Source organism: Rutidosis leptorrhynchoides, chromosome 4 (assembly GCF_046630445.1).
Source record: "Rutidosis leptorrhynchoides isolate AG116_Rl617_1_P2 chromosome 4, CSIRO_AGI_Rlap_v1, whole genome shotgun sequence".
NCBI classification, from domain to species: domain Eukaryota; kingdom Viridiplantae; phylum Streptophyta; class Magnoliopsida; order Asterales; family Asteraceae; genus Rutidosis; species Rutidosis leptorrhynchoides.
The window spans coordinates 69,071,826-69,143,914 of record NC_092336.1 but is presented as its reverse complement, the minus strand read 5'-3'; positions in this window follow the sequence as shown (position 1 = coordinate 69,143,914).

Sequence of the window (72,089 nt, the reverse complement as noted above, 5' to 3'; positions counted from 1 at the left end):
CCCATAACTTCTTCATTTTAAATCCGTTTTGAGTGAATCAAATTGCTATGGTTTCATATTGAACTCTATTTTATGAATCTAAACAGAAAAGTATAGGTTTATAGTCGGAAAAATAAGTTACAAGTCATTTTTGTAAAGGTAGTCATTTCAGTCGAAAGAACGACGTCTAGATGACCATTTTAGAAAACATACTTCCACTTTGAGTTTAATCATAATTTTTGGATATAGTTTCATGTTCATAATAAAAATCATTTTCTCAGAATAACAACTTTAAAATCAAAGTTTATCATAGTTTTTAATTAACTAACCCAAAACAGCCCGCGGTGTTACTACGACGGCGTAAATCCGGTTTTACGGTGTTTTTCGTGTTTCCAGGTTTTAAATCATTAAGTTAGCATATCATATAGATATAGAACATGTGTTTAGTTGATTTTAAAAGTCAAGTTAGAAGGATTAACTTTTGTTTGCGAACAAGTTTAGAATTAACTAAACTATGTTCTAGTGATTACAAGTTTAAACCTTCGAATAAGATAGCTTTATATGTATGAATCGAATGATGTTATGAACATCATTACTACCTTAAGTTCCTTGGATAAACCTACTGGAAAAGAGAAAAATGGATCTAGCTTCAATGGATCCTTGGATGGCTCGAAGTTCTTGAAGCAGAATCATGACACGAAAACAAGTTCAAGTAAGATCATCACTTGAAATAAGATTGTTATAGTTATAGAAATTGAACCAAAGTTTGAATATGATTATTACCTTGTATTAGAATGATAACCTACTGTAAGAAACAAAGATTTCTTGAGGTTGGATGATCACCTTACAAGATTGGAAGTGAGCTAGCAAACTTGAAAGTATTCTTGATTTTATGAAACTAGAACTTTTGGAATTTATGAAGAACACTTAGAACTTGAAGATAGAACTTGAGAGAGATCAATTAGATGAAGAAAATTGAAGAATGAAAGTGTTTGTAGGTGTTTTTGGTCGTTGGTGTATGGATTAGATATAAAGGATATGTAATTTTGTTTTCATGTAAATAAGTCATGAATGATTACTCATATTTTTGTAATTTTATGAGATATTTCATGCTAGTTGCCAAATGATGGTTCCCACATGTGTTAGGTGACTCACATGGGCTGCTAAGAGCTGATCATTGGAGTGTATATACCAATAGTGCATACATCTAAAAGCTGTGTATTGTACGAGTACGAATACGGGTGCATACGAGTAGAATTGTTGATGAAACTGAACGAGGATGTAATTGTAAGCATTTTTGTTAAGTAGAAGTATTTTGATAAGTGTATTGAAGTCTTTCAAAAGTGTATAAATACATATTAAAACACTACATGTATATACATTTTAACTGAGTCGTTAAGTCATCGTTAGTCGTTACATGTAAGTGTTGTTTTGAAACCTTTAGGTTAACGATCTTGTTAAATGTTGTTAACCCAATGTTTATAATATCAAATGAGATTTTAAATTATTATATTATCATGATATTATCATGTATGAATATCTCTTAATATGATATATATACATTAAATGTCTTTACAACGATAATCGTTACATATATGTCTCGTTTAAAAATCATTAAGTTAGTAGTCTTGTTTTTACATATGTAGTTCATTGTTAATATACTTAATGATATGTTTACTTATCATAGTATCATGTTAACTATATATATATCCATATATATGTCATCATATAGTTTTTACAAGTTTTAACGTTCGTGAATCACCGGTCAACTTGGGTGGTCAATTGTCTATATGAAACATATTTCAATTAATCAAGTCTTAACAAGTTTGATTGCTTAACATGTTGGAAACATTTAATCATGTAAATATCAATCTCAATTAATATATATAAACATGGAAAAGTTCGGGTCTCTACACCATGCAACCACTCTCAATAAAAAAATAGTTAAATACCCCCTTTATGACTCATAATGTCGGCCAAAGTAAAAACCAAACAAGCCATAGTGGTACAAATCAACCACTTTAATCATCTCATTTCCTTTAATAAAAGAGAATCAGAAACATTAAGATATTAATTTCAAAATCCAAAAGAAGTGGCATCAGGAAGAATCGGGCAATAGTAGTATTCAATTGTATGTGACGGTTGGGTGGCTAGCTGATGGTGTTGGGTTGTTGATCGAGTATAACAGAAAGATTAGACTCGGAACAACAGGTTTCTTGGTGGTTTTCATTGAGCCTCGGACAACAGAAGTATACAGCATGTGGCAGTGAGTAATATGATTAAGTCATGAAGCTCTTCGTTGTAGAATCTTACATTAGCGTTGCAGAAGTAGCAATTTGTTGTAAGATTAATGAAGTTGGTGGTGGTTTTTTTTTGTGTGTAGGGTAACAGTGTAAAGCTGATGGGTTTTGCATTATCACAAAATAGAATACAAGCTAGTAAATTAGCATTTGATGGCGTTCACTGTGATTTTATGTGGGTTTTGTTTCGATGGCAATGAGATGAAGGATAATATCTGTGACGACTCGGGAATTTCTGACTAAATTTAAACTTAATCTTTATATGATTTCGACACGATAAGCAAAGTCTGTAATGTGAGTATCAAAATTTTTGAACTGTTTACAATACGATAAGCAAATTCTAGACCATTATTCGCTTGACTTGAAGTCGGGAAGAGGAGACGAAAGTATGGAATCTTTAAATATGTAAGAAAATGTGAAACTCGACAACAACACGTAAATTACAAACCGTGCATATCAATACGTATTGCAACGTAAAGGCATGGGAGAATTAAAAATACTATAACCCCAAGGTAATAGTAAAAGTAAATAAAATCCTCCGGTGGTAGATGAAAAAGAAGAATAACATATATGAAAGTTAAGAGTATATAAAGAATCAGAACCGGATGAAGCATATTGACGAATGTTTTAAAGTATGAATTGAGGGAGGAAGAACAGAAGTTGGGAGTTGTGGAAATAAGAAAACAAAGAGGGTGGATATATAGTAAAAATATCCAACAGGGCAATCGAAATAGATCATCGCATTTAATTAAAGAGATCCTAATTTCCTTAAACCTCGAAGAATCAGATCTTATAGATTTCTAAGATTTTCTTTTGAATCCCTTGAATTCTGAAATTCAACCATGACTAGTCAAAAGTTATAATGAAACTTGTCTTTCTCATTTCACTATTTTGTGATAGCTTTAGTCGTACACTTCACCTAAACGAATTGTTTTATCCATATTACTCAATGACGATAAAACTCTATTTATCAACTCATATTCGTCATGAAAACATTTTTATTGTTAGCCATGACCACCTCACTCAGATTTCGGGAAGAAATTTCTTTAACGGGTAGGTACTGTGACGACCCGGGAATTTCTGACTAAATTTAAACTTAATCTTTATATGATTTCGACACGATAAGCAAAGTCTGTAATGTGAGTATCAGAATTTTTGAACTGTTTACATGGATAACATTTACCCTTCGACTATGTCCGATGATTCACGAACGATTGTGTGTAAATAAATATGTAAATATATATATATATATATATATATATATATATATATATTAAATATTCAAATGTGTTATTATATAAAATAAGTATTACATAATTAATAATATGCAAGGTTTGTATATTAAATGTAATTACAAGTTAAGAATTAGTTGTATTAGTAATATTATTGTTATTTTCAATACTAATATTAATATTAGTATTATTAGTATTATTATTATCATTAATGTTATTATTAATATTAATATTATTATTATAAACATTATGATTAATAAATATCATCATTCTTGTTATTTATAATACTATTATTATTTGTATTAATAATATTAAAAGAATTATTATTATTAATATATATATTTATATTTATTAATTATTAATATTAATATTAATGATATATAAAAAAGGATAGTACACAGACAGTTTCCAAAATCAGTTGCAGATCACTCTTAACTTTTATTAATTTTTGTTTCTTGTCTACAATTTGTTATCTGTCAATTTCAAGGTACATTACAGAATAAAATTTATTCCTTATATAGATATATGCATTTGAGAAAGATAGAAAACCAAAAATAAGCTCGACACTCTGTACATTCATCTTTTTCACCATATTTTGATTTCGAATGAATTTCCAAAATGTAATAATGCAGTCTTGTTAGGAATCGTCTATCTAAACTATCTGTAAGTTTTCAATCTTCAATTCTTTCTATCAATTTCTAATTTGAGAGTCAAAGTTTTGGTTTTCAAAGTCAACTAAGTGTTCTTGAATCAAATTCGAGTTTGTTTTGATATCTCCAATTAATTTGATGATCCATAAAGATTATAGGAATGATTTACAACACAATTCATGTTGTAATCATAACCTATAACACTCTTAATCGAAAAATCAATTTTTGAGTTCTTGAGTTCTTCACAGTAATATACACTAACGTAAATTCGAAACAAATTTCAAAAACTAAAAATGCAGAGTTGTTAGGAATCATTTACTTAAACTTCCTGCAAAATCTCAAGTTCCAATTCTTAATAACGAATTCGAATTTGCGAGTCAAAGTTAAATTGTCAAAAGTCAACTGTTTTGTTCTTGGAGAAATTAGAGCTTGTTTTGATGTTTTAAGTTCAATTGATGATTTTGATAGATTTTAGGAATGATTTGAAACATGTTTCATGTTGTAAAGATTGTCCAAAACGAACTCAAAATTGAAAACAAAATTTTTTTTTTCTAGCTACATGCAAGCAGTAGGATTTTTTTTGTTTTTTTTCTCATTTTTTTTATATCATGAACACATTTTTTTTTGTTTCATGTTGTTTACAAGTCATAAATGAAAACCCGTTCGATTGTTGTTGAGTTTTTGCCCCCGTTTGATTTTAAACTTGGTGAAGAAGATGATGAACATGGCTAAATGAAATACTAGATATATAGTTTGGGTTGCCTTATAAATTAGATAAACAAGACAGATGGAATGGTTAAGTGTGTTTGCGGATGAGCAGGAGGTCTCTAGTTCAAACCCAGTTCAGGGCATATTTTTTTTAGAAAGGCTTTGGAAGGTAGATTTCATTACCAAAATTATTATTATTATTATTAGTATTGTGATTATTATTATTATGGTTATTTTTAGAACACTTATTATTACTAATACAAGTATTATTATAAAGACTATAATTTATTATTATAATTATGATTATGATTATTATTATTATTATTATGAGAATGATATAAATTATTATTATTTTCATTAATATTAGTACTTGTAACATTTTATAATTGTTAGTGTTATTATTATCATCCACATAGGTATTATTATTAGTATTATCATCATTATTATTAATATTACAAAGTATCATTAATAGACTTATCATTTAAACATTAATATTAGTGATATTGTATATTTACTGAAAATTTCTATTAAAACTATTAAAAATTACCATTATTATTATTAGTATTTTTTTTTTACTAAAACTATCATTATTATTGATATCAGTATTATCTATGTCATTATTATTAAAATAATTACGATTATGAAAAATAAAAGTTTTAAAGACGTTATTAAAATTATAAACATAAAAATAAAGATTTTATATATAAATATATATTTAATACACATAACTTAACTATATTAATATATCTATATATATAATGAAAATATATATAATGAACCTATTAGTCTACTATATATATAAATTACATCACTAATAATAATATAAATAAATATATTTGTTCGATTACAAGTATATGTCTTAATAGATATATGAATGACATAGGTTCGTGAATCCGAGGCCAACCCTACATTGTTCAATGTCGTCATATGTATTTTTACTACAAAATACATTATTGTGAGTTTCATTTGCTCCCTTTTACTCTTTATATTTTTGGGCTGAGAATACATGCGCAAATTTTATAACTGTTTTACGAAATAGACACAAGTAATCGAAACTACATTATATGGTTGAATGATCGAAATCGAATATGCCCCTTTATAGTCTGGTAATCTAAGAATTAGGGAACAGACACCCTAATTGACGCGAATCCTAAAGATAGATCTATCGGGCGCAACAAGCCCCATCCAAAGTACCGGATGCTTTAGTACTTCGAAATTTATATCATGTCCGAAGGAGGATCCCGGAATGATGGGGATATTCTTATATGCATATTGTGAATGTCGATTACCAGGTGTTCAATCCATATGAATGATATTTTTGTCTCTATGCATGGGACGTATGATTATGAGAAATGGAAGTATGAAATCTTGTGGTCTATTAAAAATATGAAATGATTATTTATGTTAAACTAATGAACTCACCAAACTTTTGGTTGACACTTTAAAGCATGTTTATTCTCAGGTACGAAAGAAATCTTCCTCTGTGCATTTGCTCATCTTAGAGATATTACTTGGAGTCATTCATGACATATTTCAAAAGACGTTGCATTCGAGTCGTTGAGTTCATCAAGATTATTATTAAGTCTATTATAGTAAGATATATTACGAAATGGTATGCATGTTGTCAACTTTCGATGTAATGAAAGATTGTCTTTTCAAAAATGAATGCAATGTTTGTAAAATGTATCATATAGAGGTCAAATACCTCGCGATGTAATCAACTGTTGTGAATCTTTTATAATCGATATGGACTTCGTCCGGATGGATTAGGACGGGTCGCTTCAGTTGGTATTAGAGCGGTGGTCTTAGCGAACCAGGTCTTACATTAGTGAGTCTAACTGATAGTCGTTAGGATGCATTAGTGAGTCTGGACTTCGACCGTGTCTGCATGTCAAAAGTTTTGCTTATCATTTTTTGTCGGAAATCATCTATTTATCATCCTTAGGAAATTACCTGCTTATCATTCTTAGTCTAGACACATCTTACTGCAATAATTGCATGAATAGTGTATAGACAAAATTCGTATCTTAGCGTATCTGCTAATTCATATCTTAGCATATCTTGTACTGTAGACTTTGTCTGACAACTTCCGTAGATTCCTCCGTAACATATGAGATTTTAGTATTGTATATGCATATGTGAATTATGTATTGCAGGGTACTAATCTACATCCTATAATCTGTTTCTTATCGAAAATACTTCATCTGATCGTACGAGATGAATCCCTCAACCAGTTCGAGTCCCTCAGACTTCGATAGCTAATCCGATAGTTATTCCGACAGCTATTCCGACATGGATGTTAACCTAAGCTCCGGATGCAACGTCACCAGAATGAATCAACCAATCAATCATCCCCAATTCATCTGATGGGTTCTTAGTCGACTTAACCGATGGAGACGAGAGGAAGGCGATCCTTTCCACCCACCAACCGAATTTACCTCTTGGCAATGAACCTGAAGCACTTACCGGCGAACCAGTCTGAAATACCATTTTCACCCCCATTTCTAGAAAATATCTCACCACGATTGTATTCTATCTAAAATTCTAAACGTTATTCATCCGCTCGTACCGACCGACAATCATCCCGGAATAATAGAAGAAGTCAACGAACTTCGCGCTCGAGTAATCAATCTGGAGAATATGGTGCAAAAATTACCAGCTTCAACAACATCACCGGCACCAACAGTACCATCAATAACAACACCAGTACCATCAACAACCCATGCCTCGACGTCTCATTCTATACCTTGAGTACAATTATCGTTCTACGTATCGTTCTACGTATCGTTCTACATCATTTATCTTCGTTCGACATGGCGATTATGTAATCTCTATTGTTTTAGAGATTATATATTCTTGTTCCAACGGTAAATCAAATGAGTTTAATATCATATTGACTCATTAAATCCATGATTACATCTGAAGAAAATATATATGTATATATATTTTCATAAAGATTGTAATTAAAATTTTTTCGTACAAAGTGTTAATCGTGAAAATATTTTAACGGGTAGGTAATACCCGAGGAATATTCAGATTTCACATCAATAAATTACACTGTACATTCTTCGAAGCTGATTCAACAGTCGTTTACTATCCTACTTACTTCCACCGATATACAAATCCGTTCACCACAGAATAACCACATTCATCCAATTTCATATTTGGATTTTGATTTATCATAATTCAACAAGTGGCATAATGAAGAAAACATTGGACAAAATAAAATTTGTTAGAAACAAACAAATTAACTATGAGAAATTTTGTTAAGAATCCACGCTAACTGTTCCTAACTAATTGTTCCCAGCTAACTGATTACACTTTATTTATCGCAATTTAATTATCGCAATTTACATTCTCGCAATTTTATTTATCGTCATTTAATTTCTGTTATTTACTTTACGCACTTTATTTATCGTCATTTAATTTCTGTTATTTACTTTACGCACTTTATTTATCGTCATTTAATTTCTGTTATTTATTTTACGCACTTTAAATATCGAGACACGTATACAAGGTTTTGACATATCATATCGACGCATCTATATATATTATTTGGAGTAACCATAGACACTCTATATGCAGTAATGCGGGAGTTAGCTATACAGGGTTGAGGTTGATTCTATAATAATATATATAGTTTGAGTTGTGATCGAGTCTGAGACGTATACGGGTCATGATACGTATTAATTAATTCTAATATTATATATTAAACTATATATGAATCATTGGATTGTTAACTGTGGACTATCGACTGTGGACTAAAAACATTGGACAATTAAAATGAATTAAAATATTGATTATAACCTATGAAACTAAACAATTCTTCAAGTTGCCACTTGATTTCATCTTAAACCTCATTTGTATCTTGACGATTCCAATCTGCGTTCAAACATTTCATATTTCTTGAAAACACCTCAATCGAGAGGATGAACCAACCGCACTTCGTCTACGGAAGAAAAGATTGATGCGTATAGTTATGCACCTGAAAACTCTCGAAAACTGAGTAAACATTTAACACGTAGCTGTGCTAATTCCTTTAACGTTGTTATTGCCGAAAATAACTTTGCAATCTCTTTCCCAATTAGCAAATTTTGTCACAGCTCCAGCAAGTCAACTTCGACTTTCATTCGGATTAGCCTTATTATAGCCTTGATATATAAGTATGCCTTTCGCCATCGTTGTTGGGGAACCTTTTATATTCCGCCACATTAGCAGTAAACTTACCAGCAACTTCATTACACATTGTCTTAGGTCCCTTCGAAGAACCATTATATTTGTTCATTAAAACCTTATCATATATTCGTCTGCATCTTGTAACGAGTATTGCCATACCAATTACCGGGAATCAGCAATCAGTATTTTGAATCCCTTAACAATTCTACAACAACAGTTATAGGTATACATATAACCTTTATCTCTTAGAATTATGACCTTCCATTCTGAAATTATGAAAAGCACCCAGTCTACGAATCAATACTCGAAATGTTGAAAAAGCTGAATGAAGCATTAAAAACTGTAAACGATCTTAACAGCCAGAAGTTTGATAATAAAGAATAGCATGTTGGAAAAGCTCAGAAAAGTTGGAACTGGAAAACGGATTGAGCTAACCATGAAGGAGGCCAAGGACAAATACAAGGACCAAACCCTATATTCAAAGAATCCAGATAATTCTGTATCCAATGAAATCTTTAGAGAAAACCTTACTCTATACTCATATTAAATCTTGTGGAAAATATTTCTTCATCAACCTTCGATCTTAGAAATTCTGAAAATATCATCATAAATATCTTTGATATTTCTGAGGATATTTTCATAACTCTTCTTATCCGAAATTGGCTATCTCTTCGTGTTATCTGTGTTACATCATAAAAGAAACTATTTTAGTTTCTAAATTCTAAAACCTTCGAGTATAAAATATAAATGATTTTGAAGTAGTGTTAGGAACTGAAGCATGAGTTAGTATAATATAATGACATTTGATCAACGTGATTATATTACAGTAAGTCATGCTGAGTTTCTAAATGGAACATGATGATTCACAGATCATAACATCATCATGTGCCATGTTACACGACTCTTGTATTCTACTTAACCTCTAAACATATCAAGAAAATATTTTCTTGATGATTCGGCCTTTTCCGAGGTATTCTGGTAATTTGACAAATCAAGATCGTGCCATTACAAATTCCTTCTTAGAACATTAACTATGCTCATTTCGAAATCCATACCTACAAATTCTAGACCATTATTCGCTTGACTTGAAGTCGGAAAGAGGAGACGAAAGTATGGAATCTTTAAATATGTAAGAAAATGTGAAACTCGACAACAACATGTAAATTACAAACCATGCATATCAATACGTATTGCAACGTAAAGGCACGGGAGAATTAAAAATACTATAACCCCAAGGTAATAGTAAAAGTAAATAAAATCCTCCGGTGGTAGATGAAAAAGAAGAATACCAGATATGAAAGTTAAGAGTATATAAAGAATCAGAACCGGATGAAGCATATTGACGAATGTTTTAAAGTATGAATTGAGGGAGGAAGAACAGAAGTTGGGAGTTGTGGAAATAAGAAAACAAAGAGGGTGGATATATAGTAAAAATATCCAACAGGGCAATCGAAATAGATCATCACATTTAATTAAAGAGATCCTAATTTCCTTAAACCTCGAAGAATCAGATCTTATAGATTTCTAAGATTTTCTTTTGAATCCCTTGAATTCTGAAATTTAACCATGACTAGTCAAAAGTTATAATGAAACTTGTCTTTCTCATTTCACTATTTTGTGATAGCTTTAGTCGTACACTTTACCTAAACGAATTGTTTTATCCATATTACTCAATGACGATAAAACTCTATTTATCAACTCATATTCGTCATGAAAACATTTTTATTGTTAGCCATGACCACCTCACTCAAATTTCGGGAAGAAATTTCTTTAACGGGTAGGTACTGTGACGACCCGGGAATTTCTGACTAAATTTAAACTTAATCTTTATATGATTTCGACACGATAAGCAAAGTCTGTAATGTGAGTATCAGAATTTTTGAACTGTTTACATGGATAACATTTACCCTTCGACTATGTCCGATGATTCATGAACGATTGTGTGTAAATAAATATGTGTATATATATATATATATATATATATATTAAATATTCAAATGTGTTATTATATAAAATAAGTATTACATAATTAATAATATGCAAGGTTAGTATATTAAATGTAATTACAAGTTAAGAATTAGTTGTATAAGTAATATTATTTAATATTTTCAATACTAATATTAATATTAGTATTATTAGTATTATTATTATTATCATTAATGTTATTATTAATATTAATATTATTATTATAAACATTATGATTAATAAATATCATCATTCTTGTTATTTATAATACTATTATTATTTGTATTAATAATATTAAAAGAATTATTATTATTAATATATATATTTATATTTATTAATTATTAATATTAATATTAATGATATATAAAAAAGGATAGTACACAGAAAGTTTCCAAAATCAGTTGCAGATCACTCTCAACTTTTATCAATTTTTGTTTCTTGTCTACAATTTGTTATCTGTCAATTTCAAGGTACATTATAGAATAAAATTTATTCCTTATATAGAAATATGCATTTGAGAAAGATAGAAAACCAATAATAAGCTCGACACTCTGTACATTCATCTTTTTCACCATATTTTGATTTCGAATGAATTTCCAAAATGTAATAATGCAGTCTTGTTAGGAATCGTCTATCTAAACTATCTGTAAGTTTTCAATCTTCAATTCTTTCTATCAATTTCTAATTTGAGAGTCAAAGTTTTGGTTTTCAAAGTCAACTAAGTGTTCTTGAATCAAATTCGAGTTTGTTTTGATATCTCCAGTTAATTTGATGATCCATAAAGATTATAGGAATGATTTGCAACACAATTCATGTTGTAATCATAACCTATAACACTCTTAATCGAAAAATCAATTTTTGAGTTCTTGAATTCTTCACAGTAATATACACTAACGTAAATTCGAAACAAATTTCAAAAACTAAAAATGCAGAGTTGTTAGGAATCATTTACTTAAACTTCCTGCAAAATCTCAAGTTCCAATTCTTAATAACGAATTCGAATTTGCGAGTCAAAGTTAAATTGTCAAAAGTCAACTGTTTTGTTCTTGGAGAAATTAGAGCTTGTTTTGATGTTTTAAGTTCAATTGATGATTTTGATAGATTTTAGGAATGATTTGAAACATGTTTCATGTTGTAAAGATTGTCCAAAACGAACTCAAAATTGAAAACAAAATTTTTTTTTTTCTAGCTACTAGCAAGCAGTAGGATTTTTTTTGTTTTTTTTTCTCATTTTTTTTATATCATGAACACATTTTTTTTTGTTTCATGTTGATTACACATTTTTTGCCCCCGTTTGATTTTAAACTTGGTGAAGAAGATGATGAACATGGCTAAATGAAATACTAGATATATAGTTTGGGTTGCCTTATAAATTAGATAAACAAGACAGAGGGAATGGTTAAGTGTGTTTGCGGGTGAGCAGGAGGTCTCTAGTTCAAACCCAGTTCAGGGCATATTTTTTTTAGAAAGGCTTTGGAAGGTAGATTTCATTACCAAAATTATTATTATTATTAGTATTGTGATTATTATTATTATGGTTATTTTTAGAACACTTATTATTACTAATACAAGTATTATTATAAAGACTATAATTTATTATTATAATTATGATTATGATTATTATTATTATTATTATGAGAATGATACAAATTATTATTATTTTCATTAATATTAGTACTTGTAACATTTTATAATTGTTAGTGTTATTATTATCATCCACATAGGTATTATTATTAGTATTATCATCATTATTATTAATATTACAAAGTATCATTAATAGACTTATCATTTAAACATTAATATTAGTGATATTGTATATTTACTGAAAATTTCTATTAAAACTATTAAAAATTACCATTATTATTATTAGTATTTTTTTTTTACTAAAACTATCATTATTATTGATATCAGTATTATCTATGTCATTATTATTAAAATAATTACGATTATGAAAATAAAAGTTTTAAAGAAGTTATTAAAATTATAAACATAAAAATAAAGATTTTATATATAAATATATATTTAATACACATAACTTAACTATACTAATGAAATGTCCCGTTCTTATTGATTAAAAACGTTCCATATTAGTTGATTTCGTTGCGAGGTTTTGACCTCTATATGAGACGTTTTTCAAAGACTGCATTCATTTTTAAACAAACCATAACCTTCATTTCATCAATAAAGGTTTAAAAAGCTTTACGTAGATTATCAAATAATGATAATCTAAAATATCCTGTTTACACGCGACCATTACATAATGGTTTACAATACAAATATGTTACAACAAAATAAGTTTCTTGAATGCAGTTTTTACACAATATCATACAAGCATGGACTCCAAATCTTGTCCTTATTTAAGTATGCGACAGCGGAAGCTCTTAATAATCACCTGAGAATAAACATGCTTAAAACGTCAACAAAAATGTTGGTGAGTTATAGGTTTAACCTATATATATCAAATCGTAACAATAGACCACAAGATTTCATATTTCAATACACATCCCATACATAGAGATAAAAATCATTCATATGGTGAACACCTGGTAACCGACAATAACAAGATGCATATATAAGAATATCCCCATCATTCCGGGACACCCTTCGGATATGATATAAATTTCGAAGTACTAAAGCATCCGGTACTTTGGATGGGGTTTGTTAGGCCCAATAGATCTATCTTTAGGATTCGCGTCAATTAGGGTGTCTGTTCCCTAATTCTTAGATTACCAGACTTAATAAAAAGGGGCATATTCGATTTCGATAATTCAACCATAGAATGTAGTTTCACGTACTTGTGTCTATTTTGTAAATCATTTATAAAACCTGCATGTATTCTCATCCCAAAAATATTAGATTTTAAAAGTGGGACTATAACTCACTTTCACAGATTTTTACTTCGTCGGGAAGTAAGACTTGGCCACTGGTTGATTCACGAACCTATAACAATATATACATATATATCAAAGTATGTTCAAAATATATTTACAACACTTTTAATATATTTTGATGTTTTAAGTTTATTAAGTCAGCTGTCCTCGTTAGTAACCTACAACTAGTTGTCCACAGTTAGATGTACAGAAATAAATCGATAAATATTATCTTGAATCAATCCACGACCCAGTGTATACGTATCTCAGTATTGATCACAACTCAAACTATATATATTTTGGAATCAACCTCAACCCTGTATAGCTAACTCCAACATTCACATATAGAGTGTCTATGGTTGTTCCGAAATATATATAGATGTGTCGACATGATAGGTCGAAACATTGTATACGTGTCTATGGTATCTCAAGATTACATAATATATAATACAAGTTGATTAAGTTATGGTTGGAATAGATTTGTTACCAATTTTCACGTAGCTAAAATGAGAAAAATTATCCAATCTTGTTTTACCCATAACTTCTTCATTTTAAATCCGTTTTGAGTGAATCAAATTGCTATGGTTTCATATTGAACTCTATTTTATGAATCTAAACAAAAAAAGTATAGGTTTCTAGTCAGAAAAATAAGTTACAAGTCGTTTTTGTAAAGGTAGTCATTTCAGTCGAAAGAACGACGTCTAGATGACCATTTTAGAAAACATACTTCCACTTTGAGTTTAACCATAATTTTTGGATATAGTTTCATGTTCATAATAAAAATCATTTTCTCAGAATAACAACTTTTAAATCAAAGTTTATCATAGTTTTTAATTAACTAACCCAAAACAGCCCGCGGTGTTACTACGACGGCGTAAATCCGGTTTTACGGTGTTTTGTGTGTTTCCAGGTTTTAAATCATTAAGTTAGCATATCATATAGATATAGAACATGTGTTTAGTTGATTTTAAAAGTCAAGTTAGAAGGATTAACTTTTGTTTGCGAACAAGTTTAGAATTAACTAAACTATGTTCTAGTGATTACAAGTTTAAACCTTCGAATAAGATAGCTTTATATGTATGAATCGAATGATGTTATGAACATCATTACTACCTTAAGTTCCTTGGATGAACCTACTGGAAAAGAGAAAAATGGATCTAGCTTCAATAGATCCTTAGATGGCTCAAAGTTCTTGAAGCAAAATCATGACACGAAAACAAGTTCAAGTAAGATCATCACTTGAAATAAGATTGTTATAGTTATAGAAATTGAACCAAAGTTTGAATATGATTATTACCTTGTATTAGAATGATAACCTACTGTAAGAAACAAAGATTTCTTGAGGTTGGATGATCACCTTACAAGATTGGAAGTGAGCTAGCAAACTTGAAAGTATTCTTGATTTTATGAAACTAGAACTTTTGGAATTTATGAAGAACACTTAGAACTTGAAGATAGAACTTGAGAGAGTTCAATTAGATGAAGAAAATTGAAGAATGAAAGTGTTTGTAGGTGTTTTTGGTCGTTGGTGTATGGATTAGATATAAAGGATATGTAATTTTGTTTTCATGTAAATAAGTCATGAATGATTACTCATATTTTTGTAATCTTATGAGATATTTCATGCTAGTTGCCAAATGATGGTTCCCACATGTGTTAGGTGACTCACATGGGCTGCTAAGAGCTGATCATTGGAGTGTATATACCAATAGTACATACATCTAAAAGCTGTGTATTGTACGAGTACGAATACGGGTGCATACGAGTAGAATTGTTGATGAAACTGAACGAGAATGTAATTGTAAGAATTTTTGTTAAGTAGAAGTATTTTGATAAGTGTATTGAAGTCTTTCAAAAGTGTATAAATACATATTAAAACACTACATGTATATACATTTTAACTGAGTCGTTAAGTCATCGTTAGTCGTTACATGTAAGTGTTGTTTTGAAACCTTTAGGTTAACGATCTTGTTAAATGTTGTTAACCCAATGTTTATAATAACAAAAGAGATTTTAAATTATTATATTATCATGATATTATGATGTACGAATATCTCTTAATATGATATATATACATTAAATGTCGTTACAACGATAAACGTTACATATATGTCTCGTTTCAAAATCATTAAGTTAGTAGTCTTGTTTTTACATATGTAGTTCATTGTTAATATAATTATTGATATGTTTACTTATCATAATATCATGTTAACTATATATATAACCATATATATGTCATCATATAGTTTTTTTACAAGTTTTAACGTTCGTGAATCACCGGTCAACTTGGGTGGTCAATTGTCTATATGAAACCTATTTCAATTAATCAAGTCTTAACAAGTTTGATTGCTTAACATGTTGGAAACATTTAATCATGTAAACATCAATCTCAATTAATATATATAAACATGGAAAAGTTCGGGTCACTACAGTACCTACCCGTTAAATAAATTTCGTCCCGAAATTTTAAGCTGTTGAAGGTGTTGACGAATCTTCTGGAAATAGATGCGGGTATTTCTTCTTCATCTGATCTTCACGCTCCCAGGTGAACTCGGGTCCTCTACGAGCATTCCATCGAACCTTAACAATTGGTATCTTGTTTTGCTTAAGTCTTTTAACCTCACGATCCATTATTTCGACGGGTTCTTCGATGAATTGGAGTTTTTCGTTGATTTGGATTTCATCTAACGGAATAGTGAGATCTTCTTTAGCAAAACATTTCTTCAAATTCGAGACGTGGAATGTGTTATGTACAGCCGCGAGTTGTTGAGGTAACTCAAGTCGGTAAGCTACTGGTCCGACACGATCAATAATCTTGAATGGTCCAATATACCTTGGATTTAATTTCCCTCGTTTACCAAATCGAACAACGCCTTTCCAAGGTGAAACTTTAAGCATGACCATCTCTCCAATTTCAAATTCTATATCTTTTCTTTTAATGTCAGCGTAGCTCTTTTGTCGACTTTGGGCGGTTTTCAACCGTTGTTGAATTTGGATGATCTTCTCGGTAGTTTCTTGTATAATCTCCGGACCCGTAATCTGTCTATCCCCCACCTCACTCCAACAAATCGGAGACCTGCACTTTCTACCATAAAGTGCTTCAAACGGCGCCATCTCAATGCTTGAATGGTAGCTGTTGTTGTAGGAAAATTCTGCTAACGGTAGATGTCGATCCCAACTGTTTCCGAAATCAATAACACATGCTCGTAGCATGTCTTCAAGTGTTTGTATCGTCCTTTCGCTCTGCCCATCAGTTTGTGGATGATAGGCAGTACTCATGTCTAGACGAGTTCCTAATGCTTGCTGTAATGTCTGCCAGAATCTTGAAATAAATCTGCCATCCCTATCAGAGATAATAGAGATTGGTATTCCATGTCTGGAGACGACTTCCTTCAAATACAGTCGTGCTAACTTCTCCATCTTGTCATCTTCTCTTATTGGTAGGAAGTGTGCTGATTTGGTGAGACGATCAACTATTACCCAAATAGTATCAAAACCACTTGCAGTCCTTGGCAATTTAGTGATGAAATCCATGGTAATGTTTTCCCATTTCCATTCCGGGATTTCGGGTTGTTGAAGTAGACCTGATGGTTTCTGATGCTCAGCTTTGACCTTAGAACATGTCAAACATTCTCCTACGTATTTAGCAACATCGGCTTTCATACCCGGCCACCAAAAATGTTTCTTGAGATCCTTGTACATCTTCCCCGTTCCAGGATGTATTGAGTATCTGGTTTTATGAGCTTCTCTAAGTACCATTTCTCTCATATCTCCAAATTTTGGTACCCAAATCCTTTCAGCCCTATACCGGGTTCCGTCTTCCCGAATATTAAGATGCTTCTCCGATCCTTTGGGTATTTCATCCTTTAAATTTCCCTCTTTTAAAACTCCTTGTTGCGCCTCCTTTATTTGAGTAGTAATGTTATTATGAATCATTATATTCATAGATTTTACTCGAATGGGTTCTCTATCCTTCCTGCTCAAGGCATCGGCTACCACATTTGCCTTCCCCGGGTGGTAACGAATCTCAAAATCGTAATCATTCAATAATTCAATCCACCTACGCTGCCTCATATTCAGTTGTTTCTGATTAAATATGTGTTGAAGACTTTTGTGGTCGGTATATATAATACTTTTGACCCCATATAAGTAGTGCCTCCAAGTCTTTAATGCAAAAACAACCGCGCCTAATTCCAAATCATGCGTCGTATAATTTTGTTCGTGAATCTTCAATTGTCTAGACGCATAAGCAATCACCTTCGTTCGTTGCATTAATACACAACCGAGACCTTGCTTTGATGCGTCACAATAAATCACAAAATCATCATTCCCTTCAGGCAATGACAATATAGGTGCCGTAGTTAGCTTTTTCTTCAATAACTGAAACGCTTTCTCTTGTTCATCATTCCATTCAAATTTCTTCCCTTTATGCGTTAATGCAGTCAAGGGTTTTGCTATTCTGGAAAAGTCTTGGATGAACCTTCTGTAGTAACCAGCTAGTCCTAAAAACTGGCGTATGTGTTTCGGAGTTTTCGGGGTTTCCCACTTTTCAACAGTTTCTATCTTTGCCGGATCCACCTTAATACCTTCTTTGTTCACTATGTGACCGAGGAATTGAACTTCTTCCAACCAAAATGCACACTTTGAAAACTTAGCGTACAATTCTTCCTTCCTCAATACTTCTAACACCTTTCTCAAATGTTCACCGTGTTCTTGGTCATTCTTTGAGTAAATAAGTATGTCATCAATGAAAACAATGACAAACTTGTCAAGGTATGGTCCACACACTCGGTTCATAAGGTCCATGAACACAGCTGGTGCATTAGTTAAACCAAACGGCATGACCATAAACTCGTAATGACCGTAACGTGTTCTGAAAGCAGTCTTTGGAATATCATCTTCTTTCACCCGCATTTGATGATACCCGGAACGTAAGTCAATCTTTGAATAAACAGACGAGCCTTGTAGTTGATCAAATAAGTCGTCGATTCTCGGTAGTGGGTAGCGGTTCTTGATGGTAAGTTTGTTCAACTCTCGGTAGTCGATACACAACCTGAATGTACCATCTTTCTTCTTGACAAACAAAACAGGAGCTCCCCACGGTGATGTGCTTGGTCGAATGAAACCACGCTCTAAAAGTTCTTGTAATTGGCTTTGCAGTTCTTTCATCTCGCTGGGTGCGAGTCTGTAAGGAGCACGAGCTATTGGTGCAGCTCCTGGTACAAGATCTATTTGAAATTCAACGGATCGATGTGGGGGTAATCCCGGTAATTCTTTCGGAAATACATCGGGAAATTCTTTTGCAATGGGAACATCATTGATGCTCTTTTCTTCAATTTGTACTTTCTCGACGTGTGCTAGAACAGCATAGCAACCTTTTCTTATTAGTTTTTGTGCCTTCAAATTACTAATAAGATGTAGCTTCGTGTTGCCCTTTTCTCCGTACACCATTAAGGGTTTTCCTTTTTCTCGTATAATGCGAATTGCATTTTTGTAACAAACGATCTCCGCTTTCACTTCTTTCAACCAGTCCATACCGATTATCACATCAAAACTCCCTAACTCTACTGGTATCAAATCAATCTTAAATGTTTCGCTAACCAGTTTAATTTCTCGATTCCGACATATATTATCTGCTGAAATTAATTTACCATTTGCTAATTCGAGTAAAAATTTACTATCCAAAGGCGTCAATGGACAACTTAATTTAGCACAAAAATCTCTACTCATATAGCTTCTATCCGCACCCGAATCAAATAAAACGTAAGCAGATTTATTGTCAATAAGAAACGTACCCGTAACAAGCTCCGGGTCTTCCTGTGCCTCTACCGCATTAATATTGAAAACTCTTCCACGGCCTTGTCCATTCGTGTTCTCCTGGTTCGGGCAATTTCTAATAATGTGGCCTGGTTTTCCACATTTATAACAAACTACATTGGCATAACTTGCTCCGACACTACTTGCTCCTCCATTACTCGTTCCGACACCATTTGTTCCTTTCGTTCTATTAACCCCTGGTCCGTAGACCTCACACTTCGCCGCGCTATGACCATTTCTTTTACACTTGTTGCAAAATTTGGTGCAGAACCCCGAGTGATTCTTTTCACACCTTTGGCATAGTTGCTTCTGATTGTTGTTGTTGTTGCGGTTATTATTGTTGTTGGGATGATTGTTGTAGTTGCTGTTGTTGTTGTTGTTGTTGTTGTTGTTGTTGTTGTTGGGCCGTTTGTTGTAGTTGCGATTGATGTTACGATTGTTGGGATAATTGTTGCGATTATTGTTGTAATTGCTGTTGTTGTTGTATTGGTGATTCTTATCACCGTTTTCCTCCCACTTTCTTTTGACTTGCTTCACATTGGCCTCTTCAGCAGTCTGTTCTTTAATTCTTTCTTCAATCTGGTTCACTAGTTTGTGAGCCATTCTACATGCCTGTTGTATTGAGGCGGGCTCGTGTGAACTTATATCTTCTTGGATTCTTTCCGGTAATCCTTTCACAAACGCGTCGATCTTCTCTTCCTCATCTTCGAATGCTCCCGGACACAATAGGCACAATTCTGTGAATCGTCTTTCGTACGTGGTAATATCAAATCCTTGGGTTCGTAACCCTCTAAGTTCTGTCTTGAGCTTATTGACCTCGGTTCTGGGACGGTACTTCTCGTTCATCAAGTGCTTGAATGCTGACCACGGTAGTGCGTACGCATCGTCTTGTCCCACTTGCTCTAGATAGGTATTCCACCATGTTAACGCAGAACCTGTGAAGGTATGCGTAGCGTACTTTACTTTGTCCTCTTCAGTACACTTACTTATGGCAAACACCGATTCGACCTTCTCGGTCCACCGTTTCAATCCGATCGGTCCTTCGGTTCCATCAAATTCCAAAGGTTTGCAGGCAGTGAATTCTTTGTAGGTGCATCCTACACGATTTCCTGTACTGCTAGATCCAAGGTTATTGTTGGTATGTAGCGCAGCCTGTACTGCGGCTATGTTTGAAGCTAGAAAAGTACGGAATTCCTCTTCATTCATATTCACGGTGTGTCGAGTAGTCGGTGCCATTTCCTTCAAAATAGTTAAATGGAACAAGTTAATCATACAGAATATTAAGAGTAGTTAATAGTATTTCGTAGCATAATATGAACTCATTTATAAAAGCTTTTTCTTCATATTAGCGTTTTATAAGTTTAAATTCGGGTAGTACCTACCCGTTAAGTTCATACTTAGTAGCTAATATACAATTCAACTACTACAATTCTATATGAAAAACTGATTATAATAATATTTCGCGTTCAAACTTTTATACAATATTTTACAAACTTACAATACCGCTTATTTTACATAAAGCATGAAATATAGCACACAATAACTTTGATACAAGATAGTTGTGAAGACAATTCTAGCTAGTACACAAGTCGTTCAGCAAAGGCAATAAAGACACGTAATTCATACGTCCAGAAACAAGTCATGCATTCTGGTTTTACTAGGACTAATTCCCATCCTTGGTCTTGTGCAACATAACCGTTATGGCCGTTGATAAGACAGCGTGTTGTAACGTCATCAAAGGGATGAGGGTTACGTAATGTCCAACAGTCCCGTAATAATCTAAAAACCTCATTTCTTACCCCAATTACCGACTCCGTCACTTGTGAAAACGTTTTGTTTAATAGTTGTAGCCCGATGTTCTTGTTCTCACTTTGGTGAGAAGCGAACATTACTAATCCGTAAGCATAACATGCTTCTTTATGTTGCATGTTAGCCGCTTTTTCTAAATCACGAAGTCCAATATTCGGATATATTGAGTCAAAATAATTTCTTAACCCGTTGCGTAAAATAGCATTTGGGTTCCCCGCAATATATGCGTCAAAGTAAACACATCGTAACTTATGGGTTTCCCAATGTGATATCCCCCATCTTTCAAATGAAAGTCTCTTATAAACCAAGACATTCTTGGAACGTTCTTCGAATGTCTTACAAACTGATCTCGCCTTAAATAGTTGTGCCGAAGAATTCTGGCCGACTCTAGACAAGATTTCATCAATCATGTCTCCGGGTAGGTCTCTTAAAATATTGGGTTGTCTATCCATTTTGTGTTTTTAAACTGTAAAATAGACAAGAGTTAGATTCATAAAAAAAATACTTATTAATACAAGCAATTTTTACATATATCATAAAGCATAAGAACACTATATTCCATATATTACACCACACGAATACAACTATCTTATTCCGACTCGCTCGTTTCTTCTTCTTCGGTTTTGGTTCGTTTTGCCAAGTTTCTAGGGATATATGATGTTCCCCTAATACGAGCCGTCGTTGTCCACATTGGTTTAGAAAAACCTGGTGGTTTAGAGGTTCCCGGGTCATTGTTACAACTTAAGGACTTCGGGGGTTGACGATACATATAAAGTTCATCGGGGTTGGAATTAGATTTCTCTATTTTTATGCCCTTTCCCTTATTATTTTCTTTTGCCTTTTTAAATTCAGTTGGGGTAATTTCTATAACATCATCGGAATTCTCGTCGGAATCCGATTCATCGGAGAATTGGTAATCCTCCCAATATTTTGCTTCCTTGGCGGAAACACCATTGACCATAATTAACTTTGGTCGGTTGGTTGAGGATTTTCTTTTACTTAACCGTTTTATTATTTCCCCCACCGGTTCTATTTCTTCATCCGGTTCCGATTCTTCTTCCGGTTCCGACTCTTCTTCCGGTTCCGACTCTTCTTCCGGTTCCTCTTCGGGAACTTGTGAATCAGTCCACAAATCATTCCAATTTACATTTGACTCTTCATTATTATTAGGTGAGTCAATGGGACTTGTTCTAGAGGTAGACATCTATCACATAATATCAAACACGTTAAGAGATTAATATATCACATAATATTCATATGTTAAAAATATATAGTTTCCAACAAAAATGTTAAGCAATCATTTTTAAAGAAAACACGGTCGAAGTCCAGACTCACTAATGCATCCTAACAAACTCGATAAGACACACTAATGCAAATTTTCTGGTTCTCTAAGACCAACGCTCTGATACCAACTGAAATGTCCCGTTCTTATTGATTAAAAACGTTCCATATTAGTTGATTTCGTTGCGAGGTTTTGACCTCTATATGAGACGTTTTTCAAAGACTGCATTCATTTTTAAACAAACCATAACCTTCATTTCATCAATAAAGGTTTAAAAAGCTTTACGTAGATTATCAAATAATGATAATCTAAAATATCCTGTTTACACGCGACCATTACATAATGGTTTACAATACAAATATGTTACAACAAAATAAGTTTCTTGAATGCAGTTTTTACACAATATCATACAAGCATGGACTCCAAATCTTGTCCTTATTTAAGTATGCGACAGCGGAAGCTCTTAATAATCACCTGAGAATAAACATGCTTAAAACGTCAACAAAAATGTTGGTGAGTTATAGGTTTAACCTATATATATCAAATCGTAACAATAGACCACAAGATTTCATATTTCAATACACATCCCATACATAGAGATAAAAATCATTCATATGGTGAACACCTGGTAACCGACAATAACAAGATGCATATATAAGAATATCCCCATCATTCCGGGACACCCTTCGGATATGATATAAATTTCGAAGTACTAAAGCATCCGGTACTTTGGATGGGGTTTGTTAGGCCCAATAGATCTATCTTTAGGATTCGCGTCAATTAGGGTGTCTGTTCCCTAATTCTTAGATTACCAGACTTAATAAAAAGGGGCATATTCGATTTCGATAATTCAACCATAGAATGTAGTTTCACGTACTTGTGTCTATTTTGTAAATCATTTATAAAACCTGCATGTATTCTCATCCCAAAAATATTAGATTTTAAAAGTGGGACTATAACTCACTTTCACAGATTTTTACTTCGTCGGGAAGTAAGACTTGGCCACTGGTTGATTCACGAACCTATAACAATATATACATATATATCAAAGTATGTTCAAAATATATTTACAACACTTTTAATATATTTTGATGTTTTAAGTTTATTAAGTCAGCTGTCTTCGTTAGTAACCTACAACTAGTTGTCCACAGTTAGATGTACAGAAATAAATCGATAAATATTATCTTGAATCAATCCACGACCCAGTGTATACGTATCTCAGTATTGATCACAACTCAAACTATATATATTTTGGAATCAACCTCAACCCTGTATAGCTAACTCCAACATTCACATATAGAGTGTCTATGGTTGTTCTGAAATATATATAGATGTGTCGACATGATAGGTCGAAACATTGTATACGTGTCTATGGTATCTCAAGATTACATAATATATAATACAAGTTGATTAAGTTATGGTTGGAATAGATTTGTTACCAATTTTCACGTAGCTAAAATGAGAAAAATTATCCAATCTTGTTTTACCCATAACTTCTTCATTTTAAATCCGTTTTGAGTGAATCAAATTGCTATGGTTTAATATTGAACTCTATTTTATGAATCTAAACAAAAAAAGTATAGGTTTCTAGTCAGAAAAATAAGTTACAAGTCGTTTTTGTAAAGGTAGTCATTTCAGTCGAAAGAACGACGTCTAGATGACCATTTTAGAAAACATACTTCCACTTTGAGTTTAACCATAATTTTTGGATATAGTTTCATGTTCATAATAAAAATCATTTTCTCAGAATAACAACTTTTAAATCAAAGTTTATCATAGTTTTTAATTAACTAACCCAAAACAGCCCGCGGTGTTACTACGACGGCGTAAATCCGGTTTTACGGTGTTTTGTGTGTTTCCAGGTTTTAAATCATTAAGTTAGCATATCATATAGATATAGAACATGTGTTTAGTTGATTTTAAAAGTCAAGTTAGAAGGATTAACTTTTGTTTGCGAACAAGTTTAGAATTAACTAAACTATGTTCTAGTGATTACAAGTTTAAACCTTCGAATAAGATAGCTTTATATGTATGAATCGAATGATGTTATGAACATCATTACTACCTTAAGTTCCTTGGATGAACCTACTGGAAAAGAGAAAAATGGATCTAGCTTCAATGGATCCTTAGATGGCTCAAAGTTCTTGAAGCAAAATCATGACACGAAAACAAGTTCAAGTAAGATCATCACTTGAAATAAGATTGTTATAGTTATAGAAATTGAACCAAAGTTTGAATATGATTATTACCTTGTATTAGAATGATAACCTACTGTAAGAAACAAAGATTTCTTGAGGTTGGATGATCACCTTACAAGATTGGAAGTGAGCTAGCAAACTTGAAAGTATTCTTGATTTTATGAAACTAGAACTTTTGGAATTTATGAAGAACACTTAGAACTTGAAGATAGAACTTGAGAGAGTTCAATTAGATGAAGAAAATTGAAGAATGAAAGTGTTTGTAGGTGTTTTTGGTCGTTGGTGTATGGATTAGATATAAAGGATATGTAATTTTGTTTTCATGTAAATAAGTCATGAATGATTACTCATATTTTTGTAATCTTATGAGATATTTCATGCTAGTTGCCAAATGATGGTTCCCACATGTGTTAGGTGACTCACATGGGCTGCTAAGAGCTGATCATTGGAGTGTATATACCAATAGTACATACATCTAAAAGCTGTGTATTGTACGAGTACGAATACGGGTGCATACGAGTAGAATTGTTGATGAAACTGAACGAGAATGTAATTGTAAGAATTTTTGTTAAGTAGAAGTATTTTGATAAGTGTATTGAAGTCTTTCAAAAGTGTATAAATACATATTAAAACACTACATGTATATACATTTTAACTGAGTCGTTAAGTCATCGTTAGTCGTTACATGTAAGTGTTGTTTTGAAACCTTTAGGTTAACGATCTTGTTAAATGTTGTTAACCCAATGTTTATAATAACAAAAGAGATTTTAAATTATTATATTATCATGATATTATGATGTACGAATATCTCTTAATATGATATATATACATTAAATGTCGTTACAACGATAAACGTTACATATATGTCTCGTTTCAAAATCATTAAGTTAGTAGTCTTGTTTTTACATATGTAGTTCATTGTTAATATAATTATTGATATGTTTACTTATCATAATATCATGTTAACTATATATATAACCATATATATGTCATCATATAGTTTTTTTACAAGTTTTAACGTTCGTGAATCACCGGTCAACTTGGGTGGTCAATTGTCTATATGAAACCTATTTCAATTAATCAAGTCTTAACAAGTTTGATTGCTTAACATGTTGGAAACATTTAATCATGTAAACATCAATCTCAATTAATATATATAAACATGGAAAAGTTCGGGTCACTACAACTAATATATCTATATATATAATGAAAATATATATAATGAACCTATTAGTCTACTATATATATAAATTACATCACTAATAATAATATAAATAAATATATTTGTTCGATTACAAGTATATGTCTTAATAGATATATGAATGATATAGGTTCGTGAATCCGAGGCCAACCCTACATTGTTCAATGTCGTCATATGTATTTTTACTACAAAATACATTATTGTGAGTTTCATTTGCTCCCTTTTACTCTTTATATTTTTGGGCTGAGAATACATGCGCAAATTTTATAACTGTTTTACGAAATAGACACAAGTAATTGAAACTACATTATATGGTTGAATGATCGAAATCGAATATGCCCCTTTATAGTCTGGTAATCTAAGAATTAGGGAACAGACACCCTAATTGACGCGAATCCTAAAGATAGATCTATCGGGCCCAACAAGCCCCATCCAAAGTACCGGATGCTTTAGTACTTCAAAATTTATATCATGTCCGAAGGAGGATCCCGGAATGATGGGGATATTCTTATATGCATATTGTGAATGTCGATTACCAGGTGTTCAATCCATATGAATGATATTTTTGTCTCTATGCATGGGACGTATGATTATGAGAAATGGAAGTATGAAATCTTGTAGTCTATTAAAAATATGAAATGATTATTTATGTTAAACTAATGAACTCACCAACCTTTTGGTTGACACTTTAAAGCATGTTTATTCTCAGGTACGAAAGAAATCTTCCGCTATGCATTTGCTCATCTTAGAGATATTACTTGGAGTCATTCATGACATATTTCAAAAGACGTTGTATTTGAGTCGTTGAGTTCATCAAGATTATTATTAAGTCTATTATAGTAAGATATATTACGAAATGGTATGCATTTTGTCAACTTTCGATGTAATGAAAGATTGTCTTTTCAAAAATGAATGCAATGTTTGTAAAATGTATCATATAGAGGTCAAATACCTCGTGATGTAATCAACTGTTGTGAATCGTTTATAATCGATATGGACTTCGTCCGGATGGATTAGGACGGGTCGCTTCAATATCATCAACGAAAAGAAAGAACAAGGGAAGGAAGATGTAAGTGCTCTCGACTACTATTTATCTTCGTGGAGTCTCATAACCCAGGTGGTTTATGATGATATTGTAGTGGTTGTAGGGTAGTGAAGGTTTAGGTGTTGGAGATGTAACGATGATAGAGGTGATTAATAATTTGTAAGTGCTTTTTCATTTACGTATGTGTATAAGTCTAAACTCTATATATGAGTTAAAAAGAAAATGAACCATAATAAGAGAGTGGTACGTTTCGCTGTATCAAAATTGGATTGCTTGTTTTTTGGATTGGTTGCAGTCAACAAGGAGAATCAATCAACTTTAATCACTTCAGACAATTCGACGTTCAGAGAAGAAAAATATAAAAGAATTTGGAAGCATACAAGAATTCTTCACAGAATTTGTTTGATAGTTGATATGGGATTCGATACGCTTGTACTCAGAATCAGAAGAAAAATTAAAGAATTAAAAAGATGTACGATCCTACTAACTGAATTTGTTATCTTGTGATTGTTTTGAATAATTATGTACTAGTTTAGACAGAAGTCAACATAAGCTATAGCATGAAAACGATTGCAATAGAATTCCATTTCATTCTGTATTTGTATACGTATATATCTATATATATATTGTATATCGGATCACATACTGAAATGTCCCGTTCATATTGATTATAAACGTTCCATATTAAATGATTTCGTCGCGAGGTTTTGACCTCTATATGAGACATTTTTCAAAGACTGCATTAATTTTTAAAACAACCATAACCTTTATTTTATCTATAAAGGTTTAAAAAACATTACGTAGATTATCAAATAATGATAATCTATAATATACTGTTTACACACGACCATTACATAATGGTTTACAATAAGAATATATTACATAATATCATACAAGCATGGACTCCAAATCTTGTCCTTATTTTAGTATGCAACAGCGGAAGCTCTTAATAATCACCTGAGAATAAACATGCTTAAAACGTCAACAAAAATGTTGGTGAGTTATAGGTTTAACCTATATATTATCAAATCATAATAATAGACCACAAGATTTCATATTTCAATACACATCCCATACATAGAGATAAAAATCATTCATATGGTGAACACCTGGTAACCGACATTAACTAGATGCATATATAAGAATATCCCCATCATTCCGGGACACCCTTAGGATATGATATAAATTTCGAAGTACTAAAGCATCCGGTACTTTGGATGGGGTTTGTTAGGCCCAATAGATCTATCTTTAGGATTCGCGTCAATTAGGGTGCCTGTTCCCTAATTCTTAGATTACCAGACTTAATAAAAAGGGGCATATTCAATTTTGATAATTCAACCATAGAATGTAGTTTCACATACTTGTGTCTATTTTGTAAATCATTTATAAAACCTGCATGTATTCTCATCCCAAAAATATTAGATTTTAAAATTGGAACTATAACTCACTTTCACAAATTTTTACTTCGTCGGGAAGTAAGACTTGGCCACTGGTCGATTCACGAACCTATAACAAATATGTACATATATATCAAAGTATGTTCAAAATATATTTACAACATTTTTAATACGTTTTAATGTTTTAAGTTTATTAAGTCAGCTGTCCTCGTTAGTAACCTACAACTAGTTGTCCACAATTAGATGCACAGAAATAAATCGATATATATTATCTTGAATCAATCCACGACCCAGTGTATACATGTCTCAGGCTAAATCACAACTCAAAGTATATATATTTTTGGAATCAACCTCAACCCTGTATAGCTAACTCCAACATTACTGCATATAGAGTGTCTATGGTTGTTCCAAATAATATATATACATGGGTCAATATGATATGTCAAAACATTTGCATACGTGTCTATGGTATCCCAAGATTACATAATATATTAGAATACATGTATAATACAATATAAGTTAGCTAGGATATGATTTGTATAGATTTGTTAAACATTTCCCGTAGCTAAAAAGATCAAAAATATCCAATCTTGTTTTACCCATAACTTCTTCATTTTAAATCCATTTTGAGTGAATCAAATTGCTATGGTTTCATATTGAACTCTAATTTAAGAATCCAAACAGAAAAAGTATAGGTTTATAGTCAGAAATTTAAATTACATGTCAATAACTAAAGAGGTAGTCATTTCTGTCGAAAGAACGACATCTTGATGACCATTTTGAAAAACATACTTTCACTTTGAGTTTAACCAAGATTTTTGGATATAGTTTCATGTTCATATGAAAAATCATTTTCCCAGAAGAACAACTTTTAAATCAAAGTTTATCATAGTTTTTAATTATCCAAACCAAAACAGCCGCCGGTTTCACTACGACGGCGTATATCCAATTTTATGGTGTTCATCGTGTTTCCAGGTTTTAAATCATTAAGTTAGCATATCATATAGATATAGAACATGTGTTTAGTTGATTTTAAAATTCAAGTTAGAAGTATTAACTTTTATTTGCGAACAAGTTTAGAATTAACTAAACTATGTTCTAGTGATTACAAGTTTAAACCTTCGAATAAGATAGCTTTATATGTATGAATCGAATGATGTTAAGAACATCATTACTACCTCAAGTTTTCTGGATAAAACTACTGGAAATTATAAAAATGGATCTAGCTTCAAAGGATCCTTGGATGGCTTGAAAGTTCTTGAAGCAGAATCATGACACGAAAACAGTTCAAGTAAGATTTTCACTCGAAATAAGATTGTTATAGTTGTAGAAATTGAATCAAAGTTTGAATATGAATATTATCTTGAATTAGAAAGATAAACTACTATAAATAACAAAGGTTCCTTGATCTTAGATGATTACTTGGAATGGATTAGAAAGCTTGGAAGTAGACTTGCAAACTTGGAAGTATTCTTGATTTTTATGAAACTATACTTATGGAATTTATGAAGAACACTTAGAACTTGAAGATGGAACTTGAGAGAGATCAATTAGATGAATAAAATTGAAGAATGAAAGTGTTTGTAGGTGTTTTTGGTCGTTGGTATATGGATTAGATATAAAGGATATGTAATTTTGTTTTCATGTAAATAAGTCATGAATGATTACTAATATTTTTGTAATTTTATGAGATATTTCATGCTAGTTGCCAAATGATGGTTCCCACTTGTGTTAGGTGACTCACATGAGATGCTAAGAGCTAATCATTGGAGTGTATATACCAATAGTACATACATCTAAAAGCTGTGTATTGTACGAGTACGAATACGGGTGCATACGAGTAGAATTGTTGATGAAACTGAACGAGGATGTAATTGTAAGCATTTTTGTTAAGTAGAAGTACTTTGATATGTGTCTTGAAGTCTTTCAAAATTGTAAGAATACATATCAAAACACATGTATATACATTCTAATGAAGTCGTTAAGTCTTCGTTAGTCGTTACATGTAAGTGTTGTTTTGAAACCTTTAAGTTAACGTTCTCAATTAATGTTGTTAACCCAATGTTTATTATATCAAATGAGATGTTAAATTATTATATTATCATGATATTATGATGTATGAATAACTCTTAATATGATATATACATTAAAATATCGTTACAACGATAATCGTTACATATAAGTCTCGTTTCGTAATTCTTGAGTTAGTAGTCTTGTTTTTACATATGTAGTTCATTGTTAACACACTTAATGATATATTTAAATATCATTTTATCATGTTAAATATAGTGTATCAATATCTTAATATGATACATATGTATTTAGTAGACGTTATCATAACGATAATCGTTATATATATCATTTCGAGTTTCTTAACTTAGTAATCTCATTTCTTATGTATATCACACATTGTTAATATACTTAGTGAGATACTTACTCATCATAATCTCATGTCAACCATATATATATATATATATATATATATATATATATATATATATATATATATATATATATATATATATATATATATATATATATATATATGTCTATATATACCACAACATGTAGTTTTTATAATTTTGTAACGTTCGTGAATCGCCGGTCAACTTGGGTGATCAATTGTCTATATGAAACTTATTTCATTTAATCAAGTCTTAACAAGTTTAATTGCTTAACACATTGGAAACATTTAATCATGTAAATATCAATCTCAATTAATATATATAAACATGGAAAAGTTCGGGTCACTACAGTACCTACCCGTTAAATAAATTTCGTCCCGAAATTTTAAGCTGTTGAAGGTGTTGACGAATCTTCTGGAAATAGATGCGTGTATTTCTTCTTCATCTGATCTTCACGCTCCCAGGTGAACTCGGGTCCTCTACGAGCATTCCATCGAACCTTAACAATCGGTATCTTGTTTTGCTTAAGTCTCTTAACCTCACGATCCATTATTTCGATGGGTTCTTCAATGAATTGAAGTTTTTCATTGATTTGGATTTCGTCCAACGGAATAGTGAGATCTTCTTTAGCAAAAAATTTCTTCAAATTCGAGACGTGGAAAGTGTTATGTACAGTCGCGAGTTGTTGAGGCAGCTCCAGTTGGTAAGCTACTGGTCCGATACGATCTATAATCTTGAATGGTCCAATGTACCTTGGATTTAGTTTCCCCCGTTTACCAAATTGAACAACGCCTTTCCAAGGTGAAACCTTAAGCATGACCATTTCTCCAATTTCAAACTCTATATCTTTTCTTTTACTATCCGCGTAGCTCTTTTGTCGACTCTGGGCGGTTTTCAATCGTTGTTGAATTTGGATGATTTTCTCGGTAGTTTCTTGTATTATCTCCGGACCCGTAATCTGTCTATCCCCCACTTCATTCCAACAAATCGGAGACCTGCACTTTCTACCATAAAGTGCCTCAAACGGCGCCATCTTAATACTAGAATGATAACTGTTGTTGTAGGAAAATTCTGCTAACGGTAGGTGTCGATCCCAACTGTTTTCGAAATCAATAACACATGCTTGTAGCATGTATTCAAGCGTTTGTATCATCCTTTCACTCTGCCCATCAGTTTGTGGATGATAAGCAGTACTCATGTCTAGACGAGTCCCTAATGCTTGTTGCAACGTCTGCCAGAACCTTGAAATAAATCTACCATCCCTATCAGAGATAATAGAGACGGGTATTCCATGTCTGGAGACAACCTCCTTCAAATACAATCGCGCCAACTTCTCCATTTTGTCATCTTCTCTCATTGGCAGGAAGTGTGCTGACTTGGTGAGACGATCAACTGTTACCCAAATAGTATCATAACCACTTGCAGTCCTTGGCAATTTATTAATGAAATCCATGGTAATGTTTTCCCATTCCCATTTTGGTATTTCAGGTTGTTGTAGTAGACCTGATGGTTTCTGATGTTCAGCTTTGACCTTAGAACAGGTCAAACATTCTCCTACATATTTAGCAATATCGGCTTTCATACCCGGCCACCAAAAGTGTTTCTTGAGATCTTTATACATCTTCCCTGCTCTGGGATGTATTGAATATCTGGTTTTATGTGCTTCTTTAAGTACCATTTCTCTCACATCTCCAAACCTTGGTACCCAAATTCTATCAGCCCTATATCGGTTTCCGTCTTCCCGAATATTAAGATGTTTCTCTGATCCTTTGGGTATCTCATTCTTCAACTTTCCTTCTTTTACAACCCCCTGTTGCGCCTCCTTTATTTGAGTAGTAAGGTTAGTACGAATAATTATATTCATAGCTTTTACCCGTATAGGTTCTCTGTCCTTTCTACTCAAAGCGTTGGCTACCACATTCGCCTTCCCCGGGTGGTATCGAATCTCAAAATCATAATCATTCAACAGTTCAATCCACCTGCGTTGTCTGATATTCAGTTGCTTCTGATTAAATATATATTGGAGACTTTTGTGGTCGGTATATATAATACTTTTGACTCCATATAAATAATGCCTCCAAGTCTTTAATGCAAAACCAACAGCACCCAATTCCAAATCGTGAGTTGTATAATTTTGCTCGTGAATCTTCAATTGTCTAGACGCATAAGCAATCACCTTCGTTCGTTGCATTAATATACAATTGAGACCTTTCTTTTATGCGTCACAATAAATCACAAAATCATCATTCCCTTCAGCCAATGACAATATAGGTGCCGTAGTTAGCTTTTTCTTCAATAACTGAAACGCCTTCTCTTGTTCATCCTTCCATTCAAATTTCTTCCCTTTATGCGTTAATGCAGTCAAGGGTTTTGCTATTTTGGAGAAATCTTGGATGAATCTTCTGTAGTAACCAGCCAATCCTAAAAATTGACGTATATGCTTCGGAGTTTTTGGGGTTTCCCACTTTTCAACGGTTTCAATCTTTGCCGGGTCCACCTGGATACCTTCTTTGTTCACTATGTGACCGAGGAATTGAACTTCTTCCAACCAAAATGCACACTTTGAAAACTTAGCGTACAGTTTTTCGTTCCTCAATACTTCTAGCACTTTTCTCAAATGTTCTTCGTGCTCTTGATCATTCTTTGAGTAAATAAGTATGTCATCGATGAAAACAATGACAAACTTATCAAGATATGGCCCACACACTCGGTTCATAAGGTCCATGAACACAGCTGGTGCATTAGTCAATCCAAACGCCATAACCATAAACTCGTAATGACCATAACGCGTCCTAAAAGTAGTTTTTGGAATATCATCCTCCTTTACTCGCAGTTGATGATATCCAGAACGTAAATCGATTTTTGAATAAACCGATGAGCCTTGTAGTTGATCAAATAAGTCGTCAATTTTCGGCAGTGGATAACGGTTTTTGACGGTAAGTTTATTCAACTCTCTGTAGTCAATACACAACCTAAATGTACCATCCTTCTTCTTGACAAACAAAACAGGAGCTCCCCATGGTGATGTGCTTGGTCGAATGAAACTACGTTCTAATAGTTCTTTCAGTTGGCTTTGCAGTTCTTTCATCTCGCTGGGTGCGAGTCTGTAAGGAGCACGAGCTATTGGTGCAGCTCCTGGTACAAGATCTATTTGAAATTCAACAGATCGATGTGGAGGTAGTCCCGGTAATTCTTTCGAAAATACATCGGGAAATTCTTTTGTGACGGGAACATCATTGATGCTCTTTTCTTCAGTTTGTACTTTCTCGACGTGTGCTAGAACAGCATAGCAACCTTTTCTTATTAGTTTTTGTGCCTTTAAATTACTAATAAGATGTAGCTTCGTGTTGCCCTTTTCTCCGTACATCATTAAGGGTTTTCCTTTTTCTCGTACAATGCGAATTGCATTTTTGTAACATACGATCTCTGCTTTCATCTCCTTCAGCCAGTCCATGCCAACTATTACATCAAAACTCCCTAACTCTACTGGTATCAAAACAATCTTAAATATTTCGCTACCCAGTTTAATTTCTCGATTTCGGCATATATAATCTGCTGAAATTAATTTACCTTTTGCTAATTCGAGTAAAAATTTACTATCCAACGGCGTCAATGGACAACTTAATTTAGCACAAAAATCTCTACTCATATAGCTTCTATCCGCACCCGAATCAAATAAAACGTAAGCAGATTTATTGTCAATAAGAAACGTACTCGTAACAAGCTCCGGGTCTTCCTGTGCCTCTGCCGCATTAATATTGAAAACTCTTCTGTGGCCTTGTCCATTCGTGTTCTCCTGGTTCGGGCAATTTCTAATAATGTGGCCCGGTTTTCCACATTTATAACAAACTACATTGGCATAACTTGCTCCGACACTACTTGCTCCGCCATTACTCGTTCCGACACCATTTGTTCCTTTCGTTCTGTTAACGCCTGGTCCGTAGACCTCACACTTCGCCGCACTATGACCATTTCTTTTACACTTGTTGCAAAATTTGGTGCAGAACCCCGAGTGATACTTTTCACACCTTTGGCATAGTTGCTTCTGATTGTTGTTGTTGTTGCGGTTGTTATTGTTGTTGGGATGATTGTTGTAGTAGTTGTTGCTGTTGTTGTTGTGCCGTTTGTTGTAGTTGCGATTGATGTTGCGATTGTTGGGATAGTTGTTGTTGTTTTGTTGACTCTTATCACCGTTTTCCTCCCACTTTCTTTTGACTAGCTTCACGTTGGCCTCTTCGGCTGCCTGTTCTTTAATTCTTCCCTCAATCTGGTTCACTAGTTTGTGAGCCATTCTACATGCCTTTTGTATGGAGGCAGGCTCGTGTGAACTTATATCTTCTTAGATTCTCTCCGATAACCCTTTTAAAAACGCGTCGATCTTCTCTTCCTCATCTTCGAATGCTCTCGGACACAATAGGCACAATTCTGTGAATCATCTTTCGTACGAAGTAATATCGAATCCCTGTGTTCGTAACCCTCTAAGTTCTGACTTGAGCTTATTGACCTCGGTTCTGGGACGGTACTTCTCGTTCATCAAGTGCTTGAATGCTGACCACGGTAGAGCGTAAGCAGCATCTTGTCCCACTTGCTCTAAATAGGTATTCCACCATGTTAACGCAATACCTGTGAAGGTATGCGTAGGGTACTTCACTTTGTCTCCTTCAGCACACTTACTTATGGCAAACACCGATTCAACTTTCTCGGTCCACCGTTTCAATCCGATTGGTCCTTCGGTCCCATCAAATTCTGAAGGTTTGAAGGCAGTGAATTCCTTGTAGGAGCATCCTACACGATTTCTTGCGCCGTTAGCTGTATTGCTAAATTCAGAGTTATTGTTGGTATGTAGCGCGGCCTGTACTGCGGCTATGTTTGAAGCAAGAAAGGCACAAAATTCCTCTTCGCTCATATTCAAGGTGTGTCGAGTAGTCGGTGCCATTTCCTTCAAAATAGTCAAATGAAACAAGTTAATCATACAGAATACTAAGAGTAGTCAATAGTATCTCGTAGCATAATATCAACTCATTTATAAAAGCTTTTTCTTCATATTAGCGTTTTATAAGTTTAAATTCGGGTACTACCTACCCGTTAAGTTCATACTTAGTAGCTAATATACAATTCAACTACTACAATTCCATATGAAAAACTGATTATAATAATATATCACATACAAATATTCTTCAAACTTACAACTCCGCTATATTACATATAACATGAAATATAGTACACTATGATACAGGACAGTTTTGAAGATAAATCTAGTTAATACGTAAGTTGTTCAGCAAAGGAAATAAAGACACGTAATTCATAAGTCCAGAAACAAGTCATGCATTCTGGTTTTACTAAGACGACTTCCCATCCTTGGTCTTGTGGAAAATAACCGTTATGACCATTGGCTAGACAGCATGTTGTAATGTCGTCAAAAGGACGAGGGTTTCGTAATGTCCAACAGCCCCGTAATAATCTAAAAACCTTGTTTCTCACCCCAACTACTGAATCCGTCACTTGTGGGAAAGTTTTATTTAAAAGCTGCAATCCGATGTTCTTTTTCTCACTTTGGTAAAAAGCGAACATCACTAACCCGTAAGCATAACATGCTTCTTTATGTTGCATGTTAGAAGCTCTTTCTAATTCACGAAATCCTATGTTGGGATATGTTGAGTCAGAATAGGTTCTTAACCCGTAGTGTAAAATTGCATTTGGGTTCCCCGCATTTAACGCTTTAAAGAAAACATGGTGTAACTTAAAGTCTCCCCAATGTGATATACCCCACCTATCAAAGGAAAGCCTTTTATAAACTAAGGCATTTCTGGAAAGTCTTTCAAATGTTTGACAAGTTAATTTCGCCATAACTAAATGTGCTGATGAATTCTGACCGACTCTAGACAAGATTTCCTCAATCATATCCTCTGGTAGGTCTTCTAAAATATTCGGTTGTCTACCCTTAACGTCCCTTTTGTTTTTATACTGTAAAATAGACAAGGATTAGATTCGTAATAACAAACAATACAAGCAATTTTTACATAGAACATAAAAGTACAAGCACACTACAATACATTTATTACACAATATGCTCACACCCCTCTAATCTGAATCACTGGTTTTTTCTTCTTCGGAGTTGGTTCTTTTTCCTAATCTTCTAGGGATATATGATGTTCTGCTAATACGAGTCATCATTTTCCACATTGGTTTAGAAAAACCTGGTGGTTTAGAGGTTCCCGGGTTATTGTCATGATATTGAAAATACGGGTGTTGACGGTACATATAAAGTTCATCGGGGTCGGAATCAGATTTCTCTATTTTGATGCCTTTTCCCTTATTATTTTCTTTTGCCTCATTAAATTGGGTCGGGGTAATTTCTATAACATCATCGGAATCCTCATTAGGATCCGATTCATCGGAAAATTGGTAATTTTCCCAATATTTTTCTTCCTTAACGGAAACACCATTGACCATTATTAACTTTGGTCCATTGGTTGAGGATTTTTTTTTATTTGACCTGTTTTCTGTGGTCCCTACTATTCCCCCCTCCGGAACCTCTTCTTCTTCCGGTTCCTCTTCTTCTGATTCCTCTTCTTCCGGTTCCTCTTCTTCCGGTTCCGTTTCCCCTTCTTTCGGTTCTTCGGGAACTTGTGAATCTTGCCAATATATATTCGACTCTTCGTTATTATTAGGTGAGTCAATGGGATTTGTGCTAGAGGTAGACATCTGTAGTGACCCGAACTTTTCCATGTTTATATATATATATATTAAATGAAATTGTTATTTACATGATTAAGTGTTTCCAACAGGTTAAGCAATCAAACTTGTTAATACTTGATTAATTGAAATAGGTTTCATATAGACAATTCACCACCCAAGTTGACCGGTGATTCACGAACGTTAAAACTTGTAAAAACTATATGAGGACATATATATGGATATATATATAGTTAACATGATATTATGATAAGTAAACATATCATTAAGTATATTAACAATGAACTACATATGTAAAAGCAAGACTACCAACTTAATGATTTTGAAACGAGACATATATGTAACGATTATCGTTGTAACGACATTTAATGTATATATATCATATTAAGAGATATTCATACATCATATTATCATGATAATATAATAATTTAAAATCTCATTTGATATTATAAACATTGGGTTAACAACATTTAACAAGATTGTTAACCTAAAGGTTTCAAAACAACACTTACATGTAACGACTAACAATGACTTAACGACTCAGTTAAAATGTATATACATGTAGTGTTTTAATATGTATTCATACACTTTTGAAAGACTTCAAGACACCTATCAAAATACTTCTACTTAAAAAAAATGCTTACAATTACATCCTCGTTCAGTTTCATCAACAATTCTACTCGTATGCACCCGTATTCGTACTCGTACAATACACAGCTTTTAGATGTATGTACTATCGGTATATACACTCCAATGATCAGCTCTTAGCAGCCCATGTGAGTCACCTAGCACATGTGGGAACCATCATTTGGCAACTAGCATGAAATATCTCATAAAATTACAAAAATATGAGTAATCATTCATGACTTATTTACATGAAAACAAAATTACATATCCTTTATATCTAATCCATATACCAACGACCAAAAACACCTACAAACACTTTCATTCTTCAATTTTCTTCATCTAATTGATCTCTCTCAAGTTCTATCTTCAAGTTCTAAGTGTTCTTCAAAAATTCTACAAGTTCTAGTTTCATAAAATCAAGAATACTTTCAAGTTTGCTGGCTTACTTCCAATCTTGTAGAGTGATCATCCAACCTCAAGAAATCTTTCTTATTTACAGTAAGATATCTTTCTAATATAAGGTAATACTCATATTCAAACTTTGATTCAATTTCTATAACTATAACAATCTTATTTCGAGTGGAAATCTTACTTGAACTTGTTTTCGTGTCATGATTCTACTTTAAGAACTTTCAAGCCATCCAAGATCCTTTTAAGCTAGATCCATTTGTCTCTTTTTCAGTAGGTTTATCCACAAAACTTGAGGTAGTAATGATGTTCATAACATCATTCGATTCATACATATAAAGCTATCTTATTCGAAGGTTTAAACTTGAAATCACTAGAACATAGTTTAGTTAATTCTAAACTTGTTCGCAAAAAAAAGTTAATCCTTCTAACTTGACTTTTAAAATCAACTAAACACATGTTATATATCTATATGATATGCTAACTTAATGATTTAAAACCTGGAAACACGAAAAACACCGTAAAACTGGACATTCGCCGTCGTAGTAACACCGCGGGCTGTTTTGGGTTTGATAATTAAAAACTATGATAAACTTTGATTTAAAAGTTGTTCTTCTGAGAAAATGATTTTTCTTATGAACATGAAACTATATCCAAAAATCATGGTTAAACTCAAAGTGGAAGTATGTTTTTCAAAATGGTCATCAAGACGTCGTTCTTTCGACTGAAATGACTACCTCTTACAAAAATGACTTGTAACTTATATTTCTGACTATAAACCTATAGTTTTTCTGTTTAGATTCATAAAATATAGTTCAATATGAAACCATATCAATTTGATTCACTCAAAACGGATTTAAAATGAAGAAGTTATGGGTAAAACAAGATTGGATATTTTTTGATTTTTGTAGCTACAGGAAATATTAACAATTCTATACAAATCATATCCTAGCTAACTTATATTGTATTATACATGTATTCTAATATATTATGTAATCTTGGGATACCATAGACACGTATGCAAATGTTTTGACATATCATATCGACCCATGTATATATATTATTTGGAACAACCATAGACACTCTATATGCAGTAATGTTGGAGTTAGCTATACAGGGTTGAGGTTGATTCCAAAAATATATATACTTTGAGTTGTGATCTAGCCTGAGACGTGTATACACTGGGTCGTGGATTGAATCAAGATAATAAATATCGATTTATTTCTGTACATCTAACTGTGGACAACTAGTTGTAGGTTACTAACGAGGACAGCTGACTTAATAAACTTAAAACATCAAAATGTATTAAAAGTGTTGTAAATATATTTTGAACATACTTTGATATATATGTACATATTTGTTATAGGTTTGTGAATCGACCAGTGGCCAAGTCTTACTTTTCGACGAAGTAAAAATCTGTGAAAGTGAGTTATAGTCCCACTTTTAAAAATCTAATATTTTGGGATGAGAATACATGCAGTTTATTAAATGTTTTACGAAATAGACACAAGTAATTGAAACTACATTATATGGGTGAATGATCAAAGCCGAATATGCCCCTTTTGCTTGGTAGCCTAAGAATTAGTAAACCGATCTACTAATTGACGTGAATCCTAAAGATAGATCTATTGGGCCTAACGAACCCCATCCAAAGTACCGGATGCTTTAGTACTTTGAATTCGTTTTTATCATGTCTGAAGGATTTCCCGGAATGATAGGGGATATTCTTATATGCATCTTGTTAATGTCGGTTACCAGGTATTCACCATATGAATGAATTTTATCTCTATGTATGGGATGTATATTGAAATATGAAATCTTGTGGTCTATTATTATGATTTGATAATATATAGGTTAAACCTATAACTCACCAACATTTTTGTTGACGTTTTAAGCATGTTTATTCTCAGGTGATTATTAAGAGCTTCCGCTATCGCATACTTAAATAAGGATGAGATTTGGAGTCCATGCTTGTATGATATTGTGTAAAAACTGCATTCAACAAACTTATTTCGTTGTAACATATTTGTATTGTAAACCATTATGTAATGGTCGTATGTAAACAGGATATTTTAGATTATCATTATTTGATAATCTACGTAAAGCTTTTTAAACCTTTATTGATGAAATAAAGGTTATGGTTTGTTTTAAAATGAATGCAGTCTTTGAAAAACGTCTCATATAGAGGTCAAAACCTCGCAACGAAATCAATTAATATGGAACGTTTTTAATCAATAAGAACGGGACATTTCAGTTGGTATCCGAGCATTGGTCTTAGAGAACCAGAATTTTGCATTAGTGTGTCTTATCGAGTTTGTTAGGTTGCATTAGTGAGTCTGGACTTCGACCGTGTTTACTTGAAAAATGATTGCTTAACAAATTTTGTTGGAAACTATATATTTTTAACATGTGAATATTATGTGATATATTAATCTCTTAACGTGTTTGATATTATGTGATTGATGTCTACCTCTAGAACAAGTCCCATTGACTCACCTAATAATGATGAAGAGTTAAATGTAAATTGGAATGATTCGTGGACTGATTCACAAGTTCCCAAAGAGGAACCGGAAGAAGAGTCGGAACCGAAAGAAGAATCGGAACCGGAAGAAGAATCGGAACCGGAAGAAGAATCGGAACCGGAAGAAGAAATAGAAACAGTGGGGGAAATAATAAAACGGTTAAGTAGAAGAAAATCCTCAACAAACCGACCAAAGTTAATTATGGTCAATGGTGTTTCCGCCAAGGAAGCAAAGTATTGGGAAGATTACCAATTCTCCGATGAATCGGATCCCGACAAGGATTCCGATGATGTTATAGAAATTACCCCAACACAATTTAATAAGGCAAAAGAGAACAATAAGGGAAAGGGCATAAAAATAGAGAAATTTGATTCCAAACCCGATGAACTTTATATGTATCGTCAACACCCGTATTTCTTAAGTTGTGACAATAACCCGGGTACCTCTAAACCACCAGGTTTTTCTAAACCAATGTGGAAAATGATGTCTCGTATTAGGGGAACATCATATATCCCTAGAAACTTGGCAAAACGAACCAAAACTGAAGAAGAAGAAATGAGCGAGTCGGAATAAGATAGTTGTATTCGTGTGGTGTAATATATGTAATATAGTGTGCTTATGCTTTATGATATATGTAAAAATTATTTGTATTAATAAGTATTTTTTATATGAATCTAACTCTTGTTTATTTTACAGTATAAAAACACAGAATGGATAGACAACCCAATATTTTAAGAGACCTACCCGGAGACATGATTGATGAAATCTTGTCTAGAGTCGGTCAGAATTCCTCGGCACAACTATTTAAGGCGAGATCAGTTTGTAAGACATTCGAAGAACGTTCCAAGAATGCCTTGATTTATAAAAGGCTTTCGTTCAAAAGATGGGGGATATCACATTGGGAAATCCATAAGTTACGATGTGTTTACTTTGACACATATATTGCGGGGAACCCAAATGCTATTTTACGCAACGGGTTAAGAAATTATTTTGACTCAATATATCCGAATATAGGACTTCGTGATTTAGAAAAAGCGGCTAACATGCAACATAAAGAAGCATGTTATGCTTACGGGTTAGTAATGTTCGCTTCTCACCAAAGTGAGAACAAGAACATCGGGATACAACTATTAAACAAAACGTTTCCACAAGTGACGGAGTCGGTAATTGGGGTAAGAAATGAGGTTTTTAGGTTATTACGAGACTGTAGGTTATTACGAGACCTTCATCCTTTTGACGATGTTACAACACATTGTCTTACTATCGGTCACAATGGTTATGTTCCACAAAACCAAAGATGGGAAGTGGTATTAGTAAAACCAGAATGCATGACTTGTTTCTGGACGTATGAATTACGTGTCTTTATTGCCTTTGCTGAACGCCTTATTTATTAACTAGGATTATCTTCGCAACTACTTTGTATCAAAGTTTTATGTGCTATATTTCATGCTATATGTAAAATAGCAGTATTGTAAGTTTGCAAGTTATTGTATAAAGGTTTGAATATGATATAATTTTTTTTGTGATTAGTTTTTCATATAGAATTGTAGTAGTTGAAATGGTATGTTAGCTACTAAGTATGAACTTAAGGGGTAGGTACTACCCGAATTAAAGAGTATAAAACGCTAATATGAAGAAAGAGCTTTTATAAATAAGTTCATATTACGCTACGAAATACTATTAACTACTCTTGATATTCTATATGATTAACTCGTTTCTTTTGGCTATTTTTGAAGGAAATGGCACCAACTACTCGACATACCGTGGGTATGAACGAAGAGGAGTTTCGTACCTTTCTTGCTGCAAACATAGCCGCAGTACAGGCTGCGCTACATACCAACAATAACGCTGAATCTAGCAATGCTGCTAACTGCACAAGAAATCGTGTAGGATGCACCTACAAAGAATTCACTGCCTGCAAACCTTTGGAATTTGATGGAACCGAAGGACCAATTGGATTGAAACGGTGGACCGAGAAATTCGAATCTGTGTTTGCCATAAGTAAGTGTACTGAAGAGGACAAAGTGAAGTACGCTATGCATACCTTCACAGGTACTGCGTTAACATGGTGGAACACCTATCTTGAACAGGTAGGACAAAATGCTGCTTACGCACTACCGTGGTCGGCATTCAAGCAATTGATGAACGAGCAGTACCGTCCTAGAAACGAAGTCAATAAACTCAAGGCAGAACTTAGAGAGTTACGAACACAAGGGTTTGACGTTACCACATATGAACGACGATTCACAGAGTTGTGCCTATTGTGCCTGGGAGCATTCGAAGATGAAGAAGAGAAGATCGACGCGTTTGTAAAAGGGTTACCAGTAAGGATTCAAGAAGATGTAAGTTCACACTAGCCCGCTTCTATACAGAAGGCAAGTCGAATGGCTCATAAACTCATAAATCAGATTGAGGGAAGAATTAAAGAGCAGACGGCCGAAGAAACCAACACGAAACAACTCAAGAGGAAGTGGGAGGAAAACGGTGACAAGATTCACCAGTACAACAACAATAACAATTACAACCACAATCACAATAACTATCCCAACAACCGCAACAACAATCGCAACAATAACCGCAATCCTAACAATAACTACAACAAACATCCCAACAACAACAACAACTACAACAACCGTTTCAACAACAATAACAATCCCAACAACAACCTCAATAACAACAACGGCAACAAAAACCAAAAACAGCCATGTCATAGGTGTGAAGAAAATCACCAGGGTTTTGCACGACATATTGCAACAGGTGTAAAAGAAATGGTGATAGCGCGACAAAGTGTGAGGTCTACGGACCAAAGTTTAACAGAACTAAGGGAGCAAATAATGCCGGAACAAGTAATGCCGAAACGAATAGTGTCGGAGCAAGTAATACTAACATTGTTTATTATAAATGTGGAAAACCGGGCCACATTATTAGAAATTGCTCGAATCAGGGGAATACTAATGGGTAGGGCCGTGGAAGAGTTTTTAATATTAATGCGGCAGAAGCACAGGAAGACCCGGAGCTTGTTACGGGTACGTTTCTTATTGACGATAAATCTGCTTATGTTTTATTTGATTCGGGTGCGGATAGAAGCTATATGAGTAGAGAATTTTGTGCTAAATTAAGTTGCCCATTGACGCCTTTGGATAGTAAATTTTTACTCGAATTAGCAAATGGTAAATTAATTTCAGCAGATAATATATGTCGGAATCGAGAAATTAAACTGGTTAGCGAAACATTTAAGATTGACTTGATACCAGTAGAGTTAGGGAGTTTTGATGTGATAATCTGTATGGACTGGTTGAAAGAAGTGAAAGCAGAGATCGTTTGTTAAAAAATGCAATTCGCATTATACGAGAAAAAGGAAAACCCTTAATGGTGTACGGAGAAAAGAGCAACGCAAAGTTAAATCTTATTAGTAACCTGAAGGCACAAAAACTAATACGAAAAGGTTGCTATGCTGTGCTAGCACACGTCGAGAAAGTCAATTACGAAGAAAAGAAAATCAATGATATTCCCGTCGCAAAAGAATTTCCCGATGTATTTTCGAAAGAATTACCGGGACTACTTTCACACCGATCCGTTGAATTTCAAATAGACCTTGTACCGGGAGCAGCACCAATAGCTCGTGCTCCTTACATACTCGCACCTAGCGAAATGAAGGAACTTCAGAGCCAATTACAAGAACTTTTAGAGCGTGGTTTCATTTGACCAAGCACATCACCGTGGGGAGCTCCTGTTTTGTTTGTCAAGAAGAAAGATGGTACATTCAGGTTGTGTATCGACTACCGAGAGTTGAACAAACTTACCATCAAGAACCGCTACCCACTACCGAGAATCGACGACTTATTTGATCAACTACAAGGCTCGTCTGTTTATTCAAAGATTGACGTACGTTCCGGGTATCATCAAATGCGGGTGAAAGAAGATGATATTCCAAAGACTGCTTTCAGAACACGTTACGGTCATTACGAGTTTATGGTCATGCCGTTTAGTTTAACTAATGCACCAGCTGTGTTCATGGACCTTATGAACCGAGTGTGTGGACCATGCCTTCACAAGTTTGTCATTGTTTTCATTGATGACATACTTATTTACTCAAAGAATGACCAAGAACACGGTGAACATTTGAGAAAGGTGTTAGAATTATTGAGGAAGGAAGAATTGTACGCTAAGTTTTCAAAGTGTGCATTTTGGTTGAAAGAAGTTCAATTCCTCAGTCACATAGTGAACAAAGAAGGTATTAAGGTGGATCCGGCAAAGATAGAAACTGTTGAAAAGTGAGAAACCCCGAAAACTCCGAAACACATACGCCAGTTTTTAGGACTAGCTGGTTACTACAGAAGGTTCATCCAAGTCTTTTCCAGAATAGCAAAACCCTTGACTGCATTAACGCATAAACGGAAGAAATTTGAATGGAAGGATGAACAAGAGAAAGCATTTCAGTTATTAAAGAAAAAGTTAACTACGACACCTATATTATCATTACCTGAAGGGAATGATGATTTTGTGATATATTGTGACGCTTCAAAGCAATGTCTCGGTTGTGTATTAATGCAACGAACGAAAGTAATTGCTTATGCGTCTAGACAATTGAAGATTCACGAACAAAATTATACGACGCATGATTTGGAATTAGGCGCGGTTGTTTTTGTATTAAAGACTTGGAGGCACTACTTATATGGGGTCAAAAGTATTATATATACCAACCACAAAAGTCTTCAACACATATTTAATCAGAAACAACTGAATATGAGGCAGCCTAGGTGGATTGAATTGTTGAATGATTACGACTTTGAGATTCGTTACCACCCGGGGAAGGCAAATGTGGAAGCCGACGCCTTGAGCAGGAAGGACAGAGAACCCATTCGAGTAAAATCTATGAATATAATGATTCACAATAACCTATATAATGATTCACAATAACCTTACTACTCAAATAAAGGAGGCGCAACAAGGAGTTTTAAAAGAGAAAAATTTAAAGGATGAAATACCCAAAGGATCGGAGAAGCATCTTAATATTCGGGAAGACGGAACCCGGTATAGGGCTGAAAGGATTTGGGTATCAAAATTTGGAGATATGAGAGAAATGGTACTTAGAGAAGCTCATAAAACCAGATACTCAATACATCCTGGAACGAGGAAAATGTACAAGGATCTCAAGAAACATTTTTGGTGGTCGGGTATGAAAGCCGATGTTGTTAAATACGTAGGAGAATGTTCGACGTGTTCTAAGGTCAAAGCTGAGCATCAGAAACCATCAGGTCTACTTCAACAACCCGAAATCCCGGAATGGAAATGGGAAAACATTACCATGGATTTCATCACTAAATTGCCAAGGACTGCAAGTGGTTTTGATACTATTTGGGTAATAGTTGATCGTCTCACCAAATCAGCACACTTCCTGCCAATAAGAGAATATGACAAGATGGAGAAGTTAGCACGACTGTATTTGAAGGAAGTCGTCTCCAGACATGGAATACCAATCTCTATTATCTCTGATAGGGATGGCAGATTTATTTCAAGATTCTGGCAGACATTACAGCAAGCATTAGGAACTCGTCTAGACATGAGTACTGCTTATCATCCACAAACTGATGGGCAGAGCAAAAGGACGATATAAACGATTGAGAACATGCTACGAGCATGTGTTATTGATTTCAGAAACATTTGGGATCGACATCTACCGTTAGTAGAATTTTCCTACAACAACAGCTACCATTCAAGCATTGAGATGGCGCCGTTTGAAGCACTTTATGGTAGAAAGTGCAGGTCTCCGATTTGTTGGAGTGAAGTGGGGGATAGACAGATTACGGGTCTGGAGATAATACAAGAAACTACCGAGAAGATCATCCAAATTCAACAACGGTTGAAAACCGCCCAAAATCGACAAAAGAGCTAAAATGACATTAAAAGAAAAGATATAGAATTTGAAATTGGAGAAATGGTCATGCTTAAAGTTGCACCTTGGAAAGGCGTTGTTCGATTTGGTAAACGAGGGAAATTAAATCCAAGGTATATTGGACCATTCAAGATTATTGATCGTGTCGGACCAGTAGCTTACCGACTTGAGTTACCTCAACAACTCGCAGCTGTACATAACACTTTCTACGTCTCAAATTTGAAGAAATATTTTGCTAAAGAAGATCTCACTATTCCGTTAGATGAAATCTAAATCAACGAAAAACTTCAATTCATCGAAGAACCCGTCGAAATAATGGATCGTGAGGTTAAAAGACTTAAGCAAAATAAGATACCAATTGTTAAGGTTCGATGAAATGCTCGTAGAGGACCCGAGTTCACCTGGAAACGAGAATATCAGATGAAGAAGAAATACCCGCATTTATTTCCAGAAGATACGTCAACACCTCCAACTGCTTAAAATTTCGGGACGAAATTTATTTAACGGGTAGGTACTGTAGTGACCCGAACTTTTCCATGTTTATATATATATTAAATGAAATTTTTATTTACATGATTAAGTGTTTCCAACATGTTAATCAATCAAACTTTTTAATACTTGATTAATTGAAATAGGTTTCATATAGACAATTGACCACCCAAGTTGACCGGTGATTCACGAACGTTAAAACTTGTAAAAACTATATGATGACATATATATGGATATATATATAGTTAACATGATATTATGATAAGTAAACATATCATTAAGTATATTAACAATGAACTACATATGTAAAAGCAAGACTACTAACTTAATGATTTTGAAACGAGACATATATGTAACGATTATCGTTGTAACGACATTTAATGTATATATATCATATTAAGAGATATTCATACATCATATTATCATGATAATATAATAATTTAAAATTTCATTTGATATTATAAATATTGGGTTAACAACATTTAACAAGATCGTTAACCTAAAGGTTTCAAAACAACACTTACATGTAATGACTAACGATGACTTAACGACTCAGTTAAAATGTATATACATGTAATGTTTTAATATGTATTCATACACTTTTGAAAGACTTCAAGACACTTATCAAAATACTTCTACTTAACAAAAATGCTTACAATTACATCCTCGTTCAGTTTCATCAACAATTCTACTCGTATGCACCCGTATTCGTACTCGTACAATACACAACTTTTAGATGTATGTACTATTGGTATATACACTCCAATGATCAGCTCTTAGCAGCCCATGAGAGTCACCTAACACATGTAGGAACCATCATTTGGCAACTAGCATGAAATATCTCATAAAATTACAAAAATATGAGTAATCATTCATGACTTATTTACATGAAAACAAAATTACATATCCTTTATATCTAATCCATACACCAACGACCAAAAACACCTACAAACACTTTCATTCTTCAATTTTCTTCATTTAATTGATCTCTCTCAAGTTCTATCTTCAAGTTCTAAGTGTTCTTCAAAAATTCTACAAGTTCTAGTTTCATAAAATCAAGAATACTTCCAAGTTTGCTAGCTTACTTCCAATCTTGTAGAGTGATCATCCAACCTCAAGAAATCTTTCTTATTTACAGTAAGATATCTTTCTAATATAAGGTAATACTCATATTCAAACTTTGATTCAATTTCTATAACAATAACAATCTTATTTCGAGTGGAAATCTTACTTGAACTTGTTTTCGTGTCATGATTGTACATTAAGAACTTTCAAGCCATCCAAGATCCTTTAAAGCTAGATCTATTTGTCTCTTTTCCAGTAGGTTTATCCACAAAACTTGAGGTAGTAATGATGTTCATAACATCATTCGATTCATACATATAAAGCTATCTTATTCGAAGGTTTAAACTTGAAATCACTAGAACATAGTTTAGTTAATTCTAAACTTATTCGCAAACAAAAGTTAATCCTTTTAAATTGACTTTTAAAATCAACTAAACACATGTTCTATATCTATATGATATGCTAACTTAATGATTTAAAACCTGGAAACATGAAAAACACCGTAAAACTGGACATACGCCGTCGTTGTAACACCGCGGGCTGTTTTGGGTTTGATAATTAAAAACTATGATAAACTTTGATTTAAAAGTTGTTCTTCTGGGAAAATGATTTTTCTTATGAACATGAAACTATATCCAAAAATCCTGGTTAAACTCAAAGTGGAAGTATGTTTTTCAAAATGGTCATCAAGACGTCGTTCTTTCGACTGAAATGACTACCTCTTACAAAAATGACTTGTAACTTATATTTCCAACTATAAACCTATACTTTTTCTTTTTAGATTCATAAAATAGAGTTCAATATGAAACCATAGCAATTTTATTCACTCAAAACGGATTTAAAATGAAGAAGTTATGGGTAAAACAAGATTGGATATTTTTTGATTTTTGTAGCTACGGGAAATATTAACAATTCTATACAAATCATATCCTAGCTAACTTATATTGTATTATACATGTATTCTAATATATTATGTAATCTTGGGATACCATAGACACGTATGCAAATGTTTTGACATATCATATCGACCCATGTATATATATTATTTGGAACAACCATAGACACTCTATATGCAGTAATGTTGGAGTTAGCTATACAGGGTTGAGGTTGATTCCAAAAATATATATATACTTTGATTTGTGATCTAGCCTGAGACGTGTATACACTGGGTCGTGGATTGAATCAAGATAATATATATCGATTTATTTCTGTACATCTAACTGTGGACAAATAGTTGTAGGTTACTAACGAGGACAGCTGATTTAATAAACTTAAAACATCAAAATGTATTAAAAGTGTTGTAAAAATATTTTGAACATACTTTGATATATATGTACATATTTGTTATAGGTTCATGAATCGACCAGTGGCCAAGTCTTACTTCCCGACGAAGTAAAAATCTGTGGGATTTGTATAGATTTGTTAAACATTTCTCGTAGCTAAAAAGATCAAAAATATCCAATCTTGTTTTACCCATAACTTCTTCATTTAAATCCATTTTGAGTGAATCAAATTGCTATGGTTTCATATTGAACTCTAATTTAAGAATCCAAATATAAAAAGTATAGGTTTCTAGTAAGAAATTTAAGTTACATGTCAATTACTAAAGAGGTAGTCATTTCCGTCGAAAGAACGACATCTTGATGACCATTTTGAAAAACATACTTTCACTTTGAGTTTAACCAAGATTTTTGGATATAATTTCATGTTCATATGAAAAATAATTTTCCCAGAAGAACAACTTTTAAATCAAAGTTTATCATAGTTTTTAATTATCCAAACCAAAACAGCCCCCGATTTCACTACGACGGCGTATATCCAATTTTATGGTGTTCATCGTGTTTCCAGGTTTTAAATCATTAAGTTAGCATATCATATAGATATAGAACATGTGTTTAGTTGATTTTAAAAGTCAAGTTAGAAGGATTAACTTTTGTTTGCGAACAAGTTTAGAATTAACTAAACTATGTTCTAGTGATTACAAGTTTAAACCTTCGAATAAGATAGCTTTATATGTATGAATCGAATGATGTTATGAACATCATTACTACCTCAAGTTTTCTGGATAAAACTATTGGAAATGAGAAAAATGGATCTAGCTTCAAAGGATCCTTGGATGGCTTGAAAGTTCTTGAAGCAGAATCATGATACGAAAACAGTTCAAGTAAGATTTTCACTCGAAATAAGATTGTTATAGTTGTAGAAATTGAATTGAAGTTTGAATATGAATATTACCTTGAATTAGAAAGATAACCTACTGTAAATAATCAAGGTTCCTTGATCTTAGATGATTACTTAGAATGGATTAGAAAGTTTGGAAGTAGACTTGCAAACTTGGAAGTATTCTTGATTTTTATGAAACTATACTTATGGAATTTATGAAGAACACTTAGAACTTGAAGATGGAACTTGAGAGAGATCAATTAGATGAAGAAAATTGAAGAATGAAAGTGTTTTTAGGTGTTTTTGGTCGTTGATATATGGATTAGATATAAAGGATATGTAATTTTATTTTCATGTAAATAAGTCATGAATGATTACTAATATTTTTGTAATTTTATGAGATATTTCATGCTAGTTGCCAAATGATGGTTCCCGCATGTGTTAGGTGACTCACATGATCTGCTAAGAGCTGATGATTGGAGTGTATATACCAATAGTACATACATCTAAAAGCTGTGTATTGTACGAGTACGAATACGGGTGCATACGAGTAGAATTGTTGATGAAACTGAATGAGGATGTAATTGTAAGCATTTTTATTAAGTAGAAGTACTTTGATATGTGTCTTGAAGTCTTTCAAAAGTGTAAGAATACATATCAAAACACAACATGTATATACATTCTAATGGAGTCGTTAAGTCTTCGTTAGTCGTTACATGTAAGTGTTGTTTTGAAACCTTTAAGTTAACGATCTCAATTAATGTTGTTAACCCAATATTTATTATATCAAATGAGATGTTAAATTATTATATTATCATGATATTATGATGTATGAATAACTCTTAATATGATATATACATTAAAATATCGTTACAACGATAATCGTTACATATAAGTCTCGTTTCGTAATTCTTGAGTTAGTAGTCTTGTTTTTACATATGTAATTCATTGGTAACACACTTAATGATATATTTAAATATCATTTTATCATGTTAAATATAGTGTATCAATACCTTAATATGATACAAATGTATTTAGTAGACGTTATCATAACGATAATCGTTATATATATCATTTCGAGTTTCTTAACTTAGTAATCTCATTTCTTATGTATATCACATATTGTTAATATACTTAGTGAGATACTTACTCATCATAATCTCATGTCAACCATATATATATGTCTATATATACCACAACATGTAGTTTTTACAATTTTGTAACGTTCGTGAATCGCCGGTCAACTTGGATGATCAATTGTCTATATGAAACTTATTTCATTTAATCAAGTCTTAACAAGTTTGATTTCTTAACACATTGGAAACATTTAGTCATGTAAATATCAATCTCAATTAATATATATAAACATGGAAAAGTTCGGGTCACTACACATACCAGTGTGTGTATATATATATATATATATATATATATATATATATATATATATATATATATATATATATATATATATATATATATATAAGACGTATTTGTAAAGATTTCTATCATGTATCTGTCTATGTAAATCATCAGTATATCTACTTATATAACTGTTTTCATATATCTATGTAAAATTTATAGTTTTTGGAAATTAATAATTTTAACTATATTATTACTAATAATAATATTACTTAATATTATTAATATTCTAGATAAATGAAATAGTAATAATAAAGGATGAATAATAATATTAATAATTCTAATAGTTATATTAATAATAATAGTAATTAATAATAATACTAATAATTATAAAATTGATTATTTGAATAAGTTTAACGATAATAATCTTAATACAATGATAACAATAATATTAATAATGCTAATAATAACATTACTTATAATAATATTAATATTATTGTTGCTATTACTAATATTAATAATAATACTTTTGCATATTAAATTTTCCATTTCATTTTTAAAAATGATAATACATATATTGATATTATCATTATTAATATATATAGATATATATATATACACATATTTATTAACAACAATTGGTTCGTGAATCGTCAGGAGTAGTCAAAGGGTAATTGATTACATGAATATAGTTTCAAACTTTTCGAGACTCAACATTACAGATTTTGCTTATCGTGTCGGAAACATATAAAGATTAAAGTTTAAATTTGGTCGAAAATCTCCGGGTCATCACAGTACCTACCCGTTAAAGAAATTTCGTCCCGAAATTTGATCATGGTTGTCATGGCTAACAATAAAAATGTTTTCATGACGAATATAAGCTGATGAATAGAGTTTTATCACCATTGAGTAATATGAACAAGACAATTGGATTACTCGAAGAGTACGAATGAAGCTATCACTAAATAGTAAAATGAGAAAGACAAGTTTTATCATAACTTTTGACGTAGATAGGATTGATTTCCGGAGTTCAAGAGATTTGGAGAAAATCTTCGTAATAAGATTTGGTTCTTCGGCGATTAAGAAAATCAGGATCTTCTTTGATTAAATGCAATAATCTGTTTCGATTGCTCTGTCAGATATTTCACTATAAATCCACCCCCTTCGTTTCCTTATTTCCATATATCACATCTTTTATTCTTTTATCCTCAACTCATACTTTAAAACATTCGTTAATATGCTCCATCCCATTCTGATCCTTAACATCCTCTTAACTTTCATATCTGTCATTCTTCTTTTTCATCTGCCACCGGAAGAATCTATTTACTTCTACTATACCCTTGGGTTTATAGTGTTTTTAGTTCTCCCGTGTCTTTATATTGCTATATGCATCGGCATATACGGTTTATAATTTCTGGGTGGTTGTTGGGTTTTATATCTTCCCTTATACTTCGATGTTCCTGCTTCTGTCTTCTATAATCATTGTCATCCACAGTTAATGCTCTCTTCTATTTGTTGCAATTTATACCCCAATTTTTATTTCAGAGTTTTGTCCTTTCGTTTCTTCTTCTTGTGATTAAACACCGCTTGTAATGGTCCAGAATTCGCAGATATGAATTTTGGGATGAACATTGTTAATGTTCTAAGAAGGGAATCGTAATGGCACAATCTTGATTTGTCAAATTACCAGAATATTCCGGAAAAGACCGAATCATCAAGTAAAATATTTTCTTGATATGTTTAGAGATTAGATAGAATGTAAGAGTCGTGTAAATGGCACATGATGATGGTAATGTGAATCATCACATTCCATTAGAAACTCAGCATGAACTACTGTAATATAATCACGTTAATCAAGTGTCATTATATTATACTAACTCATGCATCAGTTCCCAACACTACTTCAAAAACATTCATATTTTACATTCGAAGGTTCACATAATATAGAAACTAAAACAGTTTCCTTTTATGATATAATACAGATAGCTCGGTGAGATAATTAATATCGGAAGAGAATATTTATGAAGATATCCTCAGAAATATCGAAGATATTTATGATGGTATTTTGGAATTTCTAAGTTCGATGATTGATGAAGAAAGATTTTCCGCAAGATTTTAACATGAGTACGGAGCTAGATATTCGTTGAAGGTTTAATCGGATTCAGAATTACCTGGTTTCTTTGAATATATGGTATGGTCCTTGTATTTGGCTTTGGTTTTACTTCATGGTTTGCTCAATCTGTTTTTCAGTTCCAAATTTTCTATCGAGCGTTCCTAACACTCCTTTCTTTATCATCAAACTTTTGGCCGTTTAGACCATCTACAATTTTTCTGTTTCCTCTGCATTTAATGCTACGATATTTGAATCATCGATTATCAATCCGAGGTGGTTTCAGGAGAATTATGTTTGTAGATGATTAAACACTGATGGTAATATGGTGGAATATAAAAGTTTCTCCGGTAACAATAAAAGAACACACATATATATCAAGGTTATAATAAGGTTGTTTCGAATGAAAAGTCGAAATTGCCTTGCTGAAGCTGTGACAAAATTGGCCAATTTGGAAAGAGATTGAAAAGTTATTTTCGGTAATAATAACGCTAAAGGAAATTAGCACAGCTCGCGTTAAACGTTTACTCAGTTTCCGAGAGTTTTCCGGTGCATAACTATACGCATCAATCTTTTCTTTCGTAGATGAAGTGCGGTTGGTTCATCCTCTTGATTGAAGTGTTTCCAAGAATCATGAAAGGTTTGAACGCAGATAGTAATCGTCAAGATACAAATGAGGTTTAAGATGGAAATCAAGTGGCAAACTTGAAGAATTGTTTAGTTTCATATGTTATAATCAATATTTTAATTCATTTAAATTGTCCCCTGTTGGTAGTCCTCGGTTGATTAGTCCACAGTTAGCTAGGATTTTGTTAGCGCGGATTCTTAACAAAGTTTCACATAGTTAATTTGTTTGTTTCTAACAAATTTTATATCGTCAAATGTTTTCTTCATTATGCCACTTGTTGGATTCTGATAGATCAAAATCCAAATATGAAATTGAACTTGGATGAAAATAGTTGCTCTTTGGTGAACGGATACGTATATGCGTGAGTTTAAGCAGTGTTGTTAATGAATGCTGAATCTGAATTGAAGAATGTACAGTGTAACTTATTAATGTGAAATATAAATATTCCTCAGGTATTACCTACCCGTTAAAATATTTTCACCATTAACTGTTTGTACGAAAGAATTTTTAATCACAATCTTTATGAAAATATATATACATATATATTTTCTTCAGATGTAATTATGGATTTAACGAGTCAATATAATATTAGACTCATTTGATTTTCGGTTTGAGCTAGATTAAGTAATCCCTTAAAACTTTTAGGATCCACATATTCTTCGCAGAATATTAATGAAGTTATGGTTCAATACTTCATTGTTAATTGCTGTTGGTACTCCTTGACATCCATGGTGCGTATGATGTTGATGTTCGTGGGACAGATTGTAAAATTGAAGCTTGTGATGCGGATGTTGTTGTTGGTGATGGTGGTACTGTTGATGTTGCTGAAGGTGGTAAGTTTTGCACAATATTTTTTGAATTGATTACTCAGGCGTGAAGCTCGTTGATTTCTTCGATTACTCCGGGATGATTGGCGGTTGAAACAAGCGAGTGAATAAGGTTTTGAATTGTAGATATTATGTAATTGTTGAAAGCTATTTTGGAAATGAGGGTGAAAATGGTGTTTTGGATTAGTTCGCCGGTAAGTGCTTCAGGTTCATCGCCAAGAGGAAAATTTTGATGGTGAAAAGGATCGTCTTCTTCTCGTCTCCATTGGTTAAGTAGACTACGAACTCATCAGATGAATTGGGGATGGCTGATTGATTGATTCATTCTGGTGACACTGCTTCCGGAGTTGGAGTGGGACTCCATATCGGAATCCGAGGGACTTGAACTAGAGGTGAGTTCCATTGCATACGATTGAATAAAGGATTTTATGAAATGATTTTCGGATGTCGGATGATATTCTAATTACATAGAATACCTATACATAGTACAGAATACCCCGTAGATTACGAAGGGAATTAAGAAAACGTGTCAGATAAAGTCTACAGTAATAGATACGCTAAGATATGGATTAGCAGATACGCTAAGATATGAATTTTGTCTATACACTATTCATGCAGTCAATGCAGTAAGATGTGTCTAGACTAAAGATGGTAAGCAGATAATTTTTGACAAGAAAGATAAGCAAAACTTTTGACATGCGGACCAGGTTCAAGTCCAGACTTATTAATATAACCTAACAACTACTAGGTCGAAGTCCAGACTTCACTAATGCATCCTAACAACTAACTGTTAGACACACTAATGCAGGCTCACTAATGCTTCCTAACAACTACCTGTTAAACACACTAGTGCAGATCTGGTTCGCTAAGACCACCGCTCTGATACCACCTGTGATGCCCCGACCAAATCCATATGGACGAGAACATTACATATGATTACATCGCGAGGTATTTGACCTCTATATGATACATTTTTACAAACATTGCATTCGTTTTTAAAAGACAACCTTTCATTTCATTGAAAGTTGACAGATATGCATATCATTTCATAATATCCAAACTATAAATGACCTAATCCGTCATTTACTTAATAATAATCTCTAATGAACTTCAACGACTCGAATGCAACGTCTTTTGAAATATGTCATGAATGACTCCAAGTAATATCCTTAAAATGAGCTAATGCCCAGCGGAAGATTTCTTTCAAACCTGAGAATAAAAATGCTTTCAAGTGTCAACCATAAGGTTGGTGAGTTCATAAGTTTATCATAAAACAATAAAATTCTGTAATTTTGATAGACCACGAGATTTAAATGTGCATGGTACAAATGGGCCCGAATCCTATACTCACATGTAATATACATGCGATATCTTTTAAATACAGTACACCTTTCTCGTGTACGAAACCATTTTTCATAAATCTTAGTAACCGTACACATATCTTGTGCACAAAAATAACATACACATAACATGTGTATAAAAATCATTCTCTCGATACATAACATTCATATCAATTGGTGGCAATTATCATGTCCACATAATTCAACGGTGGCAATTATCATGTCCACATAATTCAACGGTGGCAATTATCATGTCCACATAATTCAATAATAATCCGCAGAACTTCTGTCTGCATAATAATTCATTCGAGGAATGTTTTGCTTGTGTCTATCTCGTCAAACATTTATAAAAGCATTTCGTGTATTCACAGTTCAAAATATATTTCAAAAGCATTTAATAAAGCGGTTGTAAAAGCAGCGCATGTATTCTCAGTCCCAAAAATGTAAAGAGTAAAAGGGAAATCAAATGAAACTCACCTAATGTATTTTGTAGTAAAAATACATAGAACGACATTGAACAAGTATAGGGTTGGCCTTGGATTCACGAACCTATATTATTCATATATTTATTAACACATATAATTGAAATTGACAATTTACATATTATTAGTGATATGATTGTTATTTATATGTTTCATTCATATTATAATTAGTTATATTTATTTTTATACTCTTTAAATAGATAATTCATAGTTATTACAAAAATATTAATATAGTTATGTTTTATGTTATAAATATATTTTTATATAGAATTCTTTATTTGATATATTAATAATACTAATAATAAAAATAATAAAGATAATACTGATTATGGTAAAAATCATAATAATTCTTATAATAATAATTAAGATAGTTTTAATAACCGAAATGATAATTTTTATAAAAAGATTAGTTTCAACAATAATACTACTTACATTAAAAATGATAATATTAAAAATAATAATAATAATAATAATAATAATAATAATAATACTTGTGATAATAATAAGTTTAATGATATTAATAATAATAATACTAATAATAATATTAATAATAATAATAATGAGTAAAAAGTAAACTACCTCCAAGAAGTAATCCTTAAAAATAATGCCCAAGTCCGGGTTTGAACCCGCGACGTCCCGCTAAACCGAAAATACCCTTAACCATTCATCTATGTCTGTTTTCCTGATTAATATGATACTTATATTTATGTAACCCTTTTCCTTCATGTTTCCCTTTCTTTCTTCTTTTAAAAAAAATACCACAACCGGGGCTCGATCCCGCGACCTCTTGTTACCCCAAAAACCTCCCAACCGTTGAACCATTAGTTCATTTCTGTTTTAATAACGAATCATAAGTTTATAACTCATGTCATTGTATTTTCTATACCCTAATCCAAATTATTTCAGCCCAATAGATCTCATAAGCCCATCATTAGAATTAGCCTAACTACTTAAGATAAGCCCAAGACAATGTTTTCTAAATCCTAAACTGATTATGTAGTCAGTTTATGAACACAGGAAGATCATCATCGATCTAACAACAACCACAACAAATCCCTAATCGTATCATCATCATTTATTTATCTCAAACTCATCATCGTCTATCCTTAATACCCTATTATCTAATCTCGACCATTTAACTATCATCTTTTTCTTTGATTCATAATATCACGATCATCATCAAATTTATCAAACCTCATAATCAATTCTTCTTATTATCCATCTTCGTATTTTCTTTTATCATAGGAACAATCATCAACAATTAATTTGCTAGTGGGTCACGGCCCAAGTACAAAGACTAACAATCCAATAGTTAAATGCTCGAAGCCCAACAAAAATAAATCATAACAGCATAGATCGGTTCATACTACAATTCATTTGATCATAGGATTCGGTTTAATAGAAGAATAACAAGTAGGAAAAGTTCCACTTGCAGCAACCATGCAACCACTCTCAATAAAAAAATAGTTAAATACCCCCTTTATGACTCATAATGTCGGCCAAAGTAAAAACCAAACAAGCCATAGTGGTACAAATCATCCACTTTAATCATCTCATTTTCTTTAATAAAAGAGAATCATAAACATTAAGATATTAATTTCAAAATCCAAAAGAAGTGGCATCAGGAAGAATCGGGCAATAGTAGTATTCAATTGTATGTGACGGTTGTTAGCTGATGGTGTTGGGTTGTTGATCGAGTATAACAGAAAGATTAGACTCGGAACAACAGGTTTCTTGGTGGTTTTCATTGAGCCTCAGACAACAGAAGTATACAGCATGTGGTAGTGAGTAATATGATTAAGTCATGAAGCTCTTCGTTGTAGAATCTTACATTAGCATTGCAGAAGTAGCAATTTTTTGTAAGATTAATGAAGTTGGTGGTGGTTTTTTTTTTTTTGGGTGTAGGGTAACGATGTAAAGGTGGTAGGTTTTGCATTATCACAAAATAGAAGACAAGCTAGTAAATTAGCATTTGATGGTTTTCATTGTGATTTTATGTGGGTTTTGTTTCGATGGCAATGAGATGAAGGATAATATCATCAACGAAAAGAAAGAACAAGGGAATGTGTAATGACCCGCACTTTTTCGATCATTCTATATTTATAAGATTAATATTTACATAAATTAAACCTTACCAACATGACAAGCAATCCAAATTGTTGAGACTTATGTCTTCGAAAGAGTTTTACACAACGTTTGACCGTTCAATTTGACCGATGATATCACGAACTATATAACATACGATAATTATACGTTTATGTATATATATGTATTTATATATATTTAACATGATCTAAGGATGTTTAACATCTCATTGGGTACTAATAACAATGAGTTATAAGTATATTTTGAAACTACTAACTTAAGTTTTCAAAACGATAACTATACGTAACGTTCTTCGACATAAATACTTATAACCTATAATACTTATACATGCATCGTATAGATATGTATTTTATCACTTTTAAAGGGCTTACATACATAAAACAATATAAGTATATTTACAAAAGATAGCTATATTTGAATCCTCATTCCGTTTTCTCAAAGATTTCTACACGTATATCTAGGGTATATGTACCCGTATCATACGCAGCTTCTAGATGTATTTACTATTGGTATATACCAATAAAAATCTACTCCTTAGCAGCCTTAAATGATTAAGAAACATGTGGAACCAACCATTTGTCAAGTAGCATGAATTATTTAGCAAGAAAACAAAGTTAGGTATCTTTTTTTTCCTTTATAATCTAAAAACGTTTTTATGCATGCACACCATTTCTTCACCCCATTTTCTCATACTTACACTCCCATTTCTCTCTCAAAATACTCTTAACTTCATACTTGATCATCTCCAAGCATTTTCCCCATCATTTAGCTTCAAAAACATCACTTAATCACCATAAGAAAACCCTTACAAAAACACTTCAAGAATCCTTCCAAGAACACAAACTTACTTCCAATCTTTCATCCAATTCCATCACCCTTTTAGTTCTAGGTTCTTACTCCTCTTTTACAGCAACCTTGTCCAAGGAACTTGAGGTAGTAACTATGTTCATAACCTTATTCGATTCATATATATATAGCTATCTTATTTTATGGTATAAAATTTTAACAACAAGAACATAGTTTGAAAGTTTTCAAACTTGTTTGCAAACTAAATAGATCCTTCTAACTTAACTTTTAAAATACTTCAAGACCTGTAATATAACTTAATTACATGCTAATTTAACAAGGTATAACTTGGTTTTTCAAAGAACACCTTAAAAACTGTTTTTACGACGTCGGAGTGCAACCGGGGACTGTTTTGGGTTGGATAATTAAAAACCATCTTAAACTTTGAATTGGAAGTTTATCTTCTGGAAAAATGATTTTTAATATGAATATGATAACACATAAAAATTTCATGATTTAATTCAAAGTATAAGTATTTTTAGAAAAATAATCATTTAAGGTTGTTTACATAAAGGAAAATGTTTAACTTCATAAGTTTCACTAAAGTTTCACCTATGCCGTGTGATTTTGAATACAAACCAAGGTATTTTCAGTTCATAGTCTTAAAGAGGAACTCGATCCAAGGAGATGGCAAGTTGAATCAACGAAAACGGATTTGTAACGAAGAAACTATGACCGAAACAAAATTGGTTATCCAAGACTTGTTTAACTTCGGGATTAATTGGGAAAAATTAAATAAAATCACATCTTTCTAAGATAACATGATATTTTATATATATGTACTTATAATTCAATTTTATATGGTTCAGGATCACCCATAAACAATACGAGAAGATTAATCATAAGATCCCATGTTTGTACGCAACACGTCATTTGACAACACCGGTACTTTATGTACGCAACACGTCATTTGACAACACCGGTACCGTGGGTCAAGATTAATCTCGACCAATACATATACGATGGGGTTTTATTTATTTCGTTGGGGGTTTTATTTATTTCATTGCGGGTATATTAAACATCTACAAATGAACCATTAAAATTGAATTACTAACAACGAAATGCTAACTACGGACTAAGGAATTATTGAAAGTATTAAAAGTATAACAAGTATATATATGAGACGTTTGTTTAAAAAGAAAAGGTATTGATATATTATATATGGATAGGTTCGTGATATCAACCGGAAGACCAAGTCAAAAATATATATATCTTCAAGACGAACGTGAGTATATAGTCCCACTTTTAAACTCTAAATATTTCGGGATGAGAATACATGTATTTTATGTTTTACGTTATGGACACAAGTAACTGAAAAATATATTCTACGTTGAGTTGTACCACTGACATACTTCCCTGTAGCTTGGTAACTAATATTTACAGCGGTATTGTAAACGCGAATCCTGTTGATAGATCTATCGGGCCTGACAACCCCAACCGGACTGGACGACCAGTATTCAACGGTTGCACAGTACTTCGTTTTGTGACTACACTTGGTACGGTGTAGTAAGATTTCATATTAAAGGGAATATGCGACGTGATTAAATGTTAAGTATGGTTACCAAGTGCTCAACCACTTAGAATATTTTTATTAAACTGTTTATATACGAAATCTTGTGGTCTATATATATATATTGCTGCCGGCACTAAACCTATATCTCACCAACTTTATGTTGACCTTTTAAAACATGTCTATTCTCAGGAGATTACTAAAGCTTCCGCTGCATAATGTTGAATTTGAGCAGGATCTTGCGTACGCATATTTGTGTCAAAAATAAAACTGCATACCCGAGGATCTGTGTTGTAAAATATGCTAGAAACCGTGTTGTTATCATTATATGTAAAGTTTGTAAGTCGAAGATTATCGCTAAACGATAATCATTTTTATGTTGTCCAAAGCTTGTAACAAAAATAAGAATCATGGTTTGTAATGTATAATATATGCAGTTTTTCTTTTAAAAATGTCGCATATAGAGGTCAATACCTCGCAATGAAATCATACGTTATTTAACACGTTCTTATGGTTAAGGACGGGTTATGACATGTGGTATCAGAGCGGTGGTCTTAGCGAACCAGGTTTGCATTAGTGTGTCTAACCGATAAGTCGTTAGGATACATTAGTAAGTCTGGACTTTGACCGGGTCTGATTTAAAAACCATTGCTTATCATTGTTGGTTAAAATTTATATGTAAATATTATGTAGTACTAATGGGTTAGTTGTTGTATGATAGATGTCGGGCTCAAAACTTGTTATCACATTCAGCGACTCCGAACCAGAATCTTCAGATGGTGTTCCAGTCATTAACCTATCCAATGACGAAAATGATATCTTTGGGGAAGACTCACAAATTCCGGATGAACCAACTATAGAGAACCCGGAAAGTGAACCCGAGGAGGAAAGTGAACCCGAGGAGGAAAGTGAACCCGAGGAGGAAAGTGAACCCGAGGAGGAAAGTGAACCCGAGGAAGAAATACAGGAAATTACAAAAGACGAGTTCGAACTAGGAAAGAAACGAAAGGCTAATGAATTAGAAAATTCAAATCCTGAGTTTAATAAGGATGATGTGGCACCAACTCCACTAGACACTACCACCCCTATTCCCGCTATTCCTATTCGTTCTATCCCAGCATCCAGTTCTTCAGTCCCACAGCCAAAATATAGGCAGACAGCCAGGATAAGCGTTAAGAGATTCTTTGAACCTAAACGTCCTAGAAAATAGACCAAACGATGCGCTGCCGTATTAAACCATGGGATCATATAATGTTTTGTATAATATTATTAGTGTGGTTTGCTTAATGTTCGATGTAAGATAAGCATATGTAAAATAGTGAAGTGTGAAATGCAATAATTTTCCATGGTTAAGTATTATTTAGATGGTAGTAATTGATTCTGTACTAAGCTATTAAGTATGGACATTAACGGGTAGGTACTACCCTAGATATAATTATAAAACGCTAATAAGAAGAAAAGGCTTTTATAATAATACCTGGTTCATATTATTAATAAGCTATAATGTACTGTAAATATACACTACATCTATAATATTCCATGTGAATAATTATTTTCTTTTCATTCTTATAGAAGAATATGGCGCGATTGAACCGAATGACGGAACAAGAAATCCAGGAACTCATCAATCAACGAGTGAACGACAGAATGTTATGGGTCGAGGCTGCAAGAGGTGCTACAGTTAACCCAAATCCTCGTGTGGGGTGCACTTACAAAACTTTTCAAGCTTGCAAGCCCTCATCATTCAGTGGAACAGAAGGACCGATCGGTTTAACCCGATGGATAGAAAAGATGGAGACTGTGTTTAAAATCAGTGGTTGTGTTGAAAAGGACATGACCAAGTATGCATCATGCACTTTACAAGATAGTGCACTCACGTGGTAGAAAAATTATGTGAAGGCTGTAGGAGGAGATGTAGCTTATGATACTCCATGGGAAGAATTCAAAACAATGTTAATCAACGAATATTGTCCAAGGAACGAGGTTAGGAAGTTGGAAGATGAATTACGAAGTCTGAAGGTTGTTGGTACTGAAATCACCAACTACAATCAGCGATTCATGGAATTAGTTTTGCTATGTCCTGAATTGGTTCCAACCGAAGAACGGAAGATTGAAATGTACAAAGATGGTTTGCCCAAAAAGGTCAAGGCAAACGTTACAGCATCGAAACCTAAGACAATTCATGAAGCTATAACCATGGCAAACGAGCTAATGGATCAGGTCATCATGGATAAGAAAGTATCCAATACTGATGTGAAGGTATCAGTAACAAAAGAAAGTGGAATGGAAATTATGATCGAGGTAACCAACAACAATCTTTTAAGAAACAAGAAATCACGCAAGGTGCGGGTAGTGGTTTAAGCTTTGGTTATAAAGGACAAAATCCTTTATGCAACCGATGCCACAAACATCACTCTGGTTACTGTAATGTGGTATGCAACAAATGTAATCGAAAGGGTCATCTTGCTGAAGATTGTAGGGCTCTCGTTATAAATACAAATGGTACCAAGACTCCTGCCACCAATGCAAATAGAACTGCTTTGGCTACCATTACTTGTTATGGGTGTGGAAAACAAGGTCACTATAAGAGCCAGTGCCCGAATCCAGAGAAAAATATCGGACCTGCACGAGGGAGAGCATTTGTTATTAATGCTAGAGAGGCGTGTGAAGACCCGGAGCTTGTTACGGGTACGTTTACCATTAATAACTTATCCGCATCTATTATATTTGATACTGGTGCTGATAGAAGTTACGTGTGTAGAGACTTTCACGCTAAATTGAATTGTTCATCATTACCTCTAGATGCTAAGTACATGATTGAGTTAGCTAATGGTAAACTAATTAAAGCCGATAAAATTTGCCGTGATTGTAAAATAAATTTAGCCGGAGAAACATTTAAGATTGATTTGATACCCGTAGAATTAGGAAGTTTTGATGTAATAGTCGGCATGGACTGGATGTCCAAAATAGGAGCCGAAGTTGTGTGCGCCAAGAAGGCAATTCGCATTCCTTGTAAGAATAAAATGCCAGTAATGATTTATGGAGAGAAGGGTAACTCAAAGCTAAAACTCATTAGTTATTTGAAAGCTCAAAAGTGCTTGAAGAAAGGGTGCTATGCTATCTTAGCACATGTTAATAAAGTCGAAAAGAAAGAAAAATAGAAGTGCATCAATGACGTGCCTGTGGCAAGAGATTTTCCTGAAGTATTTCCGGAAGAGTTGCCGGGATTACCTCCATTTAGATCTGTAGAATTTCAAATAGATCTTGTACCAGGAGCTGCACCGGTTGCCCGTGCTCCATATAGACTTGCACCGTCCGAGTTAAAAGAACTTCAGAGTCAGTTAAAAGAATTACTGGATCGTGGATTCATACGACCAAGTACTTCACCGTGGGGAGCTCCAATTTTATTCGTCAAGAAGAAAGACGGATCTTTCCGAATGTGTATAGATTATTGTGAATTAAATAAGTTAACTATCAAGAATCGGTATCCACTACCGAGAATTGACGACTTATTTGATCAACTCCAAGGATCATGTGTGTACTCGAAAATTGACCTAAGATCGGGCTATCATCAATTACGTGTCAAAGAAGAAGATATACCGAAAACTGCTTTTCGGACACGCTACGGTCATTACGAATTTTTGGTTATGCCGTTTGGATTGACGAATGCGCCAGCTGTATTCATGGACCTCATGAATCGAGTTTGTAGTCCATATTTAGATAAGTTTGTTATCGTTTTCATTGATGATATTCTTATCTATTCCAAGAGTGAGCAAGAGCATGAGCAGCATGTAAGGTTGATATTAGAGTTGTTAAGAAAAGAACAGCTATATGCTAAATTTTCTAAATGTGCTTTCTGGTTGAAAGAAGTGCAATTTCTTGGCCACGTTGTTAGTAGCAAAGGAATTCAGGTTGATCCAGCAAAAATTGAAGCCATTGAAAAATGGGAGACTCCTAAGACACCAACGCAGATACGCCAATTTTTGGGTTTAGCCGGTTATTATAGAAGGTTTATTCAAGATTTTTCCCGAATAGCTAAGCCGTTGACAGCATTAACGCAAAAAGGGAAGAAATACGAATGGACCTCGGAGCAGGAGAACGCATTTCAATTACTGAAGAAGAAGTTAACTACGGCGCCTATTTTATCGTTACCTGAAGGGAACGATGATTTTGAAATATATTGTGACGCTTCGCGATAAGGTTTTGGTTGTGTTCTTATGCAACGAAAGAAAGTTATTGCATACGCATCTCAACAATTGAAGATTCACGAGCGGAATTATACGACGCATGATCTAGAACTGGGAGCAGTCGTGTTTGCGTTAAAGATATGGAGACACTACTTATATGGGGTTAGATGCACTGTGTTTACTGATCATAAAAGTCTTCAACATATTTTCGATCAGAAACAGCTGAACATGAGGCAACGTAGGTGGGTCGAGCTGGTAAACGACTACGATTGTGAGATTCGCTATCATCCCGGGAAAGCGAATGTAGTGGCTGACGCATTAAGCAGAAAGGAACGAGAACCAATTCGAGTACGAGCGATGAACATAAAAATTCGCATGAATCTCAACTCACAAATCAAAGAAGTTCAACGAGAAGCACTTACTAAAGAAAATATAGGAAATGAAATAATGAAGAAGTATGAGAAGCAACTCGTTATGCGGGAAGATGGAATTCGATATTTTGCAAATCGTATTTGGGTACCGAAGTTGGGTGGATTAAGGAAGTTGATATTGAACGAGGCACATAAGACAAGATATTCGATACATCCTGGAGTTGGAAAGATGTACCAAGATCTTAAGACGCATTATTGGTGGCCTAATTTGAAGACAGACGTTGCAACATATGTTGGGGAATGTTTAACTTGTTCCAAAGTCAAAGCAGAACACCAGAAGCCATCAGGGTTACTTCAACAACCAGAAATTCCAGAATGGAAATGGGACGGTATTACCATGGATTTCATCACGAAGTTACCAAAGACTGCCTGGGGATACGACACCATTTGGGTAATTGTTGATCGTCTTACCAAATCTGCACATTTCTTGCCTATAAAGGAAACAGATAGAATGGAGAAATTATTACGATTATATATAACGGAAATAGTTTCAAGGCATGGAATACCTATTTCCATTATATCTGATCGTGATAGTAGATTTACCTAAAAGTTCTGGCAATCACTACAGGAGGCACTAGGAACTCGTTTGGATATGAGTACCGCATATCATCCGCAAACGGACGGGCAGAGTGAAAGAACAATTCAGACTCTTGAAGACATGCTCAGGGCATGTGTGATCGATTTTGGAAACGGATGGGATAAGTATCTACCATTAGCAGAATTCTCGTATAATAATAGTTATCATGCGAGCATTAAAGCTGCACCATTCGAAGCATTGTACGGAAGGAAGTGTAGATCTCCTATCTGTTGGAATGAAGTAGGAGATCGACAATTAACTAGTCCCGAGATCATACATGAAACTACTGAAAAGATAGTACAAATCAAAGAGAGATTGAAAACAGCCCGTAGTCGCCAAAAGAGCTACGCCGATGTCCGAAGGAAACCATTAGAGTTTCAGATCGGTGACATGGTTATGCTAAAGGTGTCACCTTGGAAAGGTGTAATACGTTTCGGTAAAAGAGGTAAACTGAACCCAAGATATGTAGGCCCGTTCAAGATCATCGAACGCATTGGACCGGTAGCTTATCGACTCGAGTTACCGCAACAACTCGCCGGAGTACATAATACCTTTCACGTCTCGAACCTTAAGAAGTGTCTTGCAAAGGAAGACCTCACCATTCCTCTTGAAGAAATCCATGTCGACGAGAAACTACAATTCATCGAAGAACCAATCGAAATCATGGATCGTGAAGTTAAACGGCTCAAGCAGAGCAACATACCGATCGTTAAGGTTCGTTGGAATGCTCGAAGGGGTCCCGAGTTTACTTGGGAACAAGAGGATCAAATGAAACAAAAGTATCCACACTTGTTTCCCGATGACGCAAAATAGGTACAATTTTAAAATTTCGGGACGAAATTTATTTAACGGGTAGGTACTGTAATGACCCGCACTTTTTCAATCATTCTATATTTATAAGATTAATATTTACATAAATTAAACCTTACCAACATGACAAGCAATCCAAATTGTTGAGACTTATGTCTTCGAAAAGAGTTTTACACAACGTTTGACCGTTCAATTTGACCGATGATATCACGAACTATATAACATACGATAATTATACGTTTATGTATATATATGTATTTATATATATTTAACATGATCTAAGGATGTTTAACATCTCATTGGGTACTAATAATAATGAGTTATAAGTATATTTTGAAACTACTAACTTAAGTTTTCAAAACGATAACTATACGTAACGTTCTTCGACATAAATACTTATAACCTATAATACTTATACATGCATCGTATAGATATGTATTTTATCACTTTTAAAGGGCTTACATACATAAAACAATATAAGTATATTTACAAAAGATAGCTATATTTGAATCCTCGTTCCGTTTTCTCAAAGATTTCTACACGTATATCTAGGGTATATGTACCCGTATCATACGCATCTTCTAGATGTATTTACTATTGGTATATACCAATAAAAATCTACTCCTTAGCAGCCTTAAATGATTAAGAAACATGTGGAACCAACCATTTGTCAAGTAGCATGAATTATTTAGCAAGAAAACAAAGTTAGGTATCTTTTTTTTCCTTTATAATCTAAAAACGTTTTTATGCATGCACACCATTTCTTCACCCCATTTTCTCATACTTACACTCCCATTTCTCTCTCAAAATACTCTTAACTTCATACTTGATCATCTCCAAGCATTTTCCCCATCATTTAGCTTGAAAAACATCACTTAATCACCATAAGAAAACCCTTACAAAAACACTTCAAGAATCCTTCCAAGAACACAAACTTACTTCCAATCTTTCATCCAATTCCATCACCCTTTTAGTTCTAGGTTCTTACTCCTCTTTTACAGCAACCTTGTCCAAGGAACTTGAGGTAGTAACTATGTTCATAACCTTATTCGATTCATATATATATAGCTATCTTATTTTGTGGTATAAAATTTTAACAACAAGAACATAGTTTGAAAGTTTTCAAACTTGTTTGCAAACTAAATAGATCCTTCTAACTTAACTTTTAAAATACTTCAAGACCTGTAATATAACTTAATTACATGCTAATTTAACAAGGTATAACTTGGTTTTTCAAAGAACACCTTAAAAACTGTTTTTACGACGTCGGAGTGCAACCGGGGACTGTTTTGGGTTGGATAATTAAAAACCATCTTAAACTTTGAATTGGAAGTTTATCTTCTGGAAAAATGATTTTTAATATGAATATGATAACACATAAAAATTTCATGATTTAATTCAAAGTATAAGTATTTTTAGAAAAATAATCATTTAAGGTTGTTTACATAAAGGAAAATGTTTAACTTCATAAGTTTCACTAAAGTTTCACCTATGCCGTGTGATTTTGAATACAAACCAAGGTATTTTCAGTTCATAGTCTTAAAGAGGAACTCGATCCAAGGAGATGGCAAGTTGAATCAACGAAAACGGATTTGTAACGAAGAAACTATGACCGAAACAAAATTGGTTATCCAAGACTTGTTTAACTTCGGGATTAATTGGGAAAAATTAAATAAAATCACATCTTTCTAAGATAACATGATATTTTATATATATGTACTTATAATTCAATTTTATATGGTTCAGGATCACCCATAAACAATACGAGAAGATTAATCATAAGATCCCATGTTTGTACGCAACACGTCATTTGACAACACCGGTACTTTATGTACGCAACACGTCATTTGACAACACCGGTACCGTGGGTCAAGATTAATCTCGACCAATACATATACGATGGGGTTTTATTTATTTCGTTGGGGGTTTTATTTATTTCATTGCGGGTATATTAAACATCTACAAATGAACCATTAAAATTGAATTACTAACAACGAAATGCTAACTACGGACTAAGGAATTATTCAAAGTATTAAAAGTATAACAAGTATATATATGAGACGTTTGTTTAAAAAGAAAAGGTATTGATATATTATATATGGATAGGTTCGTGATATCAACCGGAAGACCAAGTCAAAAATATATATATCTTCAAGACGAACGTGAGTATATAGTCCCACTTTTAAACTCTAAATATTTCGGGATGAGAATACATGTATTTTATGTTTTACGTTATGGACACAAGTAACTGAAAAATATATTCTACGTTGAGTTGTACCACTGGCATACTTCCCTGTAGCTTGGTAACTAATATTTACAGCGGTATTGTAAACGCGAATCCTGTTGATAGATCTATCGGGCCTGACAACCCCAACCGGACTGGACGACCAGTATTCAACGGTTGCACAGTACTTCGTTTTGTGACTACACTTGGTACGGTGTAGTAAGATTTCATATTAAAGGGAATATGCGACGTGATTAAATGTTAAGTATGGTTACCAAGTGCTCAACCACTTAGAATATTTTTATTAAACTGTTTATATACGAAATCTTGTGGTCTATATATATATATTGCTGCCGGCACTAAACCTATATCTCACCAACTTTATGTTGACCTTTTAAAACATGTCTATTCTCAGGAGATTACTAAAGCTTCCGCTGCATAATGTTGAATTTGAGCAGGATCTTGCGTACGCATATTTGTGTCAAAAATAAAACTGCATACCCGAGGATCTGTGTTGTAAAATATGCTAGAAACCGTGTTGTTATCATTATATGTAAAGTTTGTAAGTCGAAGATTATCGCTAAACGATAATCATTTTTATGTTGTCCAAAGCTTGTAACAAAAATAAGAATCATGGTTTGTAATGTATAATATATGCAGTTTTTCTTTTAAAAATGTCGCATATAGAGGTCAATACCTCGCAATGAAATCATACGTTATTTAACACGTTCTTATGGTTAAGGACGGGTTATGACAGAAGGAAGGTGTAAGTGCTCTCGACTACTATTAATCTTTGTGGAGTCTCAAACCCAGGTGGTTTATGATGATATTGTAGTGGTTGTTGGGTGGTGAAGGTTTAGGTATTGGAGATGTAACGATGATAGAGGTGATTAATAATTTGTAAGTGCTTTTTCATTTACGTATGTGTATAAGTCTAAACTCTATATATGAGTTAAAAAGAAAAGGAACCATAATAAGAGAGTAGTACGTTTCGCTGTATCAAAATTGGATTGCTTGTTGTATGGATTGGTTGCAGTCGACAAGGAGAATCAATCAACTTTAATCACTTCAGACAATTCGACGTTCAGAGAAGAAAAATATAAAAGAATTTGGAAGCATTCAAGAATTCTTCACAGAATTTTTTTTGATAGTTGATATGGGATTCGATACGCTTGTACTCAGAATCAGAAGAAAAATTAAAGAATTAAAAAGATGTACGATCCTACTAACTGAATTTGTTATCTTGTGATTGTTTGGAATAATTATGTACTAGTTTAGACAGAAGTCAACATAAGCTATAGCATGAAAACGATTGCAATAGAATTCCATTTCATTATGTATTTGTATACATATATATCTATATATATTGTATATCGGATTACATACCAGTATATATATATATATATATATATATATATATATATATATATATATATATATATATATATATATATATATATAAGACGTATTTGTAAAGATTTCTATCATGTATCTGTCTATGTAAATCATCAGTATATCTACTTATATAACTGTTTTCATATATCTATGTAAAATTTATAATTTTTGGAAATTAATAATTTTAACAATATTATTACTAATAATAATATTACTTAATATTATTAATATTCTAGATAAATGAAATAGTAATAATAAAGGATGAATAATAATATTAATAATTCTAATAGTTATATTAATAATAATAGTAATTAATAATAATACTAATAATTATAAAATTGATTATTTGAATAAGTT